Source organism: Primulina tabacum, chromosome 6 (genome assembly GCF_025594145.1).
Source record: "Primulina tabacum isolate GXHZ01 chromosome 6, ASM2559414v2, whole genome shotgun sequence".
In the NCBI taxonomy this organism is placed as follows: Eukaryota; Viridiplantae; Streptophyta; class Magnoliopsida; order Lamiales; family Gesneriaceae; genus Primulina; species Primulina tabacum.
The window spans coordinates 18165640-18237728 of record NC_134555.1 but is presented as its reverse complement, the minus strand read 5'-3'; the positions used below and the strand labels follow the sequence as shown (position 1 = coordinate 18237728).

Here is a 72089-nt window from a genome sequence, read left to right as displayed (position 1 = left end):
TTGATGAAATGTCCTAAAGAAAGAGTTTAAATGTTTTATGGATTGATAGATACATAGTCAGAGATTGCATGCAATTAGTTGATCAACGACCATAGGCTTATATCCCTCAGAGTTGTCGATTTATATCGATGGGATACGAGCACCACGGATAGAGTTACTATTGATATCAATCCACCATAATAAAGAGAAATACCATCTCATTGTTATTCTATTGCTACGATATACATGTTTCAGAGTTGATGGTATTTTATGTTTCCAAAGCCATGTTTTACAGAATATACTATGTATCATTGCTATGTAAGAGTTCCACTTGCTGAGTTTTATACTCATTTCAGTTATTTCATGTGATGCAGATAAGAGCGACGGACCAGGACGTTGATTGTGGCCCGGAGTCATATGCATACGAAGTTGGAAGGAAGATGTTATTTTGCAAGTATTTTTGGATCATGATCATAGGAATGATATTTTGTATTTTGTTATATCATTTGATTGATCATTTATTACTCTTAAACATTTTATGGTGATGTATTTTGAAACCTTCCTTCATTTTATAAGAAAATTTTAAATTCCGCTGCTATTTTTATTGTTAACGGGTCGAGGTGTCACACATTTGATGCTAAATTTGTAGAGGGAATATTTCTTGGATACTCATCAGTTAGTATAGCTTACAGAGTCTTTAACAAGAAAACCCTAAATGTTGAAGAATCTGCTCATGTTGACTTCGATGAAACTGAACTAACTAATAAGCCAACTGATCAAGTTGAGCTAGTTGATCGACTGACAGATATCAGTTTGGAGGATGATAATGAAGAAGACAATCATATTAATCAAAACACTCTTCAAACACCCGAACCAGAAGTGTCAGATCAATCAACTGAACCAGAAGCCATTCCTAATGATCAGTTGATAGAGCAAACTGATGATATTCAATTACCAGCTGAAGAAATTGCCGATACAACAAATACTGAGTACAGATGGAGAAAATCACACCCACCTGAATTGGTAATAGGAAATCCATCTGATCCAGTAGGAACTCACAATCAAATGCTAAATCTATTTATCTATTAAGCTTTTGTTTCACAAATAGAGCCAAAGAAAACTGATGAAGCTCTTGCTGATCCTAACTGGGTAAATGCAATGCAAGAAGAGCTAAATCAGTTTACTCATAACAATGTCTTGAACTTAGTTCCAAGACCAATTTCAAAAACTGTCATAGGTACAAAATGGGTTTTCAGGAACAAACTGAACGAAGATGGTTCGGTTGGACGCAACTGTAACGTCCCAGATTCGACGACTGTCCTCACTGTATCAAGACGGGTCTTTCCAGCATGCTTATGTCCTCACTCACACGCACCCTGGGAAACTTCCCATGAGGTCACCCATCCCAAAATTTCCTCAAGTCAAGCACGCTTAACTTTGGAGTTCTTATGTGATGAGCTACCGAAAAGAATATGCACCTTCGTGATATAGTACAAATCAAATCTTTTAAGCCCTCTTCAACTGTACAGTCCATTACATTGAACAGTCTCGGAATCTCTCTCATTCCCGTGTAGGTCGGTTCATTCATGTTCTCTCCACCTAGAAGCCTGCCAGGAGCCGCTCGTTGTCCGTGCAACTGATGGCACCGGCGATCACCCCCCGCCCTCTTCGACCCCTGGTCTTACATGCCCACCAGCTTCCGCTTGGTTCGTCCCCGAACCACACCGTACTAAGAGAGGTCGGCTCTGATACCACTTGTAACGTCCCAGATTCGACGACTGTCTTCACTGTATCAAGACGAGTCTTTCCAGCGTGCTTATGTCCTCACTCACACGCACCCTGGGAAACTTACCGGGAGGTCACCTATCCCAAAATTTTTCCAACTCAAGCACGCTTAACTTTGGAGTTCTTATGTGATGAGCTACCGAAAAGAAGATGCACATTCGTGATATGAGTAGTACAAATCAAATCTTTTAAGCCCTCTTCAACTGTACAGTCAATTACATTGAACAGTCTCGGAATCCCTCTCATTCCCGTGTGGGTCGGTTCATTCATGTTCCCTCTACCTAGAAGCCTGCCAGGAGCCGCTCATTGTCCGTGCAACTGATGGCACCGGCGATCACCCCCCGCCCTCTTCGGCCCCGGGCCTCACAGCAACAAAGCAAGATTAGTAGCAAAAGGATACAGACAAGAAGAAGGAATTGACTATGATGAGATGATGTGTCCCACATCTGTTAGCAAGAGTTGTCTTGGGAAAAATATATATGAATTCACAATCCTCCTCTCATGAGCTAGCTTTTGAGGTGGAGTTAGGTGGATTCATATCATATGGTATCAGAGCCATACTCTTGACTGGTCGTGTGGGTGCATGTTCCTGGAAGTGCCCTGGAGTGCGGGTTAACGAAGGAATTGGCACGAGGACGTACAGTCTAAAGGGGTCGCGAATGCCTGGAAGTGCCCTGGAGTACGGGTTAACGAAGGAGTTGGCACGAGGACGTGCAGTCTAAAGGGGTCAGGAATGATGTGTCCCACATCGGTTAGCATGAGTTGTCTTGGGCAAATAATATATGAATTCACATTCCTCCTCTCATGAGCTAGCTTTTGAGATGGATTTAGGTGGATTCATATCATATGGTATCAGAGCCAGGTTCTTGACTGGTCGTGTGGGTGCATGTTCCTGGAAGTGCCCTGGAGTGCGGGTTAACGAAGGAGTTGGCACGAGGACGTACAGTCTAAAGGGGTCGCGAATGCCTGGAAGTGCCCTGGTGTACGGGTTAACGAAGGAGTTGGCATGAGAACGTACAGTCTAAAGGGGTCGGCAATGATGTGTCCCACATCGGTTAGCAAGAGTTGTCTTGGGCAAAATATATATGAATTCACAATCCTCCTCTCATGAGCTAGCTTTTGAGGTGGAGTTAGGTGGATTCATATCATGAAATCTCCAAAGTTTGGCATATTCCCTTATCTCGCTTCGACAACTCAGGGATGATCAGTCTTTTTTACCTGTGCCTGCATCACATGAACATAACTGGAATAAGTATAAAACTCAGCAAATGAAATCAATACTAACAAGATACATATATATCATTTTATTGAAAAACATAAAATGTATAGCCTCAATTTCATTTTCATGAAAACATTATCCATCTCATTTCATAAACGTCGAATCATCATTAATATCATCCGTCAAGAATCATAATACAACAATACATTGGGATGATATCCATATCATTGATCAACTGAAGAATTGATAGTTCTTATAAGATAGTTCATTCATTGCTAACCCTCTTCGTAAAAACGAATCTTATAGGAGGGACATGTACCTCTGCATAAAATGCATCTTATAAGCGAGCACATGTTTTCATCGTTAATTGGACAATTACATTGCGGATTTAGAATTGCCAGAGGAAACACCGCTACTATCACTATCAATCCAATCATTCAATCATATAAAACTTTATTCAATCATTTTATCAAACACATTAGAGGCATCATGTAAAGTATAACTCTTTTTATTCAAAAATGCATATAATTGCACTACCATATATACATATTTAAATATATATATCATGAATGGAATTTGAAAGGAGTTAGCCTCAAAAAATTATTAAAACACATACATATAGGATCATGTTATGTATTTGAGAAATGATTCCACTTACAACCCAATACACAAGTGCTTGCTAAGTTCTTGAGGGATTCCTACAACACAATAACAATAATAATACCATCAATCATTATATTAACAATCTTACCTCAACACTCAAACCAAAAAACCCAATGTCTTCCCTTCAATCACTAAACCAAGAAATAAGCTTTTTTACCTTGCTCCTAAACTCTTGAGGAGAAGAACTTATAATCTCCAAGCAGAGATTAAGGTTTCAATCAAAGATTAATGTCTTGGAAGAAGTTGGATTGAAGAAGAAATGAGGAACCGTAGCTTCCAAACCGTGAGAAGAGAAAAGAAGAGAAGGGAAATGAGGAAAATGAGAGTCTCATTCGATTTTATGCCTTAAATCACCCAAAACACGCTTTTCCAATGTACAGGGCGCTAGGGCGGTAAAACTAGGGCGGTCAAGTTTTACCGCCCTAGCGAGGAGCCTACTGCCTGAAACCCAAAAATTCAGATCCAGGCACGCTGGGGCGGTCAAACATTACCGCCTTAGTGCGGCACCTTTTGTCCCGCTCTCGCTTTGCGCACTGCTTCTCCAAATATTGCTTCAAAATGCCTCTTCCCCTAATAATTTGAAACAGTGGTAATCATGAAAGTTGTAGCTCTATGTCTTGGCTTGCATCTCTAATTGGCCTCATGTAATTTAAAGGTTTGAGTCAAAAGTAATGCTCAATCTCCCAATATGTGTCACTGGAGGAACGACGATACACACGACACACTTCGGGGTGCTTTTGGCTAGTCTTCCACAATGATTTGAACAAAACTCAAAACATGAAAGTTATAGCCTTATGTTTTATCTTTCTAATGAAAGTGGCCTCACATCATTTGGATTAAAATACAAAATATTATGCTAAAAACCACAACTACTGCCACATTTTCATACCGTTTCAGCACTTCCATTACCTATTTGGATAAGGATCAACTTTCTATCCTACCCATCCATTCTTTGTTTCATTCTATATCATTCAATACCATTCATATCATATCTTGTAGCCATAAACCATCACCATTACATCACATATCCCCAAACGATTATCATAATAAACAATAAAAGGAATAATGACCATACTTAATCATAATTATTACCTTACATCATATTCATACGAATGTCTGGGTGTTACAATTCTCCCCCTCCTTAAGAAATTTTGTCCCCAAAATTGCCATTACTGTGCGAATAACTCAGGATATCGTTGTTTCATTTCCTCCTCTGGCTTCCACGTTGCTTCTTCAACCAACTGATTATGCCAAAGGATCTTGATAATTCCGATCTCCTTATTCCTCAGTACTTTAACCATGCGATCTAAAATCTAGATAGGTACTTCTTGATAAGTCAAGTTCGGCATCAGGTCCAACGGTTCATGTCTGAGAACATGGGAGGGGTTCGAGATGTACTTCTTGAGCATTGAGACGTGAAATACATTGTGGACTCTATCCAAGTCTGGCGGTAAGGCTAGACGATATGCTCTTTCTCCAATCCTGTCCAGAATTTCAAATGGACCGATAAATCTTGGGCTCAGCTTCCTTTCCTGCCAAATCTCATAATGCCTTTGAGAGGAGCAATTTTGACAAATACGTGATCTCCAACTTTAAACTCCAAAGTCCTTCGGATATCGGCATAACTTTTCTGTCTGGTTTGGGCCGTCTTCATTCTGTCCTGGATTAAAGTAATCACATCAGCTGTCTGTTGGACCAATTCTGGTCCTAACATCTTTCTTTCACCGACTTCATCCCAGTTCAATGGCAACCTACATTTCCTGCCGTACAATGCCTCGTATGGTGCCATGCCCATCGTCGCCGGATAACTATTGTTATACGTAAATTCAACAAGTGGCAATTTAGAATCCCAGCTACCAGGAAAATCAATCGTGCATGCTCATAGCATATCTTCCATAATCTGAATCACCCTCTCTGACTGCCCGTCACTCTGAGGATGATATGTTGTGCTAAAAGCCAATATGGTTCCCAAGGCTCTGTGCAAGCTCTTCCAAAATTCAGAAGTAAATCTCGGGTCACGATCAGATACAATTGACACAGGGATACCATGAAGTCTCACAATCTCAGCTACATAGAATTCAGCATACTGGTTCATTGTAAACGTCGTTTTGACCGGAAGAAATGAGCCGACTTGGTTAACCTGTCAACAATCACCCAGATGGAGTTGTAACCCTTTGGTGTTCTTGGAAGTCCCATTATAAAATCCATGGTGATGTGCTCCCACTTCCAGTGAGGTATTGGGAGGGATTGCAAAGTTCCAGCAGGTCTTTGATGCTCAATCTTTACCTGCTGATATGTTAGACATTCGGATATAAACTTGGCGATGTCACTTTTCATACCTGGCCACCAGTATAGACATCGGAGATCCTGATACATCTTGGTGCTACCTAGATGTATCGAGTATGGCGCGGTATGAGCCTCTGTCAAAACATCCCTTCGAATGTCATCACCACTGGGAACACATATCCGACATCTAAACGTTAACAAATCATCAGTGTTCATCTTAAACTCTGTATTTCCTTTCTCATCGGCTTTGGATCGCAATTCCATCAATTGATTGTCATTAGGCTGCTCCTGTCGTATCCTATCTGTCAACGTAGGTTGAATAATCAAAGCTGAAAGTATAGCTATGGTCCCTTGCTCTACCATAGCGATCTCGCTCCTCTGAAGATCCAATAACAACGGGCTTCTGAATCAACGAGTTCAAAGAAGAAACTGACTTGCGACTCAAAGCATCTACAACAACGTTTGCTTTACCTGGGTGGTAGCTAATGGTCACATCATAATCTTTAACAAGTTCTAACCACCTCCTCTGCCGCATATTGAGTTCCTTCTGAGAGAATAGATATTTCAAGCTCTTGTGATCTGTGAAAACTTCACATTTCTCGCCATATAAATAATGCCTCCATATTTTCAATGCGAAGACCACAGCCGCCAACTCAAGATCGTGGGTTGATAATTCTTCTCGTAATCCTTCAACTGACGAGAAGCCTAAGAGATTACTTTCCCACGCTGCATTAGTACAGCTCCAAGTCCCATCTTTGACACATCAGTGTATACAATAAAATCTTCAGTACCACACGGAAGTTCTAGGATATGGGCTGATGTCAACTTGTCTTTCAACACTTGAAATCCGTGTTGACACTCGTTTGTCCACTCAAACGTCACCGCTTTCCTCGTCAGATTGGTTAATGGCAGGGCTATTTTGGGGAAATTGGCAATAAAACGTCGATAATAACCTGCCAAACCAAGAAAACTACGCACCTCGGAGACTGTCGTAGGAATAGGCCATTGTTTAATCACTTCAATCTTCATGGGATCAACTGCAATGCCGTCTCTCGAAACGATATGGCCCAGAAATGATACTTGCTCTAACCAGAATTCACACTTTTTCAACTTTGCGCATAACTTCTTTTCCCTTAATAAATGAAATACAGTTCTGAGATGCTCAGCATGAAGTTCCCGAGTCTTGGAATAAATCAGGATATCGTCAATGAAAACGATAACGAAGCTATCCACATATGGCTTGAAGACCCGGTTCATTAGATCCACGAAGACAGACGGAGTGTTCGTCAACCTGAATGACATGACTAAGAACTCATAATGGCCATATCTGGTTCTGAATGCAGTTTTAGGGATGTCGGCTTCCCTAACTTTCAGCTGATAATAACCAGAACGCAGGTCGATCTTTGAAAACATTGTCATTCCCTGTAGCTGATCAAAGAGATCGTCAATCCTCGGCAATGGATATTTATTCTTGATCGTGGCTTTGTTGATCTCTCTCTAGTCAATGCTTATAACCGCAAAGATCCATCTTTCTTTTTGACAAATAAAACCGGAGCTCCCCACGGAGAAGAACTTAGACGAATAAAGCCTTTGTCTAATAGATCCTGCAACTGATTCTTTAGTTCCTTCATTTCAGTCGGGGACATTCGGTAAGGAGCTTTCGAAATCGGAGCAGTACCTGGAACCACGTCAATCATAAACTCAACTTCACGGTCAGGTGGCAATCCAGGCACATCATCTGCAAATACGTCAGGAAAATCCCGAACTACCTCAATCTCATTCAACTTCATCGTCATCTCAGTATTCACGTCTATCACAGCAACTAAAAACCCCTGACACCCCTTAGATAACATTTCCTGAGCTTTGAGACAAGAAATATAAGGAGTGCAAAGCGAAATACCTGAACTCTGGAAAATTCCGCTATCATCATCTTCTATAGGAAATCGCACCGTCTTAGCCACGCAACCAATAACGGCACGATATGACGATAGCCAGTCCATTCCCAAAATAACATCAAACGCCACCACGGGAATAATAATAAGATCAGCAAAATAGATTTTCTCATTCACTTGTACTGTACAACCTTTAAGAATACTAGAAGGCCATAATTCGTCTCCCGATGGCAACAAAATACTATAGTGGAGGGGTTCATAAGATGGAACAACATTCAAAGTGCGCAAGAAAATTCAGACATAAAAGAATGCGTAGCACCAGTGTCAATCAATGTAATAGCGGCCTTACCTAAAATTAAGATAGTACCTAATATAATAGAAGAATCAGGATTTGCGCTTTCTTTGGTCATTGAGAAGATCCTGCCTTGAACCCTATCTTTTCCATTCTCACCTTTCGCTGGACAATTTTTGATTACTTGTCCAACACCTCCACAATGAAAGGATCGATTACTTCCAACAAAACACTCACCTGTATGCATTTTGCCACATTTTGGACATACAGGTCGATCATACGCAGGCGGTGGCATAGGAGCTTTGGATCGATGCTCCTCTTTCTCTTTGCCTCTGAACTTGCCCTTACCTTTCCATCCAGAACCTTGACCCTTAGTAGAAAAATCTTTGCGCTTCAACTGTCTTTCTCTTTCAATTTCCTTCTCGTCCTGCTCAGCCATCCTTGCTTTCTCAACAATCTCTTTATATGAAGCAACTTTAGACATTCGAACGTCCCTTTTATATTCAGCTCAGACACCTCTAAGAAAATGCTCGCCCTTTTTGATGTGCTGGCCAGATATGGGGAAAACTGACACCCCTCTTCGAATTTGAGAATATACTATTGCGTTGACATATTTCCTTGCTTCAGTTCTAGAAATTCCTTCACTTTCTGACTTCGAACATCTCGGGGAAAATATTTGTAATAGAATAAATCTTTAAACTCCTGTAACTTGAGTGCCGAGACATTAACTGATACCTTGGTGGCGTCCCACCAAATCCTCTCCGTCTTGGTCAGTAGAAAAATGGCACAGCTGACTCGATCTTTATCTTCAAACGGAAGATAATCATAAATAGCCTCCACAACTTTGACCCATTCCAAGGCGACCATGGGATCAGTTCTACCATCAAATTCTGGTGGCTTTATCTTACGAAATATTTCGTATGCACCTTCACTATTGGGCTCGGGCCTCACTTGCTCTCTCTCTCTCCCTCGCCCTGCATTCTGCATCCATAAGAGCTACTGGATTTGCTCGCCATGTATCTTGGCCTGTTCTTTCAGTAACTTGCTAAATTCACCAACCACTCTAGATGATGAACTATCCTCCCCTTCTGGTGCTTTACGCTTAGGCGGCATTATCTTATTATACATATTAGTTTAAAACCATTTCCATACATAACATATCATAATTATTGAGGCTATACATCCATATTATATGAAATGATGAAGGTACATACATACCGAATTGTCGACAGCAGAGGAAGTCATATGCCAAATCATTGGTCCGAAAATCTCGGCTCTGATACCACTACATGTAACACTCGTGGCTAAAACACATAATCAATGCGGAAGCTTTTAAATATAATTTGAATTAAAGGTGTTATTTTAAAAAAATTTGGGCAGCATCTCCCCGATATTAGGACATGCCACCTGTCTCAAGCAAAACATAAATACTTGCAAAAGATTTTCATATACATCAGATACCAATTAATATAGTATCTACACATATTTCTAATTTCAAATACCAAAACAAGATTTACAATATTTCCCAAAATAACCATAACCATAACATAACAAAAAATACCATCCAATTGAAATCTCCAAAGTTTGGCATATTCCCTTCTCTCGCTTTGACAACTCAGGGATTATCAGTCTTTTTTACCAGTGCCTGCATCACATGAACATAACTGGAAAGAGTATAAAACTCTGCAAATGGAATCAATACTAACAAGATACATATATATCATTTTATTGAAAAACATAAAATGTATAGCCTCAATTTCATTTTCTTGAAAACATTATCCATCTCATTTCATAAACGTCGAATCATCATTAATATCAGCCGTCAAGAATCATAATACAACAATACATTGGGATGATATCCATTTCATTGATCAACTGAAGAATTGATAGTTCTTATAAGATAGTTCATTCATTGCTAACCATCTTCGTAAAAACGAATCTTATAGGAAGGACATGTACCTCTGCATAAAATGCATCTTATAAGAGAGCACATGTTTTCATCGTTAATTGGCCAATTACATTGCGGATTTAGAATTTCCAGAGGCAACACCGCTACTTTCACTATCAATCCAATCATTCAATCATATAAAACTTCATTCAAGCATTTTATCAAACACATTAGAGGCATCATGTAAAGTATAACTCCTTTCATTCAAAAATGCATATAATTGCACTATCATTTATATATATTTACATATATATATATCATGAATGGAATTTGAAAGGAGTTAGCATCATAAAATCATCAAAACACAAACATATAGGATCAAGTGATGCATTTAGGAAATGATTCCACTTACAACCCAATGAACAAGTGCTTGCTAAGTTCTTGAGGGATTCCTTCAACACAATAACAATAATAATACCATCAATCATTATATTAAGAATCTTACCTCAACACTCAAACCAAACAACCCAATGTCTTCCCTTCAATCAATAAACCAAGAAATAAGCTTTCTTACCTTGCTCCTAAACTCTTGAGGAGAAGAACTTCTGATCTCCAAGCAAAGATTAAGGTTTCAATCAAAGATTAATGTCTTGGAAGAAGTTGGATTGAAGGAGAAATGAGGAACCGTTCCAAACCGTGAGAAGAGAAAAGAAGAGAAGGTAAATGAGGAAAATGAGAGTCTCATTCGATTTTATGCCTTAAATCACCCAATACACGCTTTTCCACTGTACAGGGCACTGGGGCGGTCAAGTTTTAGCGCCCTAGCGCGGAGCCTACTGTCCAAAACCCAAAATTTCAGATCCAGGCGCGCTGGGGCGGTCAAACATTACCGCCTTAGCGCGGCAGCTTCTGTCCCGCGCGCGCTCTGCGCACAGCTTCTCCAAAGATTGCTCCAGAAATACCTCTTCCCCTAATAATTTGAAACAGTGGTAAACATGAAAGTTGTAGCTCTATGTCTTGGCTTGCATCTCCAATTGGCTTCATGTCATTTGAAGGTCTGAGTCAAAAGTTATGCTAAATCTCCCAACATGTGTCACTGGAGGAACGACGATACACACGACACACTTCGGGGTGCTTTTGGCTAGTCTTCCACAATGATTTGAACAAAATTCAAAACATGAAAGTTATAGCCTTATGTTTTATCTTTTTAATGAAAGTAGCCTCACATCATTTGGATCAAAATACAAAATATTATGCTAAAAACCACAATTACTGCCACATTTTCATACTGTTTCAGCACTTCCATTACCTATTTGGCTAAGGATCAACTTTCTATCCTACCCATCCATTCTTTGTTACATTCTATATCATTCAATACCATTCATATCATATCTTGTAGCCCTAAACCATCACCATTACATCACATATCACAAACGATCATTATAATAAACCCTTAAAGGAATAATGAACATATTTAATCATAATCATTACTTTATATCATAAATATACGAATGTCTGGGTGTTACATAACTTAAATATTTGTTGGGATTTAAGGGGATCTTACCCCGAACTTTGATTTAGTTAATTTATATTTTGATTTTTGCTTTAATCTTGAGTGTGCTAATGTTTTTCATTGTGTTGTTAGAGCGTAGCTAACTTTAACAACGTTTTATATTGCGAGTGAGTTCGAGAGAATAGATTGTGATAAAAACGAGTAGCATAGTCCGTGGATCTACAATTTACATAGACATATGAAATGTTAGAGTAGGTGCCCGTCGAGCCAAGTGTTGGTCGAGTGTTCACAACGAAACTCTATGTATAAGCAATCTTTATTTTAATAATATTTGAAATTACTGTTTTGACAAATCTTTATCTGTATACCCATGCTAGTTGCATAGATAAAGCCCTTGAATATACATATAGTAGAAAGAATATGAGATGCTCATATGATGAGTATCATGAAACTCATATTTGGAATACTGTATATTCTAAACAGTTCCTAGTCGATTCAGCCGCCGCTAAGAAGGATATAGGCCGCTAGAGTTCGAGACTAGTATCTGCGATGTGAGTACCATGTTTCATTGGTAGGGGACATTGTAATGTCCGAGCATGCAGATAGGTGCTCCTGGTACAGTGCACTGAACAACCCTCCATAAAGAACTTTCCAAGTGGTTCTCACTTATCGAGTGGAAAAGTCCTGGTTTATAGTTGTACAACATTAGTCCTTATGACCCGGGACAACATTGAGACTCTATGTGCTAGAATTACACTTTGACTTGTTTACCGACTCTCATGGGGTCATCAGGTGGCAAGTTTGGGTGTTCTGTCGAAACATATAGGAGTCGATGCATTGTAGTCGGGGATTCACCGCTTACCTTCGGGTATGGATATCCTATGTGTTCTCATGTGTATGTAGGTTGAAATCTTTGATCAGAGTATGGTGGTAATTATGAAAGGGGTTTCATAGATTACACCATCGATGCAACTACGACATGACACATAGTATCGATTCATTGACAACTCTCAATAAACCAATGGTTGTCGAATCGGTCGGGATATATGATTTGAAGGGACCGTACTGTACGCTAACCATAATTGAATGGTTCTTGCAGGCACTATCATTTGATACCTAGGGAATCATGTAAGCGATGTTGCTAGGCGTTTAACATGATTGGTTGGGTACTATCAGACTTGAGTTCTGACGTTCTTGTTATCAAAGTGTTGATCAGTAAGAATGGAGCAATTGGGGTATGCTCAAATAAGGACATGTTTAGTCCGAATCACATGGAGATGTGAACCCACGGCTAGTTGTATCAATGAACCATTGAGGGCCACACAAGTACTAGCTTTCTAGATTCCGTTGGGAAGAGAAATAGTTCAATGTGTTGAACGGCTTATAAAAGAGTTTATAAGCGTAAGAAAAAAAATTAGAAGTATGACTTCTATAAAGGAGAAAATAGTTCAATGTGTTGAACGACTTATAAAGGAGTTTATAAGCGTAAAGAAAAATAGAAGTATGACTTCTATGAGAGAAATGTAAATTTTAATTTATGAATGTGTTCCTAAATTAAAAGTTGGCGAAGTGAATAATGTATTTGAAAATTGTGATTTTCATAAACATTATTATGGACTAAATTAAATTAATTCAAGTGTTGAATTAATTAAACACTAGTGGACCTAGTAGAGCCCAAATAATTAAATTAATTCATGTGTTGAATTAATTAAATTATATTGAGTCTTGTAGAGCTCAATTTAAATAAACAATTTAACTAGTGGACTTGAGTAAATTCAAGTAATTTTTAATTAATCTCAAAAATGTTTGAGATAATTAAATTAAGTCCATGGGTTTTTAATTTGTTAAAAACCATATAATATATGCATGAATGGGAGGTGAAGAGTTGGAGACTACTTTTTGGGTTACCAAGGCTTGGCATGCAAAAGTTGGTCTCTACTTTTTCACAAACCAAGACAACTCATTCACTCCTCCCTCCCCACAAGCATGGCTGAAATTTTTTGGGGATTTCACTCCAAGTTTTTCTCTTCTTTTCTTCTTCAAGTGTTGAGGAAGAAATATTCTTCTCTTTGAAAAATCTTCTTATTTTTCTAGTGCAAAATAAGAAGGGTTCTAGCTTGCAAGTGGTGGGCTTGATTTTGAAGGAAGGAGAGCTTGTAGATTTGTCATCCTTGAAGAGCCAAGTTATTCACAACTTGGTTGGTTCCATCATCAACCTCAAGAGGTTGATAGGTAACGATTTTCTCATCACCCTATGTATGATATTGGTGTTTTATTGTATTTGCTACACAAACATAGAGGTGGCGAAAATTTCTTGTAAAAAATTCGATTTTTAAACTTCCGTTGCGCTTCCGGACACCGTAACCGATCCCCTTTCAAGTGGTATCCGAGCTATGATTACGATTTTGTGTAGCAATTACAAGATTTTATGTTGAGATCGATGTCTAACCGCATGAGTGTATTTTTGCAACCAAAAACCGAGGCTTATTGAGGGGAACTTCGGGCAGCTCGGGCTGCCCGAGGGGCTGCCCATTTCGGGCAGCTAGGGCAGCCCGAGGGGCGGCCCGAACAGCCCCATTAATAATTTAAAAAAAATAATTTTTTTGGTAAGTTGGCCGGAATCCGGCGACGGCGATGACGACTAGGGTTTCCAAAAGTGTTTTGGATAATCAAAGTGTCATGGGCCTTGATGTTGTTGGGCCATTAGATGGTTAACATATTTGTGAATTTTAAATGGGCCAAAATGTTTTTGGTGAAAAATGAGTTTTTGGGCCCTTAAGTTTAAAATTACAAAAGTTGCAAATATTTTATCATGAAATAAATATTTTAAGTTGGACTTTAAATATTTATAGTTAATTGTGATTTACGAGAAATTCGGTTATAAATAAGTTAATTTGAAAGTAGACAAAGGTGTTTGTATACTTTGTTAATTTAGTTTATAATCGTGGCGGTTAGTGATTGGATCAAGATATATAATATTGGATCAATTAATTATTGTTATAATTAATTGATGGTGTATGATATGTGATATTATGCATGAAGGATGATCAAAAGCCCAAGCCCAATTTGCTAGGTGTATGCTAGGATATTTTGTGTTGAATGATTGTAATAATTATCAATTTATAAAGTGGGCTTGGTTTATGGCCCGTTCCCACCCCCATGAGATGTATCCCTATTTGCCATGGATATTTATTTGTAAATATTAGTATAGTGGATGATCAAGATTGGAAGATGGTGGCCATGATGATTATGAAGATCAAAGACATGTAAATATTGGAAGCTTATGTAATAGTTGCATTTGCATCCAGTGCATTTCCCTAGGATTGGACCTAGGCCCGTGTTTAGCTCACACTGTCCGTTAGTATTGGGGCGATTGATCATCCTTGTTTAGTTTACTGTTTATAATATATGCATGATATGTTATAAATAATGAGTATGTGCGTTATTATTATGATAATAACAAAGTTGCATGAATCCAGCAAACATACGATCAAACATGGCGAGCTTTTAAAATAAAATTACTGATGAGACCTTTCGAAATTAAAAACCCTCATTTTGAATAAGATTCAAAATTAATATCAAGCCCGAAAAGGGGAATTATAAATTTGTTTATAATTTCCTTGTCTTCCATCGACAATGGGTGCATGATGAACGCTACCCGTACTCGGGGCTCGGCTCATATTATTGGGGGAGCTCTGGGTGCCGGAAAGCTGTGACATCCATTGACATGGTGATGTGAACTACATGGAACTCTCATGATTTCGGCTCATATTATTGGGGGAACTCTTGGCGACCGTCCATCAAGGTTCAACATCGATGGGTAAGGCTTGACACGTGAAGATGAACGACGTCATATTATTGGATCCTAATCAAACGTGAGACAAAAGTTTACGTAGAGGGTTGCATTGTGATGCAATTGGAAACTACCTTTTAGGAATTGTGATTGGCTGATATTATTCGGGATCATAATTCGCTAATTGGACCTTACGTACCTACTGAGAAAAGGAGTTTCCCGTTTTCACTAGAGGGTAGTGAAAGATGTCAAAACAGTGGGAGCAAATATTTATGAAGTAAAAGTCCAAACTTCATATCTTACTAAATATTTTAAATAGTCATCAACATTTATCTGTTTTTACTTTTCAGTACAAATTGACAATGTCTTCGATTGGCAATCCGATATCCGTAATACTCGACAAACACATATTAACTGGACCTAATTACCTCACTTGGCTAAGAAACCTAAAAATCATCTTGAATTCGGAAAGGGTAGCATATACACTGACTGAGTCGCCCCCTGTTGAGGCTCCGACTGACTGCACTCCTGAGGAATTGCAGGCTTACAAGGAATGGTGTGACCATGACTTGATAGCCAGGTGTTATATGCTGACTTCTATGAATGATGAGCTGCAGAGGCGTTTTGAGGATGCAAAGAGTGCTGCTGACATTCATTTGCATCTCAAGGAGCTCTTTGGTGAGCAAACACGGCCTCTTAGGCATGCTACCGTCAAGGAGCTGATCACTTTGCGCATGCGAGATGGGGCCTCGGTCCATGAGCATGGCCTTAAGTTGATTGGGCTCGTGGACAAGCTCGTTGGCATGGATCTGATCTTGCCTTCGGAGTTGACCACCGACGTGTTGATGTTATCATTGCCTAGCTCATTTGATCTTTTTGTGGTGAACTTCAACATGAACAAGATGGAGCCGACCCTCGAGGAGTTGGTGAATATGCTTGTTACGTTTGAATCAACCATCAAGAAAGAGAAGTTGGTTCTTTATGTGGGTTCTTCATCTGGTACGAAGATTGATCCACATGGGAATGGAAAGAAGCGTTCTTTCCAACGTCCCAAGAAGAACGTGCCCTTGATGAGGCAATCTCCGAATCCCGTTGTGGCAGCCACACCAGTTAAGGCTGACAAGACTAGTGATGTTTGTCATCACTACAAGAAGCCTGGACATTGGAGGCGAAATTGCAAGGAATATCTGGCCCAGAAGAGTTCTGGAAACGGTATGTTCTAAATTGAAGTAAACATTTCAATTAACTCTACTTCTTGGATATTGGATACCGGATGTGGCTCACATCTCTGTAATGATTTGCAGGTGATGGGAAGAAGTAGAAAGCTTAAGGAAGGTGTGACCTTCTAGAGGATGGGCAATGGAGCAAGAGTTGCTGCCAAAGCTATTGGAGATGTTTACTTGTTTATGAACAATGATTTTAAGTTAATTTTAAGAGATGTTTTGTTTGTACCGGATTTGGTGAAAAACATTGTTTCCATTTCTATGTTGATAAAGATGGATATTCTTGTTTATTTAGCAAAGGTGTTTGCAACATTTACAAGAATGAATGTTTGATTGGTACTAGAGAACTTGAAAAACGATCTCTATAACTTAAAATCGAAAGATATTCCATTAAATTTCCATTTAAAGGCAGACACCATATGAGATATGGATGGGTAAGCCTCCCAAATATTCTTGTCTTAGAATATGGGGGTGCCCTGCTTATGTAAAGCATGTAGTGGGAGATAAATTGGATAGTCGATCCATTTTATGTTACTTTGTGGGATATCCAAAGAATTCAGTTGGATACTACTTCCATCATCCCCAAGAAACAAAGGTGTTTGTTTCTAGGAATGCAACCTTTTTGGAAAAGGAATTTCTATTAGATAGAAAAGGCGAGATGATGGAACTCGAAGAGGTTCGAGAGACACCCACAATTGTAGAACCCACACCCGAAGAGCCAAGAGAGAAGATACAAGCTCCTAGAAGATCCGAGAGAGTCTCGAGACCACCTATGAGGTATGGTCTGCTTCTTGAAGAGGGCCATGATGAGCCTATCCATGGATGTGATCCAAGGACCTTCAAGGAAGCGTTATATGATGCCGATTCATCCAAATGGCTTGAAGCTATGGAATCTGAGATGAGTTCCATGCATTCGAACCAAGTGTGGAATCTCGTGGATCCACCTGAGGGAATTGTTCCCATAGGGTGTAAATGGATTTACAAGAGGAAACTTGGGGCGGATGGGAAGGTATTGACCTTCAAGGCGCGATTGGTGGCAAAAAGATATACTCAAAGACAAGGAGTTGACTTTGAGGAAACCTTTTCTCCAGTTGCAATGTTCAAGTCCATAAGGATTTTGCTAGCCATAGCTGCATGGTATGACTATGAGATATGGCATATGGATGTTAAGACAACCTTTCTTAATGGGGATATTAAGGAAGAGATTTACATGTCTCAACACGAAGGGTTTACATCTATCGGAAGTGAGCATATGGTATGCAAACTTCAAAGATCTATTTATGGTCTAAAAAACAGGCATCTAGGAGTTGGAACCTCAGATTCAACAGTACAATCAAAGAGTTTGGTTTTGATAAGAATCCTGAGGAACCCTGTGTGTATAAGAAGGTCAGTGGGAGTGTTGTGACATCCCTGGTGTTTCATGTTGAGGACATTCTAATCATTGGGAATGATGTAGGAATGTTGCAATCAACTAAAATATGGTTAGCAAGTGAGTTCTCGATACAGGACTTTGGTGAAGCATCTTTTGTATTGAGAATACAGATCTATAGAGATAGATCAAGAAGATTGCTTGGTCTCACCCAGTCCACATACATTGATAGCATCGTGAAGCGGTTCTCGATGGATGAGTCCAAAAGAGTACATCTACCAATGTGTCATGGCGTGTCCCTATCCAAGTCTATGTCTCCCGAGACTGATGCAGAGATAGCGGCGATGACAAGCATTCCTTATGCATCTGCGATTGGTAGCATCATGTATGGGATGATATCTACGCGTCATGACGTGGTTTTTGCACTAAGTGTAGTGAGTAGATATCAATCGAACCCCGGTCTTCCACATTGGAAAGCTGTGAAAGACATCCTCAAGTAGTTGAGAAGGACCAATAAATTGTTATTGGTCTATGGGATGGAGAACTGAAATTGGAAGGCTATACCGACTCTAGCTTCCAAAGCGATATCGATTACTCAAAGTCAACCTCTGGGTTTGTATTCATGCTCAATGGTGCTGCTGTCTCTTGGAAGAGTTCCAAGCAAGAAAATACTGCGGATTCCAGCACAGAGGCCGAATACATTGCTGCATCAGATGCAGCAAAGGAGGCGGTTTGGATAAGGAATTTCTTCTAAGAGTTGGACGTCATTCCTAATGGAGTTGCTCCTCTCCCGGTGTTGTGTGACAACACGGGAGCTATAGCTCAAGCAAAAGATCCAAGGTCTCATCAGAAGTCCAAACATGTATTGAGAAAGTACCACATCCTCGGAGAGATTGTGGAAAGAGGAAGAAGTGTCTTTTGACATACTCGGCTCCGCAGATAATGTTGCTGATCCACTAGCTAAGCCTTTACCTGGACCATTATTCGAGATGCATCGCGAATCAATGGGTTTGAAGCATATGGGTAATTGGCTCTAGTGCAAGTGGGAGATTGTTAGAGTAGGTGCCCGTCGAGCCAAGTGTTGGCCGAGTGTTCACAATGAAACTCTATGTATAAGCAATCTTTATTTTAATAATATTTGAAATTATTATTTTGACAAATCTTTATCTGTATACCCATGCTAGTTGCATAGATAAAGCCCTTGAATATACATATAGTAGAAAGAATATGAGATGCTCATATGATGAGTATCATGAAACTCATATTTGGAATACTGTATATTCTAAACAGTTCCTAGTCGATTCAGCCGCCGCTAAGAAGGATATAGGCCGCTAGAGTTCGAGACTAGTATCTGCGATGTGAGTACCATGTTTTATTGGTAGGGGACATTGTGATGTCCGAGCATGCAGATAGGTGCTCCTGGTAGATGTTAGAGTAGGTGCCCGTCGAGCCAAGTGTTGGCCGAGTGTTCACAATGAAACTCTATGTATAAGCAATCTTTATTTTAATAATATTTGAAATTATTGTTTTGACAAATCTTTATCTGTATACCGATGCTAGTTGCATAGATAAAGACGTTGAATATACAAATAGTAGAAAGAATATGAGATGCTCATACGATGAGTATCATGAAACTCATATTTGAATACTGTATATTCTAAACAGTTCCTAGTCGATTCAGCCGCCGCTAAGAAGGATATAGGCCGCTAGATTTCGAGACTAGTATCTGCGATGTGAGTACCATGTTTCATTGGTAGGGGACATTGTGATGTCCGAGCATGCAGATAGGTGCTCCTGGTAGAGTGCACTGAACAACCCTCCATAAAGAACTTTCCAAGTGGTTCTCACTTATTGAGTGGAAAAGTCCTGGTTTATGGTTGTACACCATTAGTCCTTATGACCCGGGACAACATTGAGAATCTATGTGCTAGAATAACACTTTGACTTGTTTACCGACTCCCATGGGGTCATTAGATGGCAAGGTTGGGTGTTCTGTCGAAACATATAGGAGTCGATGCATTGTAGTCGGGGATTCACCGCTTACCTTCGGGTATGGATATCCTATGTGTTATCATGTGTATGTAGGTTGAAATCTCTGATCAGAGTATGGTGGTAATTATGAAAGGGGTTTCATAGATTACACCATCGATGCAACTACGACATGACACATAGTATCGATTCATTGACAACTCTCGATAAACCAATGGTTGTCGAATCGGTCGGGATATATGAGTTGAAGGGACCGTACTGTACGCTAACCATAATTGAATGGTTCTTGCAGGCACTATCATTTGATACCTAGGGAATCATGTAAGCGATGCTGCTAGGCGTTTAACATGATTGGTTGGGTACTATCAGAGTTGAGTTCTGACGTTCTTGTTATCAAGGAGTTGATAAGTAAGAACGGAGCAATTGGGGTATGCTCATATAAGGACATGTTTAGTCCGAAGCACATGGAGATGTGAACCCACGGCTAGTTGTATCAATGAACCATTGAGGGCCGCACAAGTACTAGCTTTCTAGATCCCGTTGAGAAGTAAAAATAGTTCAATGTGTTGAATGGCTTATAAAGGAGTTTATAAGCGTAAGGAAAATTAGAAGTATGACTTCTATAAAGGAGAAATTAGTTCAATGTGTTGAACGGCTTATAAATGAGTTTATAAGCGTAAAGAAAAATAGAAGTATGACTTCTATGAGAGAAATGTAAATTTTAATTTATGGAAGTGTTCCTAAATTAAAAGTTGGCCATGTGAATAATGTATTTGAAAATTGTGATTTTCATAAACATTATTATGGACTAAATTAAATTAATTCAAATGTTGAATTAATTAAACACTAGTGGACCTAGTAGAGTCCAAATAATTAAATTAATTCAAGTGTTGAATTAATTAAATTATATTGAGTCTTGTAGAGCTCAATTTAAATAAATTATTTAACTAGTGGACTTGAGTAAATTCAAGTAATGTTTAATTAGTCTCAAAATCTTTGAGATAATTAAATTAAGTCCATGGGTTTTTTAATTTGTTAAAAACCATATAATATATATGCATGCATGGGAGGTGAAGGGTTGGAGACTACCTTTTTGGGTTATCAAGGCATGGCATGCAAAAAGATGTTTTTGCTTTTAGCTTTTTGGCAAGTCCAAGACAAGTCTCCCTTCCCCCCATTACACTCCCTCCATGGCCGAAATATTGAAGAGATTTCTCTCAAGTTTTCTCTCATTTTTGTGTTCTTCAATTGTTGGAGAAAACACTCACTTCTCAAAGATAAATCCTCTTAGTTTTCTAGTGCAAATTAAGAGAGGATCTACCTAGTTGGTGGTGGGATTAATAGTTGAGCAAGGAGTGCTCAAAGGAACCTTGAAGATAGTTTCTACCATTGAAGAGCTAAGGTGTTTACATCTTAGTTGGAGCCATACATCAATCCTTGTGATTGATAGGTAAAATTCTAAACACACTATGAATGTCATTTTTGTGTTTTATTGCATTTGCTACACATTATAAGGGTGGCCGAAAATTTTGATGAAAAATTTGATTTTAAAACTTCCGTTGCGCTTCCGGTCACCGTAACCGATTCTCGTTCAGTAGAATGCACTGAACAACCCTCCATAAAAGACTTTCCAAGTGGTTCTCACTTATCGAGTGGAAAAGTCCTGGTTGATGGTTGTACACCATTAGTCCTTATGACCCGGGACAATATTGAGACTCTATGTGCTAGAATTACACTTTGACTTGTTTAGCGACTCTCATTGGGTCATCAGGTGGCAAGGTTGGGTGTTCTGTCGAAACATATAGGAGTCGATGCATTGTAGTCGGGGATTCACCGCTTACCTTCGGGTATGGATATCCTATCTGTTCTCATGTGTATGTAGGTTGAAATCTCTTATCAGAGTATGGTGGTAATTATGAAAGGGGTTTCATAGATTACACCATCGATGCAACTACGACATGACACATAGTATCGATTCATTGACAACTCTCGATAAACCAATGGTTGTCGAATCGGTCGGGATATATGAGTTGAAGGGACCGTACTGTACGCTAACCATAATTGAATGGTTCTTGCAGGCACTATCATTTGATACCTAGGGAATCATGTAAGCGATACTGCTAGGCGTTTAACTTGATTGGTTGGGTACTATGAGACTTGAGTTCTGACGTTCTTGTTATCAAAGTGTTGATAAGTAAAATGGAGCAATTGCGGTATGCTCAAATAAGGACATGTTTATTCCGAATCACATGGAGATGTGAACCCACGGCTAGTTTTATCAATGAACCATTGAGGACCACACAAGTACTAGCTTTCTAGATCCCGTTGAGAAGTAAAAATAGTTCAATGTGTTGAACGGCTTATAAAGGATTTTATAAGCGTAAGAAAAAAAATTAGAAGTATGACTTCTATAAAGGAGAAAATAGTTCAATGTGTTGATCGACTTATAAAGGAGTTTATAAGCGTAAAGAAAAATAGAAGTATGACTTCTATGAGAGAAATGTAAATTTTAATTTATGAATGTGTTCCTAAATTAAAAGTTGGCCAAGTAAATAATGTATTTGAAAATTGTGATTTTCATAAACATTATTATGGACTAAATTAAATTAATTCAAGTGTTGAATTAATTAAACACTAGTGGACCTAATAGAGTCCAAATAATTAAATTAATTCAAGTGTTGAATTAATTAAATTATATTGAGTCTTGTAGAGCTCAATTTAAATAAATTATTTAACTAGTGGACTTGAGTAAATTCAAGTAATTTTTAATTAATCTCAAAAATGTTTGAGATAATTAAATTAAGTCCATGGGTTTTTAATTTGTTAAAAACCTTATAATATATGCATGAATGGGAGGTGAAGAGTTGGAGACTACTTTTTGGGTTACCAAGGCTTGGCATGCAAAAGTTGGTCTCTACTTTTTCACAAACCAAGACAACTCATTCACTCCTCCCTCCCCACAAGCATGGTCGAAATTTTTTGGGGATTTCTCTCCAAGTTTTTCTCTTCTTTTCTTCTTCAAGTGTTGAGGAAGAAATATTCTTCTCTTTGAAAAATCTTCTTATTTTTCTAGTGCAAAATAAGAAGGGTTCTAGCTTGCAAGTGGTGGGCTTGATTTTGAAGGAAGGAGAGCTTGTAGATTTGTCATCCTTGAAGAGCCAAGTTGTTTACAACTTGGTTGGTGCCATCATCAACCTCAAGAGGTTGATAGGTAACGATTTTCTCATCACACTATGTATGCTATTGGTGTTTTATTGTATTTGCTACACAAACATAGAGGTGGCCGAAAATTTCTTGTAAAAAATTCGATTTTTAAACTTTCGTTGCGCTTCCGGTCACCGTAACCGATCCCCTTTCATGAAATTGGATACGCGTCGATAGTCATAGTGTGGTATGACGAAAACTAGGAGATTTCATAGATCGACATGTGATTCACTCTTGATAAATAATTAAAGACATTTAGTTACTTTATTGAGTAGAGTTAGTTTGGCATAGCTCGAGAGGACGTGTTCAATCGAATAGGAAATCTTGTCAGAAGCATAAATCACTATCGAACGAATTAATTAATTAACGAGGGGTAGGTGAACAGAAATTCCCAACAAATTCATTTTTCATTGAATTTTAATCAATCATTCTAGATATTGTATCTCATTATTTAATTCCTGAATTTTTTTTATTTGCATGTTTAATTGAGCATAGTAGTAATAAACAACCATTTATATTTCGTTGCTAAAGATTTGATAACTAGAAATAATAATTGTCAAATATAGTCTCCAGTGGAACGATACTCTCGTACATTATACTATTACTTGACTTCGTGCACTTGCGATTAATTTTCGAGCATACAAATCATAATTTTATTAAGGATTCTACTGTGCAAGTTTTGCTCGATCACAACTCTCCATGAGCTCTAACCAATCCTCCGCAACATCATGAGTCTCACCACCGACTAAAGGCTAAGGCCCCATTTGAATGAAAAAGTGCATCTCAAAACGCCTATGGCCATACCGACGATGACGATGCTCACGATGACGCCTCTGGTCGTCCTGGTCATCCCAACGACCTACACTACCGTGACTACTCTCATCACCAAGGAGGTCAGCCATCGCTACAAGACAGAATGGAGGAAAACGGTCAAATGGTTAACGGAAATCCCAAAATAGAATCTATATCCCAAAAATCATATCCATGCTCTAATACCATAAATGTAGTGACCCGTTCCAGAATCACCTACTAATCAAGAGCTAAGCATGCAATTAACCTAAATAACAATAATCAGAGATAAATTCGGAAATTGTCAATAAACAATATTTATACAACCCATTCGAAGACCAGAATAACTCAAACCAAAATATACGGCACAACCATATCGAATCAAAACAGTATTGATAAACTAAATCAACCGATACTCAACGTCCTCCTCTTCCTCCTAAGCCATCCAACTTGAGATCTGCCACGTGGGATGAGGTGTCCAAGATGAACAAAACCGAGGACGTGAGCGATAAGAACGCCTAGTACAAAAGCATGAGTATACAAACCTATATGACATGCACATGCTATGATATGATACCAGGGTAGTCAAGAAACAAGAATCACAAAAGATCTCAACATGCTCAGTCTAGAGACGCGAAGTGGGTAGTACCGCGCGGTACTCCTCTGGATCACTACATCCACTACAAGATCAGAGATGGACCTAAAATTTCCCGGATCACCGAAGCCCTCCCGACTCGTCGGCCACTGTGTACTCTCGGTGTCCATGCATTCACAAGACAGGGCTAAGTGGCCCCACAAGATATAGCTTATCTCGAAAGAGATACAGCTCAACAGTAAAGGTTATCTCGAAGGAGATACGGCTCAACATGAAATACAACATGCATCATAATGTGACATAATAGCATGCATCATATGACTTATATCAATGCAACAAATAATCATGCAACACATATAAGAATGTATACTCGACCAGGATATCTCGGATAGTACTTTCGTACCTCTATCACTACAATCCTAATCCACATGCAAAACCAGAACAACCATGTATATTCCAAGCCTATACATCAAGTGAAAACCATCACTTAAACATATCTACAAGAATTAACTAGAGTATCAAATACTCCTGAAATAATAATGATACAATTCCAAACATTCGTCCGTCGTCAGCCCGCTGATGACGATGCTATGAGTTCAACCTCTCCAAGTTTGAACAGTTCGTTCCCCGTCTGCTTCGTTCCCTAGCTGCCCTGTCCGGGCTGCTCTGTCCTTTCCGGACTGCTCTGCTCTGTCCGGACTGCTCAACTCTGTCCAAACCGCTCTGCTTTACCCGGACTGCTCTACTCTGACGTGCCCGGATTGCTCTGCTCTGTCCAGACTCACTAGGATGGCTAGGACATGCACCAAAAACACACAATACCCCTTCAGAGTGAGAAATTCTATGGTCTATTTATAGACCTCAGTTTGGGACTCCCGAGCCCTTTCATGCATGGACGTGTCAACCCAATGCCATGCACTTCGAGACCTATCCGGACACCAGTCACTCGGCCACATGCACCAAGACACCTGTCCCGACTTCTGACACGTTACTGAACAACTCAGCTCACTATCCTAACCTCCATCTTTGCTTCCTAACTAACATACAAGTTCGGACTTATTCCCTAGCACCAGCTCGGTTCGGACATATTCCATAGCATCAGTTCGGACTTATTACATAGCACCAGCTCGGTTCGGACATATTCCCTAGCACAAGCTCGGTTCGGACATATTCCCTAGCACAAGCTTGGTTCGCACACTTCTGGTCAGCCATGTCTGTTTAGCCACTACCTAGGCTACCATGACTTCTGAAATCATGTATGGCTTCTGAAATGAACTATGGCGGTTCCAATGCCAATTAACACGTGATTTACTTAATTAAAGACACTTCATCATGTTTAGTTAACTTAGTAGAATTCGGGCTACTACAATAGCGTTGGCCCGGAAGACAATGCTTGCGGGATTGTGGTGGCCCACTTTGAATCAGGATTCTTCTCGAATGGTACGAACATGTGAAGGATGTCAGTACCACTGTAATTTTCAACACAACCCGGCCACTCCAATGAAGCCTATTTGGGCATCTTGCCCCTTCGATCAATGGGAGATGGATATTGTCGGTCCTTTTCCAATTGCCCGGGCTCAAAAAAAATTTCTTTAGGTGGCCTTTGACTGTTTTTCAAAGTGGGTAGAAGCCGAGCCCCTGGCAAGGATTACTGAGAAGAAAGTTTTGATGTTTCTGTGGAAGAACATTGTATGCCAGTTTGGAGTTTCCAGGAGACTAATTTCATATAATGAAAGGCAGTTACAGGGAAAAGAGAGCACGTCCCGGTGCCAAGAAATGAAAATCACTCAATCCTTTAATTATGTTGCTTATCCTCAAGCAAATGATCAAACAGATGTGGTAAACAGAATTATCGTGTAAGAATTGAAAATCAGGCTACAGGACAACGGAAAAGATTGGGTGGAAGAATTGCCTAGTGTTCTCTGGGCATACAGGACTACTCACCGGGCGCCTACTCAAGAAACTCCCTTAAATCTGCTATATATTTCTAAAGCAGTTCTTCCTGTTGAAATTGGGCAATCTTTTGCCGGGTAGAAACTTACCCGGATGACAATGATCAGAGCCTGGCAATGGAGTTGGATATGGTGGAGGAGAAGAGAGAGCAGGCAATGATTCAAATGGAAGCTTACCGAGGACGGGTTATGAAATCATATAAAAAACGAGCCTGAATCTGAGACTGTCAAAAAGGAGATCTGGTGATGAAAAAAGTCAATCCAGCTGGAGATGTCGGTAAATTGGAAGCTCGGTGGGAAGGACCTTTTAAGATTGAAACAACCTCGACTTCTTTTTTTTCATAAACTCGAAAATACCAAATAAAATAAACTTAACATTTTCATAAATCATAATAATTTAACATTTGAAATTTCAAGTCCATACAAAATATCCCTGCCTTTTAAAAGATCAACTAACATAAAATTAAAGTATAAAAATATCTCTAATAAATTCCTTAATATAAATCTTTTGAATTTTTTATCTATCAAGCTAGTACGGAAAAGAAAAGTCCTCGGGAGTGTACTGCCGCACTCGATCCACTCAAGCGTCAGCGCCTCCTCAAATCATCAAATCCCTGCATCATTCAAACCTAGTGAGTCTAATGAATCAACATGTTCTAAACATGAGTAGCAAATAATATATATACAATCACATGCATTGAAAATCATACTTTTATTTCAAATAATATTTTGAACATAAATAAACCATTTAAAATCATTTTCAGCATAAATAAATCGTATATCGAAAAAGAATTTTAATCGTAAAGCTTTCAATCATTTATCATTTTGGGTGACGTTTGATCTTCGAAAGTTACTAGCATTAATCCTTTGGTCGACTGATCAGTCTTCAGCTCCACATGGTCCTCGAAAGTGACTAGCATTAATCCTTTGTCCCTCACGACATCCCCACAAAATTGTAAATTCACCGTTCTTGAATAAAACAGATTCCAGACATAGCATATATCATTTGTCACAGTCAATTCACATCCCTCAAAATATTTTTTTCATTTTCTTTTAAAAGCGTTAAATATCATAACTTTCCAAAAATAGTATTTTTAACAGTATAAATTGCACAGCTTTACCATAAATCAAAAATTACCATATTTTCATTTTAAACATCATAAAATATAATTTAACATTCGTTATGATCCTTCGGGACGCTACCAAGCTTTTGCGAAATTCCCAAATATAAAATGACCATTTTGCCCCTAAACGTAAAAAATTTCTTGATTTTTATCTTTTTCTTACTTTTAATGACATAGACTTATTCCAAATAATTATTTAAGCTTAAATCTAATTTTTCATAATTTTATTCAGCATAATTCAAGAGTTTTCTTTTAATTCTTTAATTAATAATTTGTGAGGCATTTAATTCTCGAATAAATTCAAAACTTAATATTTTTTCCGAAATTTTAAACATTGACTTTTTATTTCCTAAACTACCCTTGTGAGCCATGAACGACCCCTGTGGACCCATGGTTCCAATTTTTGTTCTTTAATTTTGAATATTGAACCATTATCAAGACCACCGAGCTATCTCTCGATTCCACCGATCCACCTCAAGCCAGACCCTACCCACCCACCTAGAAACCCCGCTGACCATCCCTAACCCTTAGATCTAGGCTCTAGCTCGCGCACGCACCCTGCACAGAAGATGCAAAGCTGCACGTGTACGTTCTCGCCTAAGACTCCTAGCCAACTAGTGTAATGCCCGAGATTTTGATTATGGTAATCTGAAATGATTTGTTGATAATTAAGGTGATTATAGACGGAACGGATCGGACCAGGAAAAGCCGAAAAGAAGAAATGTTATGTGCAAGAACTGATCACCTCGCGCATATGCGCGACCCAGCCGGGTGCATATGCGCGAGGTAGGCAGAGAACCTCGCGCATATGCGCGACATGGACCGACGCATATGCGCGAGGATGGCAGAGAGTTGCAAAGAAGTTGACGCATGTGCGCCGAGAATGGCGCGCATATGCGCGATGAGGCCAGTAGTTACAATGTCAATTCCAGAGAACGTCGCGCACATGCGCGGATGAAGTACGTGCATATGCGCGATCAGCCGAGACTACACGCGTCGAGACATACTGTCTCGCGCATATGTGCGGACGGAGGTCGCGCATATGAGCGAGACGTGTTGCTTAAAGGAGTGAGCCACTTGGTCTCTACATGCATGATATATATATATATATATATATATATATATATATATATTATATGTTCATTCTCCTCAGAATTTCAGAAAAGAAGAAAACGAGATTCCTAAAGAAGCTTCAAGCTTTTGATCGTAGATTCGTGATATAGAACGATTCGTCCGTTAGATTTTCAATCCGACTTCAGTACTGAGTTTCTATCGACGAGAGCTTCAACTGGACGTAAGTTTTATAACGTTTTGTGATGATTTGAAAGTATGATATTGAAGGAATCGGATATGATTCATATATGGTGTTCTTGACATAGTAGACATCGTATAATCGAAACCGGATTGAAGAACGGATACCGTACAGAATTGTTATGATTTTCAGAACTGATTTGATTGAGATTATACAGATTTGATATCAAATTAAGTTTGTTATCGAATATGAGATGTTGGGATTGATATCTGATTGATATTGTATCGCTGGATATACTGAGATTATGCAGTTATACCGTTGAAACAGAATTTGATTGAGTTCTGATTATATTCAGTATTGAGTTGAGTGTTATACTGATATTATACTCCTCGATATTGTTATTACCAGATTGAGTATGGACAGATTTGAATTCGAGACTTCGACTTCGTCAGACCGAGAAGAGAAAGGTATAAACTAATGTGGATCCGGGATTGCACAACTCGAGTTTGATTTAACTCGAGTTTCCCAAAATCACATACTGAATTGTCATTACCTCGATATGTTGCAATGTTTGAGATTGATATGCTTATTCTATTGATTTAGAGTTAAGCATATTTTTTGTGAGGAGTCATGGGCGGATATGCCTAGTTCTTGGGCTGATGTGCCTGATATTTGGCGGAGATGCCAATTGGCGGAGAGGCCAAGTCTTTGGAAGAGGTACCAAGACACCGGACGTTTGGTCATATCGATGTTGCCTAGGAGTGGAGCAACTTCTATTGTCGAGATTCGATATGGACAGGACTAAAGTCCGTAAATAAGAACGTACCGCCACCACGATTGGGAGAGTAGATGGGAGATTGTTACGTTCTTATTCAGATCGGGATCCCTAGACTAGGAATGAGTCGAGTCAGAGAGTATGAGTCAGAGTTCGATTTACAGTGTTATATCCATTCATGTCTTTCGGATTTGATACATATTATTGATATTTATTTCATGTTTTTATATCTGTTATATGATTGCATGTGTACATGGTTTATACTAGAATGTATTTTTCACCGGAGTTATCCGGCTGTTGTTGTGTTTGAATGTGTGCATGACAACAGGTGGGACAGGATCAGGGTCAAGAAGAGAATGAGAGAGGATAAGTTAGCGTGGAGATCTGGATCAGAAGTAGATAGGTTTCAGCATTTGATATTAGTGGTTAAACCCTAGTTTAATTTTAATGTAATGGTACCAGACATGTACTTTTACTTTTGATATGTATATCAGATTGATTACATTAAGTTTCCGCATTTGTGTTTTAAAAAAAAAAATTTAGACCCTGTTTATCTTAATTTATTCAATTATTCCCAAAAAGGATAAAGAAATGAATTAGCGTCCGGGTCCCCACACTAGGACTCTTCTACTTGAGCACACACTGAGAACACCTGACCCTTGCTGACCCTGGACCTCGCCCAAACCCAAACAAGCCAAGCCCAGACTCCTAGACCAGAGTCCCGATCCACCTGAAGAGAAACAGCAGTCGCACGCCTCTTGATGCTCTTACCCGTTTTCCACGAGCCATCACCGAACCAAGCAACACCACCCCCTGCCCCAAACCCTTGACCATCTTCCTTAGACCCTAAATGACTGACTCTGAACCTCCCTGCCCTAGCCGTGAGCCCCCTTGGCTGCTGTCATCCCCCACCGCTCGCGCGAGGAGCCCTTGCCCCACGGGACTCCTCCTAAGCTGCGACCAAGGAGTCCTAGCCTCTTCCTAACCGTGACCCACGTCCAGCCCAGGCCCCAATCCAAGCCCTGGCCAAACCGTGAGTCCCCATGCACTTAAATCAAGCCAACATGTAAGAAACCCTAGGTTCTTCTTCCCTTGCCATCCCACGGTTTCTAGCCTTATTTTCTTTTTAAATTAACCATGTTTTAACCATATTTCATCTTGCGTTGGCAGCGTACTCCTTGGAAATCATATCTTGATCACATATAGGTAAAAACGTTGAAAACTTTTGAAAACATTTGGCAAAACGTTTAAACCATCACACGTAAATATTTTTCATTAAAAAACAATTCAAACATGCACAATATGATTTTAATTATGCGCAAAATAGTTTAGAAAACGTTTTTTGCATTAAAAAAGATCGAATATTCAATCGTTGGCGAGGGTGCGAAGTTGGACGACCGGACAACGAAGAACCCTTGCTTTTCTTCCTTGGTGATTATCGAAAATTTGGTGTGTGTGTGCCGTGTGTTTTCGGCTGATTAATGGCTCCCAAAAGACCTAGGTGATTTATTTATAGATTTACCTTTACATACTAATAAGCTTTGGTTTTGAGCCTCCAAGTTTAGGAGCAATTGGGCCTTCTTAATTTAGTTAAATTGGGCTCAATAACTCCTATTTAATTAAAACATAAATGTTTATAAAATTTAGTTTCCAAAAATAATATTTTTGATCTTTTAAAAACTCCATGTTTGCCCAAAACCGGCTTCCCGAGAAAAATCGAGCTCAACTCGTAAAATAATTCAAACTCTAACATTTTTAGAAAAATTAAATCATTTTTAATCATATGAGAAAGCCTTGCAAATATTTCAGGAAAAATAAATATTCTTGTTTTGGTCGTCCCCGGTCTCCTTTCCCCTGCCTATTATCGAATATTCGGGTAAAAATCCTTCAATTTCACGAAATCATATCATATAATCATGCAATCATACCTTTAATCATTTAATAAATATCACGCAAGCATTTAAGGTCAATTAAATAAAACATTTAAGCAATTAAAATAATTTTTATGCATGTGGTTTACGTAGGATGGTTTTTCGGATGTTACAAAGATAATCAGAAAAGTTAGCGCGGGAGCTTTTTATCTAGAGGATGCTCAAGGACGCTCTCTCAAACGACCATTGAATGTATTTCATTTGAAAAAGTATTACGCTTAAAAATGTAATTATTATTCGAAGGCATAATGAAGCTCTTTTTTTCTCAGAAAGTTCATAAATATTATATCTAAACCCGGGAGGTACAAGGCCCCGGTTAATCTATAAGTCACAAGATTTACTCCCCGGCCCAGGGCTCCGTACCCTGGTTATTAATAAGCTTAGGGCTCCGTACCCTGGCTCGGGGCTCCGCACCTCGACCATTCCAAGTCCTAGGATATACTCCCTGGCCTAGGGCTCCGTACCCTGGTTATTAATAAGCTTAGGGCTTCGTACCCTGTCTCGGGGCTCCGTACATACTCCCCGGCCCAAGGCTCTGTACCCAGGTTATTTATCAAGTCCTCAAACATTTACTAAGTACAAGGATTTATACCCGGCTCAGGGCTCAACATTCCGGCTACTTATTGAAAATACCGGCTATTTTATAACAGTTAGAAAATTCAGAGAATTAAGATTCACAATCAGGTTATTATTAAGGAAAAGCTCATTATTTTTAAACTCCAGTGAATATGAAGTATTGTCAAATTATTGAAGGAAACAGTTTAAGGAAAAAGGATTTCATTGATAAAAGCCCGAAGACAAGAATTACAAAGAAAAAAGAGGGAAAAAATTTTACATTCCTACTCTAAGTCTATAGGGCTCGATCCTAGCTGCTCTTTTTCATGAGCTTCATCCTTCCCCTCTTCAGCATCCTTGGGAAGGGATGCTATGGCCAAATCAAAATCAGGAGAGTCTACCCTATCCTCAGGCACGAGCCTAGTCTCTTCAAATTACTCCCGGCATTTGTCAAAACCGGTCTTGAAAAGAGGATAGGCGTGATCTTCGACTGCCACCTTGAATTGTGGGAACTGGAGGAAGGAGGCCTGTCACTTGGTTTTCTTGTATTCAGCCGCCGCCGGGGAACTCTCCGCTCTTTCTTCCCAAGATTGTTGTAACTCTATCTGCTCAGATAGAGAATTGTTCCTCGACTACAAAACAGATAAAGTCTCTTGCATAGCTTCTTCCTGGGCAAGGCCCTCATTGACATCATCTATAGCCTTCGCCAGATTTTCCTGAGCCGCTGAGTGTTGCTGATGGGCCTCCTCTAAAGTAGCGCAGAGGCCGGCCGTCTCTACGTCGTGGGCTGATCGGGCCCGAGACAATTCTCCTTGCAATTGTTCATGAAGATCTTGGGATGCTCAGGCTCGATTATTCGCGGATAGTGGCCACTACCGCCACCTCTTCGAAGGACGATACCAGCATTTGAACACCATGTACAAAGAAAAAAGGTTTTAAAAAAAAAGGAGTTCAAGAAGTAAACTTACGGATAAGAGCTAGTTTGAGCCTTCAAAAAATTTGGCGGTGGGACGAGAGTTCTTTAAATATGCTTCCTCAGCAGGAAGAAGCATCTGCTTGAGGCACTAGATCCTCATTGGAGTAGATCCCTCCAGGAAGAGATTCGCCCAGGTAGGAGGCTCCGGTTGAAGGGGCTCATTGGCCGATTGATTTTGAGGAGGAAGGGTGAATTGAGTTGTCTAGGAAGTACACTGGTTTCCTCCTCCGTGGCTCTCAATCGGAATCTGTTCAGGGCTTCTTACAGCCTTTTTTTCCTCTAAATTAAAGGAACGTGATCTTCAGATTCCTCTTGGGAGCTCTCCCGAGTCTCCTCCCCACTTTGTTGAGCCTCTGCCCTATGTGTATGTAGTATGAAATCTCTGATCAGAGTATGGTGGTAATTATGAAAGGGGTTTCATAGATTACACCATCGATGCAACTACAACATGACACATAGTATCGATTCATTGACAACTCTCGATAAACCAACGGTTGTCGAATCGGTCGGGATATATGAGTTGAAGGGACCGTACTGTACGCTAACCATAATTGAATGGTTCTTGCAGGCACTATCATTTGATACCTAGGGAATCATGTAAGCGATGCTGCTATGCGTTTAACATGATTGGTTGGGTACTATCAGGCTTGAGTTCTGACGTTCTTATTATCAAGGAGTTGATAAATAAGAATAGAGCAATTGGGGTATGCTCATATAAGGACATGTTTAGTCCGAATCACATGGAGATGTGAACCCACGGCTAGTTGTATCAGTGAACCATTGAGGGCCACACAAGTACTTGCTTTCTCGATCCCGTTGAGAAGTTAAAATAGTTCAATGTGTTGAACGACTTATAAATGAGTTTATAAGCGTAAAGAAAAATAGAATTATGACTTCTATGAGAGAAATATAACTTTTAATTTATGAATGTGTTCCTAAATTAAAAGTAAGCTAAATAAATAATGTATTTGAAAATTGTGATTTTCATAAACATTATTATGGACTAAATTAAATTAATTCAAGTGTTGAATTAATTAAACACTAGTGGGCCTAGTAGAGTCCAAATAATTAAATTAATTCAAGTGTTGAATTAATTAAATAACATTGGGCCTTGTAGAGCCCAATTGGAAATAATTATTTAACTAGTGGGCTTGAGTAAAATCAAGTAAAGTCTAATTGGGCTCAAATATGTTTGAGACAATTAAAAAGTCAATGGGCCCTTTGTAAATGTTACAAGCCCACTAGGGTTTGCATGCTTGGGAGGTGAAGAGTTGTGAATACTTTTTAATAAAATATTGCATGGCATGCAAGACAACTTTTCCACTTTTCCAACAACCAAGGCAACTCTTCCCCTCCCTCATTCAAGGGTGTTGGCCGAAAATTGTGAGGTGTTTTTCCCTCAATTTTTCTCTCATTTTGTGTTCTTCAATAGTTGAAGAAACAAGTCACTTCTCTTTGAAAAAGCCTTACATTTTCTAGTGCAAGTGTGAGGTGGATCTACAAAGTTGGTGGTGGGCCTAATTCTTGAAGGAAAGGAAGAAAGCTTGTAGATTTTTCTTGCCATACAAGAGCTTTGTTGTTTAACAACAAAGTTGGAGCCACAATCAATCTTTTAAAGATTGATAGTTATCTCTCAAACACCCTATGTATGACATGTGTTTGTTTTTGTATTTGCTACACAAAATGTGGGGTGGCCGAAAATTCCAAGCAAAATTTCGATTTTTTAAACCTCCGTTGCGCTTCCGGTCACCGTAACCGATCCCCTTTCAAGTGGTATCCGAGCTATGGTTACGATTTTGTGTAGCAATTACAAGATATTATGTTGAGATCGATTTCTAACTGCATGAGTGTATTTTTGCAACCACAAACCGAGGCTTATTGTGGGGAACTTCGGGCAGCTCGGGATGCCCGAGGGGCTGCCTGTTTCGGGACAGCTAGGGCAGCCCCTCCCCGAACAGCCTCATTAAAAATTAAAAAAAAAAAAATTTGTTGCCAGAATCCGGCGACGGCGATGACGACTAGGGTTTCCAAAAGTGTTTTGGATTATCAAAGTGTCATGGGCCTTGAGTTGTTGGGCCATTGGATGGCTAACATATTTGTGAATTTTGAATGGGCCAAAATGTTTTTGGTGAAAATAAGTTTTTGGGCCCTTAAGTTTAAAATTACAAAAGTTGCAAATATTTTCTCATGAAATAAATATTTTAAGTTGGACTTTAAATATTTATAGTAAATGGTGATTTACAAGAAATTCGGTTATAAATAAATTAATTTGAAAGTAGACAAAGGTGTTTGTATACTTTGTTAATTTAGTTTATAATCGTGGCGGTTAGTGATTGGATCAAGATATATAATATTGGATCAATTAATTATTGTGATAATTAATTGATGGTGTATGATATGTGATATTATGCATGAAGGATGATCAAAAGCCCAAGCCCAATTTGTTAGGCGTATGCTAGGATATTTTGTGTTGAATGATTGTAATAATTATCAATTTATAAAGTGGGCTTGGTTTATGGCCCGTTCCCACCCCCCATGGGATGTATCCCTATTTGCCATGGATATTTATTTATAAATATTAGTATAGTGGATGATCAAGATTGGAAGATGGTGGCCATAATGGTTATGAAGATCGAAGATATGTAAATATTGGAAGCTAATGTAATAGTTGCATATGCATCCCTTGCATTACCATAGGATTGGACCTAGGCCCGTGTTTAGCTCACACGGGCCATTAGTGTTGGGGCGATTGATCATCCTTGTTTGTTTACTGTTTATAATATATGTATGATATGTTATAAATAATGAGTATGTGCGTTATTATTATGATAATAACAAAGTTGCATGAATCTGGCAAACATACGATCAAACATGGCGAGTTTTTAAATAAAATTAATGATGAGACATTTCAAAATTAAAAAACCCTCATTTTGAATAAGATTCAAAATTAATATCAAGCCCGAAAAGGGGAATTATAAATTTGTTTATAATTTCCATGTCTTTCATCGACAATAGGTGCATGATGAACGCTACCCGTACTCGGGGCTCGCCTCATATTATTGGGGGGGCCCTGGGTACCGGAAAACTGTGACATCCATTGACATGGTGATGTGAACTACGTGGAACTCCCATGATTTCGGCTCATATTATTGAGGGAACTCATGGCGACCGTCCATTAAGGTTCAACATCGATGGTTAAGGCTTGACACGTAAAGATGAACGACGTCATATTATTGGGTCCTAATCAAACGTGAGACAAAAGTTTACGTAAGGGTTGCATTGTGATGCAATTAGAAACTACCTTTTAGGAATTGTGATTGACTGATATTATTCGGGATCATAATTCGCTAATTGGACCTTACGTACCTACTGAGGAAAAGAGTTTCCCGTTTTCACTAGAGGGTAGTGGAAATGTCAAAACAGTGGGAGCGAAAATTTATAAAGTTAAAGTCCAAACTTTATATCTTATTAAATATTTTAAAATAGTCATTAACATTTATCTGTTTTACTTTTCAGTACAAAAATTTGACAATGTCTTCAATTCGCAATCCGCTTTCTGCCATACTCGAAAAACATGTGTTAACCGGACCTAACTATCTCACTTGGCTAAGAAATCTGAAAATCGTCCTAAACTCGGAAAAGATTGCATATACACTGACTGAGTCGCCCCCTGCTGAGGCTCCGACTAGCTGCACTCCTGAGGAATTGCAGACCTACAAGGATTGGTGTGACCATGACTTGAAGGCTAGGTGTTATATGCAGGCTTCTATGAACGATGAGCTGCAGAGGCGTTTTGAGGATGCAAAGAGTGCTGCTGACATTCATTTGCATCTCAAGGAGCTCTTTGGTGATTGGGCTCGTTGACAAGCTCGTTAGCATGGATCTGATCTTGCCTTCGGAGTTGACCACCGACGTGTTGCTGTTGTCACTGCCTAGCTCGTTTGATCCTTTTGTGGTGAATTTCAATATGAATAAGATGGAGCCGACCCTTGAGGAGTTGTTAAACATGCTTGTGACCTTTGAGTCTACCATCAAGAAAGAGAAGCCGGTTCTTTTTGTGGGCTCTACATCTGGTACGAAGACCGGTCCACCTGGGAAGAGAAAGAAGCGTTCTTTCCAACGTCCCAAGAAGAGCGTGCCCTTGAAGAGGCAGACTTCGGTCCCGTAGTGGCAGCCACACCAGTGAAGGCTGACAAGACAGTTGACATCTGTCATCACTGCAAGAAGCCTGGACATTGGAGGCGTAACTGCAGGGAATATCTTGCCCAGAAGAGTTTTGGAAACGGTATGTTCTATATCGAAGTAAACATTTCAATTAACTCTACTTCTTGGGTATTGGATACCGGCTGTGGCTCACATCTCTGTAATGATTTGCAGGTGATGGGAAGAAGTAGGAGGCTCAGGGAAGGTGAGACCTTCTTGAGGATGGGCAATGGGGCAAGAGTTGCTGCCAAAGCTGTTGGAGATGTTACTTTACTTTTGAACAATGATTTTAAGTTAATGTTAAGAGACGTTTTATTTGTACCTGAGTTGGTGAAAAACATTATTTCAATTTCTATGTTAGATAAAGATGGATTTTCTTATTTAATTAGCAAAGGTGTTTGCAATATTTACAAGAATGAATGTTTAATTGGTACTGGAGAACTTGAAAACGATCTCTACACCTTAAAATAGAAAGATATTCCACTTAACAATGTCCAAGCTATAACAACAACAAACAAGCGCAAACAAGATACTCTTAATATGGCACAATTATGGCATGCTCGATTAGGACATATTTCCCTAAGAAAGATGAGCAAGTTAGTGGGAGTAGGCATGTCTGATATGTCTGATATTATTGCTCTCACGACTTGTGAATCCTATCTAAAAGGAAAGATGACCAAGATTCCCTTTAAGGGCCATGTGGAGCGAGCCAAAGGGTTATTGGATTTGATCCATACCGATGTGTGCGGTCCGCTTAGCATCACCACTAAGCATGGACATGCCTACTTCATCACCTTTACCGATGACTTTTCGAGGTATGGGTATGTGTATTTGATGAAATACAAGTCTGAAGCCTTTGAAAGGTTCAAAGAATTCAGAAGTGAAGTAAAGAAGCAATTGGGACGAAGCATCAAGACACTTCGATCGGATCGAGGTGGTGAGTACTTGAGTGCCGAGTTCCAAGAGTATCTTAGGGAGAATGGGATTCTCTCGCAGTGGACTCCGCCCGCTACACCACAGTTGAATGGTGTTTCGGAGCGTCGTAACCGGACTTTGATGGACATGGTTAGGTCTATGATGGGGTTCACGGAGTTGCCACCATCCTTTTGGGGATATGCATTTGAGACAGCGGCAATGTTGTTGAACAATGTCTATACAAAGGCAGTTGATAAGACACCATATGAGATATGGATTGGTAAGCCACCCAAATATTCTTATCTTAGAATATGGGGGTGCCCTGCTTATGTGAAGCAGGTAGTGGGAGATAAATTGGATAGTCGATCCATTTTATGTTACTTTGTGGGATATCCAAAGAATTCGGTTGGATACTACTTCTATCATCCCCAAGAAACAAAGGTGTTTGTTTCTAGGATTGCAACCTTTTTGGAAAAGGAATTTCTATTAGATAGAAAAGGCGAGATGATAGAACTCGAAGAGGTTCGAGAGACAACCACAATTGTAGAACCCACACCCGAAGAGCCAAGAGAGGAGATACAAGCTCCTAGAAGATCCAAGAGAGTCTCGAGACCACCTATGAGGTATGGTCTGCTTCTTGAAGAGGGCCATGATGAGCCTAACCATGGATGTGATCCAAGGACCTTCAAGGAAGCATTATCTGATGCCGATTCATCAAAGTGGCTTGAAGCGATGGAATCTGAGATGAATTCCATGCATTCGAACCAAGTGTGGAATCTCGTGGATCCACCTGAGTGAATTATTCCCATAGGGTGTAAATGGATTTACAAGAGGAAACTTGGGGCGGATGGGAAGGTATTGACCTTCAAGGCGCGATTGGTGGCAAAAGGATATACTCAAAAACAAGGAGTTGACTTTGAGGAAACCTTTTCCCAGTCGCAATGTTCAAGTCCATAAGGATTTTGCTGGCCATAGCTGCATGGTATGACTATGAGATATGGCAGATGGATGTTAAGACAGCCTTTCTTAATGGGTATATTAAGGAAGAGATTTACATGTCTCAACCTGAGGGGTTCACATCTGTCGGAAGTGAGCATATGGTACGCAAACTTCAAATATCTATTTATGGTCTAAAGCAGGCATCTAGGAGTTGGAACCTCTGATTCGATAGTACAATCAAAGAGTTTGGTTTTGCTAAGAATCCTGAGGAACCCTGTGTGTATAAGAAGGTCAGTGGGAGTGCTGTGTCATTCCTGGTGTTGTATGTTGATGACATTCTACTCATTGGGAATGATGTAGGAATGTTGCAATCAACCAAGATATGGTTAGCGAGTAAGTTCTCGATGCAGGACTTGGGTGAAGCATCTTTTGTATTGGGAATACAGATCTATAGAGATAGATCAAAAGGATTGCTTGGTCTCACCCAGTCCACATACATTGATACCATCGTGAAGCGGTTCTCGATGGATGAGTCCAAAAGAGTACATCTACCAATGTGTCATGGCGTGTCCCTATCCAAGTCTATGTCTCCCGAGACTGATGCAGAGATAGCGGCGATGACCAGCATTCCTTATGCATCTGCGATTGGTAGCATCATGTATGGGATGATATCTACACGTCCTGACGTGGCTTTCGCACTAAGTGTAGTGAGTAGATATCAATCGAACCCTGGTCTTGCACACTGGAAAGCTTTGAAAGACATCCTCAAGTAGTTGAGAAGGACCAATAAATTGTTCTTGGTCTATGGGGTGGAGAACTGAAATTTGAAGGCTATACCGACTCTAGCTTCCAAAGCGATATCGATGACTCGAAGTCAACCTCTGGGTTTGTATTCATGCTCAATGGTGCTGCTGTCTCTTGGAAGAGTTCCAAGCAAGACAATACTGCGGATTCCAGCACAGAGGCCGAATACATTGCTGCATCAGATGCAGCAAGGGAGGCTGTTTGGATAAGGAATTTCGCCTAAGAGTTGGACGTCATTCCTAATGGAGTTGCTCCTCTCCCGGTGTTGTGTGACAACACGGGAGCTTTAGCTCAAGCAAAGGAGCCAAGGTCTCATCAGAAGTCCAAACATGTATTGAGAAACTACCACATCCTCCGAGAGATTGTGGAAAGAGGAGAAGTGTCGATTGATATAGTTGGCTTCGCAGATAATGTTGCTGATCCACTAGCTAAGCCTTTACCTGGACCATTATTTGAGATGCATCGCGAATCAATGGGTTTGAAGCATATGGGTAGTTGGCTCTAGTGCAAGTGGGAGATTGTTAGAGTAGGTGCCCGTCGAGCCAAGTGTTGGCCGAGTGTTCACAATGAAACTCTATGTATAAACGAGCTTTATTTTAATAATATTTGAAATTATTATTTTGGCACTTCTTTATCTGTATACCCATGCTAGTTGCATAGATAAAGTCCTTGAATATATAAATAGTAGAAAGAATATGAGATGCTCATATGATGAGTATCATGAAACTCATATTTGGAATACTGTATATTCTAAACAGTTCCTAGTCGATTCAGCCGCCGCTAAGAAAGATATAGGCCGCTAGAGTTCGAGACTAGTATCTGCGATGTGAGAAGGACCAATAAATTGTTCTTGGTCTATGGGGGTGGAGAACTGAAATTGGAAGGCTATACCGATTCTAGCTTCCAAAGTAATATCGATGACTCGAAGTCAACCTCTGGATTCATATTCATGCTCAATGGTGCTTCTGTCTCTTGAAAGAGTTCCAAGCAAGACAGTACAGCGGATTCCACCACTAAGGCAGAATATATTGCTGCATCAGCTGCAGCAAAGGAGGCTGTTTGGATAAGGAATTTCGTCCAAGAGTTAGGCGTCATTCCTAATGGAGTTGCTCCTGTCCCGGTGTTTTGTGACAACGCGGGAGCCATTGCTCAAGCAAAGGAGCCGAGGTCTCATCAGAAGTCCAAACACGTATTGAGAAAGTACCACATCCTCAAAGAGATCGTGGAGAGAGGAGATGTCACGATTGACAAAGTCGGCTCCGCAGATAATGTTGCTGATCCACTAACTAAGCCTTTACCTGGACCATTGTTCGAGAAGCATCGCGAATCGATGGGTTTGAAGCATATGGGTAGTTGGCTCTAGTGCAAGTGGGAGATTGTTAGAGTAGGTGTCCGTCGAGCCAAGTGTTGGCCGAGGGTTCGTGATTAAACTATATGTTTAAACAGTCTTTATTTTAATAATATTTGAATTTATTATTTTGGCACTTCTTTATCTGTATACCCATGCTAGTTGCATAGATAAAGCCCTTGAATATACAAATAGTAGAAAGAATATGAGATGCTCATATGATGAGTATCATGAAACTCATATTTGGAATACTGTATATTCTAAACAGTTCCTAGTCGATTCAGCCGCCGCTAAGAAGGATATAGGCCGCTAGAGTTCGAGACTAGTATCTGCGATGTGAGTATCATGTTTCATTGGTAGGGAACATTGTGATGTCCGAGCATGGAGATAGGTGCTCCTTGTAGAGTGCACTGAACAACCCTCCATAAAATGACTTTCCAAGTGGTTCTCATTTATCGAGTGGAAAAGTCCTAGTTTATGGTTGTACACCATTAGTCCTTATGACCCGGGACAACATTGAGTCTCTATGTGCTAGCATTACACTTTGACTTGTTTACCGACTCTCAAGGGGTCATCAGGTGGCAAGATTGGGTATTTTATCGAAACATATAGAAGTCGATGCATTGTAGTCGGGGATTCACCGCTTACCTTCGGGTATGGATATCCTATGTGTATGTAGTATGAAATCTCTGATCAGAGTATGGTGGTAATTATGAAAGGAGTTTCATAGATTACACCATCGATGCAACTACGACATGACACATAGTATCGATTCATTGACAACTCTCGATATACCAATGGTTGTCGAATCGGTCGGGATATATGAGTTGAAGGGACCGTACTGTACGCTAACCATAATTGTATGGTTCTTGCAGGCACTATCATTTGATACCTAGGGAATCATGTAAGCGATGCTGCTAGGCGTTTAACATGATTGGTTGGGTACTATCAGACTTGAGTTCTGACGTTCTTGTTATCAAGGAGTTGATAAGTAAGAATGGAGCAATTGGGATATGCTCATATAAGGACATGTTTAGTCTGAATCACATTGAGATGTGAACCCACGGCTAGTTGTATTAATGAACCATTGAGGGCCACACAAGTAATAGCTTTCTAGATCTCGTTGAGAAGTAAAATAGTTCAATGTGTTGAACGGCTTATAAAGGAGTTTATAAGCGTAAATAAAAAAGAAGTATGACTTCTATAAGGAGAATGTAACTTTTAATTTGAGGAAGTGTTCCTAAATTAAAAGTTGGCCAAACAAATAATGTATTTAAAAAATTGTGATTTTCATAAACATTATTATGGACTAAATTAATTTAATTCAAGTGTTGAATTAATTTAACACTAGTGGGCCTAGTAGAGTCCAAATAATTAAATTAATTCAAGTGTTGAATTAATTAAATAACATTGGGCCTTGTAGAGCCCAATTAGAAATAATTATTAAACTAGTGGACTTGAGTAATATCAAGTAAAGTTTAAATGGACTCAAATGTGTTTGAGACATTTAAATAAAGTCCATTGGCTTTGTAAATGTTACAAGTCCACTTAAAAAGCATGCTAGGGAGGTGAAGAGTTAGGAATTACTTTTTCATTAAAAAATTGCATGGCATGCTCATGCACCTTTAACACTTTTTAAAGGACCAAGAAAAGTCTTCCCTTCTCTTCTCCCCACCTCCTTTGGCCGAAATTTCATGTTCATTATTCTCCTCATTTTGTTCTTCAATTGTTGGAGAAAACACTTACTTCTCAAAGAGAAATCCTCCTATTTTTCTAGTGCAAAATATGAGGGGATCTTCCTAGTTAGTGGTGGGCTTGATTTTTGAACAAGGATTGTTCAAAGGGAGGCTTGTAGATTGTCATCTTTGAAGAGCTTAGTTGTTTATCAACTAATTTAGAGCCATCATCAATATTGAGAGATTGATAGGTAAAATTTCTAAACACCCTATGTATGATATTTCGTGTTTTGTATTTGCTACACATCTTAGTAGAGGTGTTCGATATTTCTTCTCAAAAATAATTTTGCACTTCCATTGCGTATTTGAACACCTAAAATCGTTCCCTTTAAAGTGGTATCATGAGCTATGGATACTATTTTGTGTAGCATTTACATAATATTATATTGAGGTCGATTTCTAACCGCATGAGATGAATATTTGCAACAAAAACAAGGCCGGTTTTTGGGGAGTTTTGGGCAGCAAGTTGCTGCCCATTTGGGGCAGCTTAGGCTGCCCGAGGGGCTGCCTGAAACGGGTAGCAAGGGCAGCCCTTCCACCTTTTTCAAAAAAAAAAAATTAAGTTGGCTCGAATCCGGCGATTGAGCTCCGGCGACGGTGATGACGACTAGGGTTTCCAAAAGCTTTTTGGAATATCAAAGTGTCATGGGCCTTGAAGTTGTTGAGCCATGAGATGGCAAACATATTTGTGAAATTTAAATGGGCCAAAATATTTTTGGTGAAAAATGATTTTTTGGGCCCTTAAGTTTAAATTCACAAAAGTTGTACATATTATCTCATGAAATAAACAATTGAAGTTGGACTTTAATTATTTATAGTAAATTGTGATTTACAAGAAATTCGATTATAAATAAATTAATTAGAAAGTAGACAAAGGAGTTTATATACTTTGTTAATTTAGTTTATAATCGTGGCGGTTAGTGATTGGATCAAGATATATAATATTGGATCAATTAATTATTGTGATAATTAATTGATGGTGTATGATATGTGATATTATGCATGAAGAATGATCAAAAGCCCAAGACCAATTTGCTAGGTGTATGCTAGGATATTTTGTGTTGAATGATTGTAATAATTATCAATTTATAAAGTGGGCTTGGTTTATGGCCCGTTTTCACCCCATGAGATGTATCCCTATTTGCCATGGATATTTATTTGTAAATATTAGAATAGTGGAAGATCAAGATTGGAAGGTGGTGGCCTTGATGATTATGAAGATCGAAGACATGTAAATATTGGAAGCTTATGTAATAGTTGCATTTGCATCTCTTGCATTTCCTTAGGATTGGACCTAGGCCCGTGCTTAGCTCACACGGGCCATTAGTTTTGGGGCGATTGATCATCTTTTTTTTGTTTACTGTTTATAATATATGCATGATATGTTATAAATAATGAGTATGTGCGTTATTATTATGATAATAACAAAGTTGCATGAATCTGGCAAACATACGATCAAACATGACGAGTTTTTTAAATAAAATTAATGATGAGACCTTTCAAAATTAAAAACCCTCATTTTGAATAAGATTCAAAATTAATATCAAGCCCGAAAAGGGGAATTATAAAGTTGTTTATTATTTCCATGTCTTCCATCGACAATGGGTGCATGATGAACGCTACCCATGCTCGGTGCTCGGCTCATATTATTGAGGGGGGGCCTGGGTGCCGGAAAGCTGTGACATCCATTGACATGGTGATGTGAACTACGTGGAACTCCCATGATTTCGGCTCATATTATTGAGAAAACTCATGGCGACCGTCCATTAAGGTTCAACATCGATGGGTAAGGCTTGACACGTAAAGATGAACGACGTCATATTATTGGGTCCTAATCAAACGTGAGATAAAATTTTACGTAGAGGGTTGCATGGAGATGGAATTGAAAACTACCTTTTAGGAATTGTTATTGGCTGATATTATTCGGGATCATAATTCGCTAATTGGACCTTGCGTACCTACTGAGGAAAGGAGTTTCCCGTTTTCACTAGAGGGTAGTGAAAATGTCAAAACAGTGGGAGCGAAAATTTATAAAGTAAAAGTCCATACTTTATATCTTACTAAATATTTTAAAATAGTCATTAACATTTATCTGTTTACTTTTCAGTACAATTTTTGACAATGTCTTCGATTCGCAATCCGCTGTCTGCTATACTCGAAAAACACATTTTAACCGGACCTAATTACCTCACTTGGCTAAGAAACCTAAAGATCGTCTTGAATACGGAAAGGATTGCATATACACTGACTGAGTCGCCCCCTGTTGAGGCTCCGACTGACTGCACTCCTGAGGAATTGCAGACTTACAAGGAATGGTGTGACCATGACTTGAAAGCCAGGTGTTATATGCAGGCTTCTATGAACGATGAGCTGCAGAGGCGTTTTGAGGATGCAAAGAGTGCTGCTGACATTCATTTGTTTCTCAAGGAGCTCTTTAATGAGCAGACGCGGCCTCTTAGGCATGCTACCGTCAAGGAGCTGATCACTTTTCGCATGCGAGATGGGGCCTCGGTCCATGAGCATGGCCTGAAGATGATTGGGCTCATTGGCATGGATCTGGTGTTGCCTTCGGAGTTGACCACCGACGTGTTGCTTTTGTCACTGCCTAGCTCATTTGATCCTTTTGAGGTGAATTTCAATATGAACAAGATGGAGCCGACCCTTGAGGAGTTGGTGAACATGCTTGTGACTTTTAAGTCCACCATCAAGAAAGAGAAGCCGACTCTTTTTGTGGGCTCTTCATCTGGTACGAAGACCGATCCACGTGGAAAGGGAAAGAAGCGTTCTTTCCAACGTCCCAAGAAGAACGTGCCCTTGAAGAGGCAGACTCCGATTCCCACTGTGGCAGCCATACCAGTGAAGGCTGACAAGACTGCTGATATTTGTCATCACTGCAAAAAGCCTGGACATTGGAGGCGTAATTGCAGGGAATATCTTGCCCAAAAGAGTTCTGGAAGCGGTATGTTCTATATTGAAGTAAACATTTCAATTAACTCTACTTCTTGGGTATTGGATACCGGCTGTGGCTCACATCTCTGTAATGATTTGCAGGTGATGGGAAGAAGTAGAAGGATTAGGGTAGGTGAGACCTTCTTGAGGATGGGTAATGGAGCAAGAGTTGCTGACAAGGCCGTAGGAGATGTTTACTTATTGTTGAACAATGATTTTAAGTTGATTTTGAGAGATGTTTTGTTTGTACCAGATTTGGTGAGAAACATTATTTCCATTTCTATGCTTGATAAAGATGCATTTTCTTGTTTATTTAGCAAAGATGTTTGCAACATTTACAAGAATGAATGTTTAATTGGTACTGGAGAACTTGAAAAAGATCTCTACACCTTAAAATTGAAAGATATTCCACTAAAAAATATCCATGCAATAACAACAACAAACAAGCGAAAATTCTGATATTGTCTGATATTAATGTTCTCACGACTTGTGAATCCTGTCTAAAGGGAAAGATGACTAAAATTCTCTTTAAGGGCCAAGTGGAGCGAGCCAAAGGGTTATTAGATTTGATCCATACCGATGTGTGCGGTCCGCTTAGCATCACCACTAAGCATGGACATGGCTACTTCATCACCTTTACCGATGACTTTTCGAGGTACGGGTATGTGTATTTGATGAAATACAAGTCTGAAGCCTTTGAAAGCTTCAAAGAATTCAGAAGTGAAGTAGAGAAACAGTTGGGACGAAGCATCAAGACACTTCGATCGGATCGAGATGGTGAGTACTTGAGTGCCGAGTTCAAAGAGTATCTTAGGGAGAATGGGATTCTCTCGCAGTGGACTCCGCCCGCTACACCGCAGTTTAATGGTGTTTAAGAGCGTCGTAACCGGACTTTGATGGACATGGTTCGCTCTATGATGGGGTTCACGGAGTTGCCGCCATCTTTTTTGGGATATGCGCTTGAAACATCGGCACTGTTGTTGAACAATGTCCATTCAAAAGCAGTTGATAAGACACCATATGAGATATGGATGGGTAAGCCTCCCAAGTATTCTTATCTTAGAATATGGGGGTGCCCTGCTTATGTGAAGCAGGTAGTGGGAGATAAATTGGATAGTCGATCCATTTTATGTTACTTTGTGGGATATCCAAAGAATTCTGTTGGATATTATTTCTATCATCCACAAGAAACAAAGGTGTTTGTTTCTAGGAATGCAACATTTTTGGAAAAGGAATTTCTATTGGATAGAAAAGGGGAGATGATATAACTCGAAGAGGTTCGAGAGACACCCACAATTATAGAACCCACACCCGAAGAGCCAAGAGAGGAGATACAATCTCCTAGAAGATCCGAGAGAGTCTCGAGACCACCTATGAGGTATGGTCTGCTTCTTGAAGAGGGCCATGATGAGCCTAACCATGGATGTGATCCAAGGACCTTCAAGGAAGCGTTATCTGATGCCGATTCATCCAAGTGGCTTGAAGCAATGGAATCTGAGATGAATTCCATGCATTCGAACCAAGTGTGGAATCTCGTGGATCCACCTGAGGGAATTGTTCCCATAGGGTGTAAATGGATTTACAAGAGGAAACTTGGGGCTGATGGGAAGGTATTGACCTTCAAGGCGCGATTGGTAGCAAAAGGATATACTCAAAGACAAGGAGTTAACTTTGAGGAAACCTTTTCCCCAGTCGCAATGTTCAAGTCCATAAGGATTTTGCTGGCCATAGCTGCATGGTATGACTATGAGATATGGCAGATGGATGTTAAGACAGCCTTTCTTAATGGGTATATTAAGGAAGAGATTTACATGTCTCAACCTGAGGGGTTCACATCTGTCGGAAGTGAGCATATGGTATGCAAACTTCAAAGATCTATTTATGGTCTAAAGCAGGCATCTAGGAGTTGGAACCTCAGATTCGAGAGTACAATCAAAGAGTTTGGTTTTGCTAAGAATCATGAGGAACCCTGCGTGTATAAGAAGGTCAGTGGGAGTGCTGTGACATTCCTGGTGCTTTATGTTGATGACATTCTACTCATTGGGAATGATGTAGGAATGTTGCAATCAACCAAGATATGGTTAGCGAGTAAGTTATCGATGCAGGACTTGGGTGAAGCATCTTTTGTATTGGGAATACAGATCTATAGAGTTAGATCAAGAAGATTGCTTGGTCTCACCCAGTCCACATACATTGATACCATCGTTAAAAGGTTCTCGATGGATGAGTCCAAGAGAGGACATCTACCAATGTGTCATGGCGTGTCCCTATCCAAGTCTATGTCTCCCAAGACTGATGCAGAGATAGAGGCGATGACACGCATTCCATATGCATCTACAATTGGTAGCATCATGTATGAGATGATATCTAAACATCTTGACGTGGCTTTCGCACTAAGTATAGTGAGTAGATATCAATCGAACCCTGGTCTTCCACATTGGAAAGCTGTGAAAGACATCCTCAAGTATTTGAGAAGGACCAATAAATTGTTCTTAGTCTATGGGGGTAGAGAACTGAAATTGGAAGGCTATACCGACTCTATCTTCCAAAGCGATATCGATGACTCAAATTCAACCTCTGGATTCATATTCATGCTCAATGGTTCTGATGTCTCTTTGAAGAGTTCCAAGCAAGACAATACGGCGGATTCCACCATTGAGGCAGAATACATTGCTGCATCAGCTGCAGCAAAGGAGGCTGTTTGGATAAGGAATTACGTCCAAGAGTTGGGTGTCATTCCTAATGGAGTTGCTTCTGTCCCGGTGTTTTGTTACAACACGGGAGCCATTGCTCAAGCAAAGGAGCCAAGGTTTCATCAGAAGTCCAAACACGTAATGAGAAAGTACCACATCTTCCGAGAGATTGTGGAAAGACGATATGTCTCGATTGACAAAGTCGGCACCACAGATAATGTTGTTGATCCACTAACTAAGCCTTTACCTGAACCATTTTTCGAGAAGCATCGCGAATCAATGGGTTTGAAGCATATGGGTAATTGGCTCTAGTGCAAGTGAGATATTGTTAGAGTAGGTGCCCGTCGAGCCAAGTGTTGGCCGAGTGTTCACAATAAAACTCTATGTATAAACGATTTTTATTTTAATAATATTTGAAATTACTATTTTAGCACATCTTTATCTGTATACCCATGCTAGTTGCATAGATAAAGCCCTTGAGTATACAAATAGTAGAAAGAATATGAAATGCTCATATGATGAGTATCATGAAACTCATATTTGGAATGCTGTATATTCTAAACAGTTTCTAGTCGATTCAGCCGCCGCTAAGAAGGACATAGGCCGCTCGAGTTCGAGACCAGTATCTGCGATGTGAGTACCATGTTTCATTGGTAGGGGACATTGTGATGTCCGAGCATGCAGATAGGTGCTCCTTGTAGAGTGCACTGAACAACCCTCCATAAAGGACATTCCAAGTGGTTCTCACTTATCGAGTGGAAACGTCCTAGTTTATGGTTGTACACCATTAGTCCTTATGATCCGGGACAACATTGAGACTCTATATGCTAGCATTACACTTTGACTTGTTTACCGACTCTCAAGGGGTCATCAGGTGGCAAGATTGGGTGTTAGTCGAAACATATAGGAGTCGATGCATTGTAGTCGGGGATTCACCGCTTACCTTCGGGTATGGATATCCTATGTGTATGTAGTATGAAATCTCTGATCAGAGTATAATGGTAATTATGAAAGGGGTTTCATATATTACACCATCGATGAAACTACGACATGAGACATAGTATCGATTCATTGACAACTCTCAATATACCAATGATTGTCGAATTGGTCGGGATATATGAGTTGAAGGGACCGTACTGTACGCTAACCATAATTGAATGTTTCTTGCAGGCACTATCATTTGATAACTAGGGAATCATGTAAGCGACGCTACTAGGCGTTTAACATGATTGGTTGGGCACTATCAGACTTGAGTTTCTGACGTTCTTGTTATCAAGGAGTTGATAAGTAAGAATGGAGCGATTGGGGTATGCTCTTATAAGGACATGTTTAGTCCGAATCACATTGAGATGTGAACTCACGGCTAGTTGTACCAATGAACCATTGAGGGCCACACAAGTACTAGCTTTCTAGATCCTGTTGAGAAGTAAAATAGTTCAATGTGTTGAACGGCTTATAAAAGAGTTTATAAGCGTAAATAAAATAGAAGTATTACTTCTATAAGGAGAATGTAACTTTTAATTTGAGGAAGTGTTCCTAAATTAAAAGTTTGCCAAACAAATAATGTATTTGAAAATTGTGATTTTCATAAACATTATTATGGACTAAATTAATTTAATTCAAGTGTTGAATTAATTTAACACTAGTGGGCCTAGTAGAGTCCAAATAATTAAATTAATTCAATTGTTGAATTAATTAAATAACATTGGGCCTTGTAGAGCCCAATTAGAAATAATTATTAAACTAGTGGACTTGAGTAATATCAAGTAAAGTTTAAATGGACTCAAATGTGTTTGAGACATTTAAATAAAGTCCATGGGCTTTGTAAATGTTACAAGTCCACTTAAAAAGCATGCTAGGGAGGTGAAGAGTTGGGAATTACTTTTTCATTAAAAAATTGCATGGCATGCTCATGCACCTTTAACACTTTTTCAAGGACTAAGAAAAGTCTTCCCTTCTCTCCTCCTTACCCCCTTTGGCCGAAATTTCATGTTCATTATTCTCCTCATTTTTGTTCTTCAATTGTTGGAGAAAACACTTACTTCTCAAAGAAAAATCCTCCTATTTTTCTAGTGCAAAATATGAGGGTATCTTCCTAGTTGGTGGTGGGCTTTATTTTTGAACAATGATTGTTCAGAGGGAGGCTTGTAGATTGTCATCCTTTAAGAGCTTAGTTGTTTATCAACTAAGTTGGAGCCATCATCAATATTGAGAGATTGATAGGTAAAATTTCTAAACACCCTATGTATGACATTTCGTGTTTTGTATTTGCTACACATCTTAGTAGAGGTGTTTGATTTTTCTTCTCAAAAATAATTTTGCACTTCTGTTGCGTATTTGAACACCTAAAATCGATCCCTTTCACAAAAGCCCGAGCTCTCATGCAAACTCTCAGATGATTTCTACTCGACCTACCTCGAAAAATAGCACTTCACTCGAGTGCAGTAGTATCGGAGGCCTTATTCTTGGCAATCATTATTGTCAGAACCACAGGGGTTGGCGTGTCAGAGAAGTTGTCAGAAGCAGGGTATGGGCAGCCACCTTACCCTAATTAGCAGGTGAGCACTGAAAACAAGGTAATTATGAGATTTCCTCATATAAATAGCAGGTATGTTTTACATTTGAGGGATTCTGATATTTTTTCTAGTTTTCAAGACTTTTAGCATTCACGTATATTCACTCACATATACAGCTTTTCTTCTTCTTCACCCGCTGACTTTTGTATCGGAGTGGTCACGCCGAAAACCCCTCAAGCGCCCATTCCCGAGTTCATTTCCTTGTTTGCAGGTTACGTTTGAAGCCATAGCCCTTGCTCATTTTCCTTAAACACAACTCTTATTAGATTCAGTGGATTACCCCGACTCTGCTTACCCAATTCACTCAGATCGCATCAGTGAAAAAATCGAGCAAACTCATAAACTTTTCGCTTCAGCTAGTTTTCTTGCTTTCATTTTTTGCTCACGTCTCAATCTTATTACTTGGTGTTAAGAGTATTCTTGTCTCCGACGGAACTTGCTTACGGTTCTCTTTTAGAGACTTCCGTTGTATAGTTTGGTTAGCTTTCAACTTATTTTATGTTAATTGCACACAAGTGATTATTGTAAACTAACATCATGTTACCTTCATTTATGAAATACCGATTGTTGCAACGTCATGCCACGAGGTTTTGTTCTTTTCAAGTTTTTTACTTGAAAGCATTACCAAGTCGCAGTCTCCAGAGATAAGAGATGATAAGATTTAGTTTACCAGGAAAACAACGGAAGAAGATTCTGTTTCTTTTTAATGCTTCCTTGAATCGCACAATAAATGGAAGTTTGTACATTAGGCCACAAGCTACTGCATTTCAAAATGATTTACTCTTTCGACAGTGTATAACTATTCACGTATCCACACCAAAACACTTGAAGTTCCCAAAAGCAGACAATTCCATTTTATCTTTCGTCACATCAAAATCAGTCAATCTCTTCATCAAAACGCGGCATACCAGAGCTAGATGGTTTCTCCTTTTCAATCAAATCATCACTGCTACCAAATCTTTTACTGATGACACTTCTTATTGGTTTCTCCGACAATAAAGCTAATCCCACACTCGTCAAGTTTTGCGCTAAAACATCTACGTCTATGGCTGCACAATAATGACCCCGGCTTCCAGCAGCTATCAAATTTTGCTTGTCATCTCTGCTACTCAGCATGGAAGGCAATACATCAAGAAGCTGAGAGTTGGGTTGGCTGGAGCCACATATGAGCATCCGAAGCGTTTCCCTGGCACCTTTTTCCAACATGGATTCAGCATCTGGAAGTGGGTCCACAAGACTTGGATGCAATGGAGAAATCGTGGTCGAAATAGCAGGCCCTGCACTGACCAAATACCCTTGGCCAGAAGAACAGACATCAATCACTGGAATGTGGACAATTGGATCACATATCAAAGGTGTAAACGTAGGAATTTGCTGAGAAGTTGACAGCCTAACCAAAGGCTCAGGTACAAAAGTAGGAAAATCTAGCGGAGGAATTTCGGCCATATTTAAGAATTCTTTCGAGGTTAAAAGTCCAGACTGCCTGGGAGCTGATAGGAGAGAAGAAATTGGAGGCAGAGATAGTGATTCAGTTGATGATATAGGTAGATGTGAATTTCCTTTAGTAAATTGTAGTGCAGATACAACAGGAGGGCACCAGCAATACTGAGGTGAGAAGTTAGATGAGCCTGAAGACGGAATTTGTATTTCTGAACCAGAAAATGGAGGCTCTGAGGATTTTCCAAGTATCTCCAACAAATTAAATGTGGCTGAAGTATGAATTGCATTTGGTTCAGAAGCTTCGTCTTGCTTAAAGCAACTAGTGCTAGATGGATCAAAACTGGTTGATGAAGCAAGAGCCAAGCTTTCAATACTTGAGACGTAATTCTCCACACACCACTTCAATTTCTCTCTGGCAGCACTCCTCATAGAAGACAAACTCTTAGACATGCCTTCCTTGAACTGGTTTGACTTAGGACTGAGGCTACCCTGGTAGATCAAGAGTTGCTGCCAAGGCCGTAGGAGATGTTTGCTTGCATTTGAACAATGATTTTAAGTTAATGTTAAGAGATGTTTTGTTTGTACCTGAATTGATGAAAAACATTATTTTCATTTCTATGCTGGATAAAGATGGATTTTCTTGTTTATTTAGCAAAGGTGTTTGCAACATTTACAAGAATGAATGTTTAATTGGTACTGGAGAAATTGAAAACGATCTCTACACCTTAAAATTGAAAGATATTCCACTAAACAATGTCCAAGCAATAACAACAACAAACAAGCGAAAACAAGATACTCTAAATTCGGCACAATTGTGGCATACTCGATTTGGACATGTTTCCCTAAGAAGGATGAACAAGCTAGTGGTAGTGGGCATGTTTGATATGTCTGATATTAATGCTCTCACGACTTGTGAATCCTGTCTAAAAGAAAAGATGACCAAAATTCCCTTTAAGGGCCATGTGGAGCGAGCCAAAGGGTTATTGGATTTGATCCATACCGGTGTGTGCGGTCCGCTTAGCATCACCACTAAGCATGGACATGCCTACTTCATCACCTTTACCGATGACTTTTCGAGGTAAGGGTATGTGTATTTGATGAAATACAAGTCTAAGCCTTTGAAAGGTTCAAAGAATTCAGAAGTGAAGTAGAGAAACAGTTGGGACGAAGCATCAAGACACTTCAATCGGATCGAGGTGGTGAGTACTTGAGTGCCGAGTTCCAATAGTATCTTAGGGAGAATGGGATTCTCTCGCAGTGGACTCCGCCTGCTACACCACAAGTTGAATGGTGTTTCGGAGCGTCATAACCGGACTTTGATGGACATGGTTCGGTCTATGATGGGGTTCACGGAGTTGCCGCCATCCTTTTGGGGATATGCGCTTGAGATAGCGGCACTGTTGTTGAATAATGTCCATTCAAAGGCAGTTGATAAGACACCATATGAGATATGGATGGGTAAGCCTCCCAAGTATTCTTATCTTAGAATATGGGGGTGCCCTGCTTATGTGAAGTAGGTAGTGGGAGATAAATTGGATAGTCGATCTATTTTATGTTACTTTGTGGGATATCCAAGGAATTCTATTGGATATTATTTCTATCATCCCAAAGAAACAAAGGTGTTTATTTCTAAGAATGCAACCTTTTTGGAAAAGGAATTTCTATTGGATAGAAAATGGGAGATGATAGAACTCGAAGAGGTTCGAGAGACACCCACAATTATAGAACCCACACCCGAAAAGCCAAGAGAGGAGATACAAGCTCCTAGAAGATCCGAGAGAGTCTCGAGACCACCTATGAGGTATGGTCTGCTTCTTGAAGAGGGCCATGATGAGCCTAACCATGGATGTGATCCAAGGACCTTCAAGGATGCGTTATCTGATACCGATTCATCCAAGTGGCTTGAAGCAATGGAATCTGAGATGAACTCCATGCATTCGAACCAAGTGTGGAATCTCATAGATCCACCTGAGGGAATTGTTCCCATAGGATGTAAATGGATTTACAAAAGGAAAATTGGGGCGGATGGGAAGGTATTGACCTTCAAGGCGCGATTGGTGGCAAAAAGATATACTTAAAGACAAGGAGTTGACTTTGAGGAAACTTTTTCTCCAGTTGCAATGTTCAAGTCCATAAAGATAATGCTAGCCATAGCTGCATGGTATGACTATGAGATATGGAAGATGGATGTCAAGACAGCCTTTCTTAATGGGGATATTAAGGAAGAGATTTACATGTCTCAACCTGAAGGGTTTATATTTGTCGAAAGTGAGCATATGGTATGCAAACTTCAGAGATCTATTTATGATCTAAAGCATCCATCTAGGAGTTGGAACCTTAGATTCGATAGTACAATTAAAGAGTTTGGTTTTACTAAGAATCCTGAGGAACCCTGTGTGTATAAGAAGGTCAGTGGGAGTGCTGCGACATTCCTGGTGCTTTATATTGATGACATTCTACTCATTGGGAATGATGTAGGAATGTTGCAATCAACTAAGATATGGTTAGGGAGTAAGTTCTCGATGCAGGACTTGGGTGAAGCATCTTTTGTATTGGGAATACAGATCTATAGAGATAGATCAAGAAGATTGCTTGGTCTCATCCAGCCCACATACATTGATACCATCGTGAAGAGGTTCTCGATGGATGAGTCCAAGAGAGGACATCTACCAATGTGTCATGGCGTGTCCCTATCCAAGTCTATGTCTCCCAAGACTGATGCAGAGATAGAGGCGATGACACGCATTCCATATGCATCTACAATTGGTAGCATCATGTATGGGATGATATCTAAACGTCTTGACGTGGCTTTCGCACTAAGTATAGTGAGTAGATATCAATCGAACCCTGGTCTTCCACATTGGAAAGCTGTGAAAGACATCCTCAAGTATTTGAGAAGGACCAATAAATTGTTCTTAGTCTATGGGGGTAGAGAACTGAAATTGGAAGGCTATACCGACTCTATCTTCCAAAGCGATATCGATGACTCAAATTCAACCTCTGGATTCATATTCATGCTCAATGGTTCTGATGTCTCTTTGAAGAGTTCCAAGCAAAACAGTACAGCGGATTCCACCACTGAGGCAGAATACATTGCTGCATCAGCTGCAGCAAAGGAGGCTGTTTGGATAAGGAATTTCGTCCAAGAGTTGGGCGTCATTCCTAATGGAGTTGCTCCTATCCCGGTGTTTTGTGACAACACAGGAGCCATTGCTCAAGCAAAGGAGCCAAGGTCTCATCAGAAGTCCAAACATGTATTGAGAAAGTACCACATCCTCCAAGAGATTCTGGAAAGAGGAGAAGTCTTGATTGACAAAGTCGGCTCCGCAGATAATGTTGTTGATCCACTAACTAAGCCTTTACCTGGACCATTATTCGAGAAGCATCGCGAAACGATGGGTTTGAAGCATATGGGTAGTTGTCTCTAGTGCAAGTGGGAGATTGTTAGAATAGGTGCCCGTCGAGCCAAGTGTTGGCCGAGGGTTCATATTTAAACTCTATGTATAAACAATCTTTATTTTAATAATATTTGAAATTATTGTTTTGGCACTTCTTTATCTGTATACCTATGCTAGTTGCATAGATAAAGTCCTTGAATAAACAAATAGTAGAAAGAATATGAGATGCTCATATGATGAGTACCATGAAACTCATATTTGCAATAATGTATATTTTTAACAGTTCCTAGTCGATTCAGCCGCCGCTAAGAAGGATATAGTCCGCTCGAGTTCGAAACTATTATCTGCGATGTGAGTACCATGTTTCATTGGTAGGGGACATTGTGATGTCCGAGCATGCAGATAGGTGCTCCTGGTAAAGTGTACTGAACAACCCTCCATAAAGGACTTTCCAAGTGGTTCTCACTTATCGAGTGGAAACGTCCTAGTTTATGGTTGTACACCATTAGTCCTTATGACCCAGGACAACATTGAGACTCTATGTGCTAGAATTACACTTTGACTTGTTTACCGACTCTCATGGGGTCATCAGGTGGCAAGTTTGGGTGTTCTGTCGAAACATATAGGAGTCGATGCATTGTAGTCGGGGATTCACCGCTTACCTTCGGGTATGGATATCCTATGTGATCTCATGTATATGTAATGTGAAATCTCTGATCAGATTATGGTGGTAATTATGAAAAGGGTTTCATAGATTACACCATCGATGCAACTACGAGATGACACATAGTATCAATTCATTGACAACTCTCGATATACCAATGGTTGTCGAATCGGTCGGGATATATGAGTTGAAGGGACCGTACTGTACGCTAACCATAATAGAATGGTTCTTGCAGGCATATCATTTGATACCAAGGGAATCATGTAAGCGATGCTGCTAGGCGTTTAACATGATTGGTTGGGTAATATCAGACTTGAGTTCTGACGTTCTTACTATCAAGGAGTTGATAAGTAAGAATGGAGCAACTGGGTATGCTTGAATAAGGACATGTTTAGTCCGAATCATATAGAGATGTGAACCCACGGCTAGTTGTATCAATGAACCATTGAGGGCCACACAAGTGCTAGCTTTCTAGATCCCGTTGAGAAGTAAAATAGATCAATGTGTTGAACGACTTATAAAGGAGTTTAAAAGCGTAAATAAAATAGAAGTATGACTTCTATAAGGGGAATGTAACTTTGAATTTGAGGAAATGTTCCTAAATTAAAAGTTGGCCAAACGAGTAATGTATTTAAAAATTGTGATTTTCATAAACATTATTATGGACTAAATTAAATTAATTCAAGTGTTGAATTAATTAAACACTAGTGGACCTATAGAGTCCAAATAATTAAATTAATTCAAGTGTTTGATTAATTAAATAACATTGGGCCTTGTAGAGCCCAATTAGAAATAATTATTAAACTAGTGGGCTTGAATAAAATCAAGTAAAGTTTTAAATGAATTCAAATGTGTTTGAGACATTTAAATAAATTCCATGGGCTTTGTAAATGTTACAAGCCCACTTAAAAAGCATGCTAGGGAGGTGAAGAGTTGGGGATTACTTTTTCATTAAAAAATTGCATGGCATGCTCATACACTTTATCAATTTTTCAAGGACCAAGAAAAATCTCCCCATTCTCTCCTCCCCTCATGTTGGCCGAAATATTGGTGCAATATTTCCTCCATTTTTTCTCTCTTCAATTGTTGAGGAATTCATACTCTTCTCAAAGAAAAATACATTACATTTTCTAGTGCATGTGTAAGGTGGTTCTAGCTAGTTGGTGGTGGGCTTGATATTGAGCAAGGTGTGCTCTTGGAAGCTTGAAGAATTGTCTTGCCATTCAAGAGCTTAGTTGTATATCAACTAAGTTGGAGCCAACATCAATCTTTTAAGATTGATAGGTATATTTTCTTAAAACATCCTATGTATGACATTTCGTGTTTTTCGTATTTGCTACACATCTTAGTAGAGGTGCTCGATTTTTGCCTTAAAAACATTTTTGAAACTTCCGTTGCGCATTCGAGCACCTTAATTGATCCCCTTTCACCTTGTTTATTCCTCATTCATGAATTTTAAAGTCTACCAGATGGACATGAAGAGTGCATTTCTAAACGGTCAATTGCCGGAAGAAATATATGTTGAACAACCACCAGGTTTTGTCAATCACTCTCTTCCTGATCATGTTTATCATTTGAACAAAGCCTTATATAGTCTTAAACAAGCTCCAAGAGCTTGGTATGAAACTCTTTTAAAATTCTTAATTCATCATGATTTTACTTTTGGATCAGTTGATAAGACTCTGTTCAAATTTTCAAAAAATGATCACATTTTAATTGTGCAAATATATGTTGATGATATTATTTTTGGGTCAAATAACCCCAAATTATGTGAGAAATTCGCCAAATTAATGCAGGAAAAATTCGAGATGAGTATGATGGGTGAACTGACATTTTCCTCTGTCTGCAAGTGAAGCAACTGAAAACTGGTATTTTTATCAGTCAGACTAAATATACTAAGGAATTGCTTAAAAAATTTGGCATGGAAACATGTTCAACTGCAAGTACTCCCATGAGTTCATCAATCAAACTAGACAATGATCAAGGGAGAATATCAGTTGAGACGACACTTTACAGAGGTTTAATAGGTTCATTATTTGATGTGAATCCACGTACGAATAAAAAGCAAACACGATTAAATATGAATCGCGCCCTCAATTTAATAACGAACAAGGAATTCGCTTTGTCCCGATCTTTTGAATCAAGTATGGGTTTGTGATATTCACCTCTAAGTTATAAAACTCAGCAACAAATATTCACGATTAAAAAATTGAGAAACAGACGAACCTTCAAAGAACTTGTCCTTGACAATCCGTATGAAATCAATCGACAAACGCCACAAGAATAAATCCTTGATAAGTTTGATTTTCGATGAACACAAAGCGAAGCTTTGAAAAAAAAGTTTGAGAGAAAATCTCAAAAGTTTGATAAACTATCAATAATAATGTGTATTGTGTGTTAATTTTCGTCCCTAATATCTTTACATATCAAAAGGATATCACAAATCTAGTTACCAAAAAAATTAAAACTCTAAAGAAGGAAAAAAAATCTCGCCCAAACGTAAAGGACACGGACCCCGTGTAGAGGTCCGGAAGGAGGTCCGTGTAGACTCGGTCTTTGCGGAAAACATAGGACACGGACCCCATGTACAGGTCCGTGCTCGGGCCCGTGTAGACTCTGGATTTCTTCATTCTCGGGTGTAATGGACACGGACCCCGTGTACAGGTCCGTGTAGCCTCGGCCGTTCAAAAAAATGCTTGAATAATGTTCCTTTGGCCCCCCAAACGTACTCCCATGCATCACGAGCCCTTCTTCCTTGATCATCACTCCTCGTAGTGCTTCTTTGAATTTCTTTAGTTGTCCTCTTGTGATTGGTCTCTCCGGAAACTCTAAAGGATCCCATGCTTTCCTTGGAGCTTGACCACCCGTGTTCGCATCATCCTCCCCTTATTGAAAAGGATTTGTCCTCAAATCTTCGCTACCTACACAAAAACGAAGCAAGTTAGTAATAACAAAAATTATATGACCAAAATGCTTACCTTCATGCTCAAGTTTGTAGGTGCTATCGCTCACGTGCTCCTTCAATGCTTTGAGTCCTAACTTCATGGTTGCCTTCACTGTCAATGTAACAACCTCAACATACACCAAATGACGAGTGACACCAAATGATAAAATATGATTAACTATAACAAAGATCAGATTTCTCCCCTTCTTAGACCTAGTTAACACAAAAATAAAATCCACACACGTGTACGACCATAGCTCACTAGGAATAACAATTATCTCATGCAACGAATATTGAATGAAAAATTTATTCTCTTTACACATACATTCATCATGAATGGGGAGATTATCATATCATATCATGTCTCTGTCAAAACCATCACCAACCAAATATGACTCATGCAAATAGGACACAATACATGTACTATCCATGCAATCATTTAATTCATCACCAGAATTTAGGTCTAATGCAAGTGAACTCTTGTAGCAAACAAATCCTACTAACTTAGTAATTCGTGGAAAATCAAAGTTCATAAAAAGTACATGCATTTCATCAATAGTCTCACATCCATAACAACCAAGGAATAAAGACAAACTGACACCCGGTCCCCTAACCACCAAACTTGCAACCCGTTCTACAATTCCTTGAAAACAATGCAACACAACTTTAAGGTAAGGAAGAAAGTCATACCTCATAGTTGTTGTGTTGGCAACTAATCTTACCTCATCGCGATGGTACTTGTATTCTCGAGGCTCAGACCTTTGGGTCCTCCCTTCAACAAGACTAACTTATCTCCTTGGCATGACAACTCCAAAATCCTGCAAATAAGAAATAGCAATGCTCGGGATTGAACCGGCTAAATCATCACAATAACAATAAACCACTTTGTACAAAGATACATGAAAGGGTTTATGCATGAATAAACATCTCTCCATCTCACTCTTTTGGGCCATAAAATTCTTTTTCTTTTTCTTTTCTTTGGCCTCTTCTTCTTATTCTTTTTCTTCTATCTCATTCTTTTCTTCTCTTTTTATTTCTATTGTCATCTCACTCTTTTGTTCACTCTTTCTTTCGACCATATCTTTTTCTTTTTCTAAGGCCATCTCACTTTCTTGAACACTCTTTTTTTCGGCCTCATCTCTTTTTTTATTTTTCAATTGGTCCTCCAACACATGTTTTGGGGACAATGGAAGCAATAAAATTTGTGTTTAGGACAAATGAGTACCTATCCTTGAAACCATCATGAGTCACCTTCCTATCGTATTGCCAAGGCCTACCCAACAATATGTGACAAGCATGCATTGGTATTACATCACACAATATTTCATCAACATACTCACCAATCGAAAAGGACACCAAAACTTGCTTGTTCACTTTCACTTCTGCACAGTCATTCAACCATTGTAGCCTATATGGTTGAGAGTGTTTTAAAGTAGGCAAATTCAACTTCTCCACCATCTCACAACTAGCTACATTGGTACAACTCCCTCCATCTATAATAACATTGCACACCTTTTCATTTACAAAGCATCTAGTATGAAACAAGTTCCCCCTCTGATTGTTCTCCTCCTCCCTGGATTGGTCACTCATGATGCGCCTAGTCACCAACGCTTCGCCAACAACCGCTTCATATCCTTCAACTGGATCCTCCAACTCAGGCATATTATCATCATCACAATAACTTTGAGATTCATAATCTCCATAAGTATTCATTATCATTACCCACTTGTTAGGACATTGACTAGCAATATGACCTAACCCTTGACACCTAAAACACTTAGTATCTCTAAATCGATTAAGAGGAGTTTTAGATTTACCTTGCACTTCTTGCTTAGGCGCCTCTTGTATGGTCTCAATCTTGGGCTTGGTCACCACCTTATTCTCCTCACGTTCCACCACATTTGATCGCCAAGAAGATGACGAACCCCCAGTTTGATTGGTGCGGCCGACTCCACGCCTCTTGAGTTGTTGCTCCACTTTTATGGACATTTGCACCATCTCGTCTAGATCCAAGTAGTGCCTAAGCTCCACTTGATCTTGAATCTCCCTGTTCAAATCACAAAGAAAACGTGCCATTGTCGCCTCACTATCCTCCTCGATATTGGCCCTAATCATGATTACTTCCATTTCTTATGGTAGTCCTCAACACTCTTTACCCCTTGCCTCAAAGTTTGGAGCCTCTTAAACATCTCCCTATAGTAGTGATTGGGCACAAACCTCTTCTTCATGACCCTCTTCATCTCATCCCAAGTTTCAATGTGTCTCTCATTATACCTCCTCCTAGTGGTCACTAATTGATCCCACCAAATGAGAGCATAATCTAGAAATTCAACCACCGCCAACCTCACCTTCTTTTGTTCGGAGTAGTGGTGACATTCAAACACAAACTCTACCCTCTTTTCCCATTCTAAGTATGCCTCCGGGTCAGATTTCCCATGTAACGATGGAATTTTCATCTTAATACTACCCATGTTATCATCTTCCCTATTCCCATCATATCTACCCCGTACAGCTTCTCTTCTTCCTCTCCCAAATCCTCTACCTCTTCCATTCCTACCCCAATTCTCATTTTGACTCTCCTCGTCTCCTCCCAAATCATATTCCTCATCTTCTCCTCCTCTACCCACATCTTTATACTTTTTCTTACTCCCACTAGTACTATTTCAAGTTTATCCAACCTCTCATGTAAGGGCTCCAACTCGGTCCTCATCATCCTATAGTGCCTCTATCTGAACCTTAGACAACCCTTGGTTCGAATTATCTCCTACCTCCCTCCCCATTTAATTTCAGACTTGTACCTGCAAGAAAACGTTAGTAGAAAACAAAATATTCCTCACCCAAAGTCTCACGGTCACTCCAAAGAAAGTCGCTCGTCACTCCTCTCTATTTTTTTTGTTTTTTGCTCACAACAAATACTCACTAGTCACTCCAAAGAAATAACACTCGCACTCAAAGTGTTTTCACTTGAATTTGATAGTTCTCTCGAAAGGGTGCTCAAGCTTTGTATTTGTATATATATCACACAATCAAGTTCAACTTGTGAACAATTCTGATCGACTCACTTGGACTGCGTAGGCAAGCAATTTGAATATATATATAAAAAAATTTGACTGTGAGAGACAATTGAATATGACTCTCTGAAGCAAATAGAACAAGTTACCAAAAAGAAATAATAATGAATTTTCGTAATTTTTGTACTTTTTTTTTTGCTCGAGTACTACTCGAAAATTCCAAAAAAAAAAAAAAGAAACACAAAATTTCGAGAATCACAGATTCACGAAAAAGACGAAGAACGATAGAACAGAAAACAAATCTGAAAACGAACGAAGAAATATCACAGATCTGAAAATTTAAGACAAAAAACTTACTTGAATTCAATGAACCAAAGCTCTGATACCAAATGATGTGAATCCACGTACGAATAAAAACAAACACGATTAAATATGAATCGCGCCCTCAATTTAATAACAAACAAGGAATTCGTGCTGTCCCGATCTTTTGAATCAAGTATGGGTTTGTGATATTCACCTCTAAGTTATAAAACTCAGCAACAAATATTCACGATTAAATAATTGAGAAACAGACGAACCTTCAAAGAACTTGTCCTTGACAATCTGTATGAAATCAATCGACAAACGCCACAAGAATAAATCCTTGATAAGTTTCATTTTTGATGAACACAAAGCGAAGCTTTGAAAAAAATTTTGAGAGAAAATCTCAAAAATTTGATAAACTATCAATAATAATGTGTATTGTGTGTTAATTTTCGTCCCTCATATTTTTACATATCAAAAGGATATCACAAATTTAGTTACCAAAAGTATTAAAACTCTAAAGAAGGAAAAAAAATCTAGCCCAAGCGTAAAGGACATGGACCACGTGTAGAGGTCCGGAAGGGAGTCCGTGTAGACTCAGTCTTTGCGGAAAACATTGGACACGGACCCCGTGTACAGGTCCGTGCTCGGGTCCGTGTGGACTCTGGATTTCTTCATTCTCGGGTGTAATGGACACGGACCCCGTGTACAGGTTCGTGTAACCTCGGCCGTTCAAAAAAATGCTTGAATAATTTTCCTTTGGCCTCCCAAACGTACTCCCATGCATCACGAGCCCTTCTTTCTTGATCATCACTCCTTGTAGTGCCTCTTTGAATTTCTTTAGTCGTCCTCTCGTGATTGGTCTCTCCGGCAACTCTAAAGGATCCCATGCTTTCCTTGGAGCTTGATTACCCGTGTTGACATCATTATTGTACCTAACTGTTAGTCGTCCTGATATTGTATTTGTTGTTTGTATGTGTGCTAGATTTCCGGCAGATCCTAAGCAATCGCATTTTTTAGCTGCCAAACGCATTTTAAAATATCTTAAAGGCACACAAAATATGGGCTTATGGTATGCTAAGGATTCTTCTTTCAAATTAGTTGGATACTTAGATGCAGATTATGCAGGATGTAAGCTAGATCGTAAAAGCACCAGTGGATCATGTCAGTTTCTAAGAGACGAAATGATTTCATGGTTCAGCAAAGAAGCAAACATTCATAGCAACTTTCACAACTGAAGCAGAATACCTTGTTGCTAGAAGCTGCAGTGCACAAGTGATCTGGATCCAGCAACAACTGAAGGACTATGGAGTCATTGCAAAAGAATCACCAATATTTTGTGATAATACAAGAACGATTGCAATTACATACAATCCAGTTCTTCACTCTAGGACCAAGCATATCGATGTCAGGCATCACTTCATCAGAGATCATGCTCTGAAGAAAGCAATAAGGCTGGAATACATATCAACTGAACAACAAGCGGCTAACATCTTCACCAAACCTTTACCAGAGACTAAGTTTTCTCATTTTCTCAATATTTTTGGTTTAATTGATTTATCTTAATTATATAAATGATATTGTTGTTATGTCAGATATTGTTAATTTTATTCAGTTAGTCGAAACAACAATTTTATTGATAAAATATCATCCAGCTTACACAATTCAGTTCCCTTTCAGCGGCATCTTGCCAAAGGGACAGCCAATTAAATAATTCATTACAGTTATTTCTTCTGAAGCTTTCTGAAGAAGAAATCTTTTCCAGCACATCCCACTCCTTCATAAGCATCAGCTGGATAAGACCATCATCAGTGGCAAGCTCTTAAGTATGGTTGACTTCAAGATGCCTCTTATACTTTCTTGCAGTTGCCCTCTTCTTAGTAGTAGCAACTAATCCATCACGTTGAATGGTCTGAAGCTCGTGTATCTTGGTCCAAGTGGACATGACCTTTGAAAAGACGAGTTCCTCAATAGATTCCTTCAATATCTCCAAACGGCGAGGTGTTAATGAAGAAGGAGGGACGTTGTAACTGCTTGAACTATCCATCGGTGTTTAACTATTATTATCTAATGAATTTGCTCTTATTTATAGACAGACTAATATTGAAGAAATAGAAGAAGACGAAAAGACACTAGTCAACTGCAAACCCTTCAACTTATTCAGACTAAACTTCACTTACCCTTTCTTTTATTAATATGCATTTATTGAGGGAGAATATCGAATCTAAAAGGTTAACTAAGAAGGCAATAGTCAGTTGGTCTTCAACTGAAATGACTCAGCTTACAACTGATCACTCAGTTGCTGACCTAACTGATATTCTCCAATAAGTTAACTTATAAATCGATAAATATTCCATAATAAGTTATGTGACTGATAATTACGTATTTAATACATGTCTTTTAGTGAATAGTGTTTTAAAACGTGGCCTCACGTAGTCCATTTAAATTCTACACACGTTTTTATCACACGTACACTCGATTTTATTCAATTTATTTTGGACTGACACGTGTCCATAAATTTGAATAGTCAAATACATATGTATTTATCCCCGCCTCACTTCAGTTTTCCTTTACGCGCATTTAAGTTTAAAGAGCAAATCAATACACAAAACTTTCTTTCTCGCAGATAACCAATCCTTCAGCAATGGCAAATCAAGTTCCGGCATACATGTTGAATGCAATGGCAATCGACTTTGATTCAGTCATGACTGTCCAGGACGAGGACATCAAGAATATGTTTCTCAAACTAGAGACTGCTGGACTCAAGACATATCAGGGACTTTCTTCTCAAGAAATCTATCCAAAAGAGATTCAAGATCTCTATGAAAATGGATTCATTTCCGCTGACAACAACCTCTCTACCACCGTCAATAATCAGTTGCTGATAATAGAAGAAGACTCCTTCAGCAACTTCTTTCAACTGCCAACTGATGTTCTGGCCAATATCTCTGATGTGAAAACTTCTGATGTAGAGGAGATACAGACTCTTCTATTAGCTGATGGATGGAAAATCAAAGTTTCCGATCCTAAAAAGGAACTGAAGCCAGAAATCCAGTTGCTGGCGGATATCGTGGCCAAAGGGCTACTTGCAAAAGCTGGATCCTTTGCTGCTCTCACTCTAGAGAAATTTCAAGTCGTGACTGCTATCATGGCTGGAAAAAAACTGAATTGGAAAGTTATCATCTTCACCCTTCTTTAAAACATATTTCAGTCTTCAAAACAATCAAAGGGATTTGCTGTGCCGCTCAGCTATCTGCTGAAAAGTAAGGTCTTAGTGGGTTACTCCTCTGAGAGGTCATCCAAATTCAAGATATTCAATGACAAGAGTGTTCAGCTGCCGAAGCTCCGGCTGGACATCTCTCCTGAAAAATTTATTAAGGTGAAAAAGGAGATTGAGACGAAGGATGCTCACAAACCAGTGAAGAAAGCAAAGAAGACAGATCAGAAAAAGACAATCAAACACAAACTGATTGTTAGTGAAACTGATTCTAAAAAGACTTCCTATCCTAAGATCGCCAAGAAGCCCAGAACTCTGAAGACAAACCAGCAATCGCTGTGGGCACCATCCCAACTAGAGGCTATTACTATTTGGAGCTGAACAGCCGATCCAGGCTACTCCGTTGCGGGCAATATCGTTTCCATCTTTAATTGAAGAGCAGTTACCTCCACCTGCTGCTCCTCTCAAGAAGACTATCACCGAATCTGGTGATAAGAAGAAACCTGCTGGAGTTAAAGCTCAACTAATCACTATCTCTTGCCCAACTTCATTGCCATTTGCCAGACCCAAAGGGATAGTGATTAGAGAAATTATTGATGCAACCTGATCAAGACTAAATATTTCTCATGTCTTGACTGACTCAAATGGCAAGGAAAAAATGATAGAAGAGCCCAGACCTACGAATACAATTCAAACCCATATTGACCTCATCTGGAAAGAGGTCAATGAATTTTCTGAGACTAAGCTTAAAGCTTATGATGAATGGGTAAGGTTTAGGACTGAAGTGTTTGCCAGGCAACTGCAAAAGAAATCAGTTTTGAAGAAGTTTATTGCCCTGGAAACCATAGTTCTAAAAATGGTCAAAGCAGCTTCAGTGGTTCAAGCGTTGCAGAGGAAGAAGTACTTCTTTGATCAAGTAAGAGAAAAGAAGTTAAGACAAATGGTTGTTGAGCTACGCCAAAATTATGATCCTACCAGTCCAACTGCCTTTAATGATAAAGCAGTTCATGATCAGCTGGACTCAGATCTTATTTCACTGCAGATGAAGATTAAGCATTGGGAACTAGATCAAGAACTGACCATTCCACCAGATTCCCAAGATCTTTCATCAGACGACCTAGCTGAACAATCAGTTCAACCGCAAAAGCCATCCCAGGAACCAGTTGTTGAATCTTCTGAGCAAGTAACTGCTCCTTCTTCAAAGGATGTGCAACCGTCAACTACTGCTTCTCAATCCTCAACTACAGGACTTCAACTTTATACTGATGCCTGAATTGTCATTGGCAAACATTGATGAAGTTATTAAATCAGTTGCCTCTGATATTCAACAGACTACTACAAAAGCAATTGAAGAACTATTCACAACTGACGAGCCAGCCTCACAGGCTACTTTTCAACAGACTGAAGGGTCAGTTCAGTCGACTACCACGACTGAACAGACAGTTTTTATAGGAACTGAAGAGGTAGTTCAGTCATCCACTATGACTGAACAAACATTAACTGAAGAGGTGCTAGCTGCACAGCCAACCACATTTTCAGTTGTTCAACCAACGGAAGAACTTTTTCTGAATCAGTAGAGCAACCAACTGAAGAACCAGCTATTATTTTAGCTGATCGACCAACTTCAGAGACTTCTAGTTCCGCTGTTGTTCCGAATCTCTCTTCTTCTCCACAGCTTCAACATGAAGCTATACCAAAGGATACTTAAAAAATGGTCAATCTTGAAACTGAAACAACTGACAGGGCCTTGGTGATCATCAATCAAGAGAACCAGGAGCAGGAACCAGAAGCTTCTGAGGCCATGTCTCCTGGTATATCAATAGAAACTGAATCTTTGTTTGAAGAAATTCAGGCTATTCAGACCAACCTTGTCGGTGTAATGACTTCCATTTCTGACATCAAGTCAACTCATTTTTGCACACTATGAAGTTCGACTCTATAAAGGAGAATACCATGGGAAGACTCTAGCAAATCCAAAAGGATGTAACTTCATTATTTTTCCAAATGGAAGAACTTCGAAAAAACAGAGTGTCAGCTGAGACTTACTTCCAAACTCAAGCCTTGGTTACAAGACGTCTTGATTTTTTGGAAAACATTGTCTCTAAAAGAATGGATTTGCTGCAAGAAATCCTGTTGAATGCAGTATCAACCCTCTCCTCGGAAGTCCATTTTTTATCCAAAAAGGTTGATGGGTTTGACAAAAAAAGGGAAGAAGAAGAGGAAAAGATCTGCCAGAGCAATCTACAAATTTGATCAAGAAGAGATAGAAGATTATTTGGCAGATTTTGAAGATTATTTTAGCCAGTTAGAAGATTCTTAAGATTCTTTTATTCTTTGTACTAATCCTTACATTGAAAGAGTTGTCAATAAAAGATTATTTTATCTACAATGAGTTTAGTTGATCAGTTCTTATTTTCTAAGTTTTGTCAAAAACCAAAAAAGGAGAAATTGTTGGAAAGTGAATTTCGGAAGATTGACAAACTGAGCGTTTATTAGATTGAACTAACTGATCAAGAATACTGAAAAAATTTATCTAAAATATGCAAACTATCGGTTGTTCATAACTGAAGATTAGTGCGCAGTTCCTCGAAGACAACTGATTGATCAGTTGGAACTGATCAGTTACTACTACCAAACTGAACTACGTAGACAACTGGCTGATCAGTTACTACAATCATTTGTAATCTTATCATCTGTGTTCTATCAGCTAATCCTTCAGCTATACACGTCATCAGTTAAGGAAAAGGACGTTCAACCAACAACTACACAAAAGCTAACTGCAACAAGTAGTGGGATAGCCGCATTTCAGAAAATTTGCAGTGTACGATTGTCAGAAGAAAGTGGACGTGGCAAAAAACGGATAGAAAGTTTCAAATCGGATTTAATATTAACGTTAGAGGCAAAGCCTATAAATAGCAGAGAAGAGCAGCTGAGAAAAACATTCTGAATCTCAACTCTGAATCTGATTCAACCAAATTGATATACCGTTACTCTGCTGAAATCTTTGCTCACTCTTATTGTATACATTCATAGCATTCAAGGCTATACTTCGATCTTACAAGCACAAACCATTATTGTTATAATACTTGATCTTGAAGAGATCAGTTGTGCTAAGTTATTTCAAATCAATTGAGTAATGTAAGGTGTTTTGTAACTAAGAGTTTCAGTTTGGCATTATAATGTCCAAAACTGAGGTGGGTCGGTCTGTACAACTGTTTGTATCGATCAAAGTCTTTTAGTTAATATACTATCATTGTGATAGAAGGGGTGACGTAGGAGTATTTGTAATCCCGAACATCCATAAAAACTTGTGTCTTCTTATTTCAATTTTTATTCTATCTATCAGTCAGTTTATTTTCGCATTTTTATTGTTAACTGATTGATATTGACTTACAAGATTCCCGAGTATCAGTTTTTCACTAAACTGACTCACCAGTCGAAAAGGTTGTGAAAATTGTAAGTGTTTATTCAACCCCCCTCCAAACACTCTTCCACCCTTAACCGATCTTATCATAGTATATTAGGCCCATTAAGCCCATTAGATAATAATTAAATATTTTATTTAGGAAAGTTTGTGAAATTAATAGCCGAGTTATCAAAAGTCTTTATTTTCTTCGAAAATCGAATACCGTTAAAAAATACGAGACTGCGTATAAAAACACCTCAAAACATAACATTTTTTAAAATTCTATTTAAAATACACCACACATTAAACAATCAAAGATAATTATTTAATAAATATTTTCCCTAATATGGCCCCCGGTCTCCGTTCCTCAATCTCATCTCGAATATACTTTAAAACACAGTTTTATGCATTCTAGTTGAAACCATATTTTAAGCATGTAAACATGCCTACCAAATTTTCTACATGCAATTAAAATAAATTAATTAAAATACATAAGAATTTGATAAATTGCATGTACGTGGTTCACGTGGGCCTTCGAATTTTTCGAGACGTTACAGAACTTGCCTTCATATGAGACGTGGACCTGAAAACAACCTAATTATAACTATATGAGAATTTGTGTAAGGTCCAAAATGCAATAACGTAATCTAACTACATGCAAATCTAGGAAAAATAGAAAATGCCTAATTAAATTAATTTTAATTGCATTAATTAAATGTAGTAGGCATGTTTACATGTTTAAAATACGATTTTCTATTAGAATACATAAAATGATGTTTTTAAGGATTTTTCGAGACAAAATCGAGGAACGGAGACCGAGGACTGTAAAAAAAATTATTAAATGATTATTTTTAATTATTTAATATATGGTATATTTTATATGGGATTTTTGAAAATGGGGCCTTTTGAGTTGTTTTTATGCGCCGAGTGGTATTTTAAAACGGTAATCGATTTTTGACGAAAATAAGAACTTTTTGGGAACTCGGCTAATATTTTCCAAAACTTTCATAATCGAAATATATTACCTATATTATAATGGACCTATTATACCAAGGTTATTGAGCCTAGTTTTTACCATAGTATTTTATATCAAACCTTGATCTCCCAAAAACCTAAACTACACACACAACTCACGCACACACCACCCAAAGACTCCTAGGGTTTCTTTCCACTCACGCCTACACACCCTCACTTCCAAGGCAATTCACGCCACTTTTTGAAGGGATAATCACAGAAAGTTTTTCCCCGTCTCTTTGCCAACGTTCTTTGCGTTTAGAATTGTTTCTTGTGGGTGAAACACACAAAGGCACGCCTTAATATTTCTCTACTCATCGTCCATACCATATTAAGTTTGAAAGATACATGTTTGCATGAAAAATATGTTACCCTCTATTTATTTTCGTTTTTGTGCCATAGACATGATAAAACTTGGTTTTTCATGCTTTTAAATTCATGGTATTGATGAAAAAAGGGCTGCCAAGGTAAAGCTACTAGAAGGTAAATTTTACAGTAGGTTTAAAGGTTCATTGAGGCATGGATAAGGGCTGGACAAGAAGGGAAGAGGGTTGAACGAAAGTTGGGTTCTAAAGGGAGGGGGGACTAGGTTTTCGATTTTGGTTCTTGGAAGGTGCAGGCTGCATGCTGCATTTGGGTCTCGTACACAGGTCCTAAGAGGGCTGAGTCATGGTGTAAGGGGCGGCTGGTGCAAGGACTAGGGCTGGAGCCATGGGGCTTGGTCGTGCAAATCATGTAGGGGAACGGGTGGTGGCTGTGCACGCATGGCTAGCTAGGGCTAGTCCAGTAGAGTCCTAAGGGTTTAGTCTAGGTCCTGGGATGGTTTCATAGGATCTGGACATGTTGGTTAAGGGCTAGGATCGAAAAACTTGTAATTGGGGAAACTAGAGTGTGGATGGGAAGAGCGTAGAAAATTTCAATATGCTCCTAGGCTTTTCCAAGGGTCTTAAATGGCTTGATTTGGGTTGCATAGGGTATGGTTAGGTGTGAATAAGCTATGGTTAAAGTTTGGTTAAGTTTCGAATTAGTTCGGGTTAAAACCGAGACTTCGGTTCATGTTTTAAAATGAATTACGAATTTAGTCGAGGAACTTAAGTTTAGGTCTAAGAAATATTTATGGGTGCATTTTAAGATGTTATGTTAATTTTGGATGGATTCGAGTCGTCGTTTTAAGGTTCAATGGAAAATTGAGAAAGTTAGGGTTTCAGGGGCAAAACGGTCATATTACACCTGAAAATGTTAGACATCCTAGCAGTGTCATGAATGTTGTAATGAATGTTAAAATGCTTATTTTGAAAGATTATGGAGTTTTATGATTGAAAATGATAAATGCTAACAGATGTGTTATATGCTTGGTTTGAAAGAAAAATGGTATCTATGCATGAGTTTTTAAAAGTGATGGATATAATAAAAGGTTTTGGAGGAGGTGATTTGATTGTATCTAATACGAATACGAATACGAAATGATATGATGACATGATAGGC

The 72089-nt window shown here is 39.2% G+C and overlaps 1 protein-coding gene across 1 annotated transcript; it reads right to left on the bottom strand.

Moving 5' to 3' along the window:
• Window positions 1-52069: 52069 nt before the first annotated feature.
• LOC142548097 (uncharacterized) lies at window positions 52070-53143 on the bottom strand. The gene has a single exon (XM_075656450.1). The coding sequence runs from the start codon at window positions 53095-53097 to the stop codon at window positions 52084-52086; it is 1014 nt and encodes a 337-aa protein (XP_075512565.1). The 5' UTR covers window positions 53098-53143; the 3' UTR covers window positions 52070-52083.
• Window positions 53144-72089: the final 18946 nt, after the last annotated feature.

Bases quoted from the DNA above. Each gene is read 5' to 3' on its own strand.
- LOC142548097 (XM_075656450.1), bottom strand. From the start codon at position 53,097: ATGTCTAAGAGTTTGTCTTCTATGAGGAGTGCTGCCAGAGAGAAATTG.